This window comes from Salvia miltiorrhiza, chromosome 6 (assembly GCF_028751815.1).
Source record: "Salvia miltiorrhiza cultivar Shanhuang (shh) chromosome 6, IMPLAD_Smil_shh, whole genome shotgun sequence".
Taxonomy (NCBI): domain Eukaryota; kingdom Viridiplantae; phylum Streptophyta; class Magnoliopsida; order Lamiales; family Lamiaceae; genus Salvia; species Salvia miltiorrhiza.
In genome coordinates this window covers 22,370,347-22,442,162 of record NC_080392.1, presented here as the reverse complement: position 1 = coordinate 22,442,162, position 71,816 = coordinate 22,370,347, and the positions used below count along the sequence as shown (strand labels likewise).

General features: G+C 40.7%; 4 protein-coding genes, 1 non-coding gene and 1 pseudogene across 8 annotated transcripts in view; 1 reads left to right on the top strand and 5 right to left on the bottom strand.

The window, feature by feature from the left end:
- Positions 1-15,730: 15,730 nt before the first annotated feature.
- Positions 15,731-18,456, bottom strand: LOC130990648 (uncharacterized). The gene is made up of 2 exons (XM_057914873.1): positions 18,292-18,456; positions 15,731-18,196 (listed from the first exon to the last, which is right to left on the bottom strand). Exons 1-2 carry the CDS (start codon positions 18,454-18,456, stop codon positions 15,731-15,733), a joined length of 2,631 nt encoding a protein of 876 aa, XP_057770856.1.
- A 4,620-nt stretch (positions 18,457-23,076) lies between these two features.
- On the top strand, positions 23,077-26,516 carry LOC130987521 (uncharacterized; annotated as a pseudogene).
- On the bottom strand, positions 26,370-30,561 carry LOC130987522 (uncharacterized). Of its 4 annotated transcripts, XM_057911061.1 has the most exons (8): positions 30,304-30,561; positions 29,870-29,952; positions 29,361-29,465; positions 28,470-28,575; positions 27,883-28,001; positions 27,692-27,813; positions 27,287-27,591; positions 26,370-26,516 (listed from the first exon to the last, which is right to left on the bottom strand). In XM_057911061.1, the coding sequence occupies exons 3-7, from the start codon at positions 29,364-29,366 to the stop codon at positions 27,297-27,299; spliced, it is 648 nt and encodes a 215-aa protein (XP_057767044.1). In that variant the 5' UTR covers positions 29,367-29,465; positions 29,870-29,952; positions 30,304-30,561; the 3' UTR covers positions 26,370-26,516; positions 27,287-27,296. The 4 variants fall into 4 exon arrangements, with proteins under 4 accessions (XP_057767044.1, XP_057767043.1, XP_057767046.1 ...); XM_057911060.1 differs by lacking the exon at positions 26,370-26,516 and having other exon boundaries at positions 27,077-27,591; XM_057911063.1 differs by lacking the exon at positions 26,370-26,516 and having other exon boundaries at positions 27,077-27,591; positions 29,361-29,407.
- On the bottom strand, positions 29,866-32,247 carry LOC130990646 (uncharacterized). The gene is made up of 3 exons (XM_057914872.1): positions 32,047-32,247; positions 30,308-30,418; positions 29,866-29,952 (listed from the first exon to the last, which is right to left on the bottom strand). The coding sequence occupies exons 1-3, from the start codon at positions 32,245-32,247 to the stop codon at positions 29,866-29,868; spliced, it is 399 nt and encodes a 132-aa protein (XP_057770855.1).
- Positions 32,248-66,092: 33,845 nt separating this feature from the next.
- LOC130991066 (small nucleolar RNA Z247) lies at positions 66,093-66,227 on the bottom strand. The gene has a single exon (XR_009091030.1). It is a non-coding gene; the product is annotated as a small nucleolar RNA Z247 (small nucleolar RNA).
- A 1,920-nt stretch (positions 66,228-68,147) lies between these two features.
- LOC130987520 (cytochrome P450 724B1) overlaps positions 68,148-71,816 on the bottom strand; it is a 3,720-nt gene continuing 51 nt past the window's right edge. Inside the window, 10 exon segments of the mRNA XM_057911058.1 lie at positions 68,148-68,445; positions 68,529-68,647; positions 68,790-68,896; positions 68,984-69,062; positions 69,238-69,324; positions 70,216-70,461; positions 70,906-71,058; positions 71,142-71,396; positions 71,398-71,467; positions 71,628-71,816. The exon segment at positions 71,628-71,816 is cut by the window's right edge and continues 51 nt beyond it. Of these exon segments, the coding sequence (XP_057767041.1) occupies positions 68,355-68,445; positions 68,529-68,647; positions 68,790-68,896; positions 68,984-69,062; positions 69,238-69,324; positions 70,216-70,461; positions 70,906-71,058; positions 71,142-71,396; positions 71,398-71,467; positions 71,628-71,816 (1,396 nt within the window). The 3' untranslated portion in view covers positions 68,148-68,354.

Here is a 71,816-nt window from a genome sequence, read left to right as displayed (position 1 = left end):
TTCTTAATTTTCATTGCTCAAACATCTTCAAATCGGTCAAAAGTAATAGTTCTACGGTGCACAATGACAGTGCACAACTAGAGTACACAGTTGAATGCATACACAGTTGTTAACAAACTATTCTTTTTTCGGGCATCTTTTCTTCGTATGATGTATACTCTTGCATATACTGCACTTCTTCTTTTGTTGTCTCTTCTGTGGTTCAGGGTCCAACGAGGTGTTCAAATCCACGTCTCGGTAGAAATAAATGCCGTGCATGATCTGTTATTGTGCTCATGACCTTTACACCTACCACAAATTTGTCTAGGTGTGGTAGACGATTTCTCAAGATGTGATAGAGCTCTACTTTCTTTCGATCGTCTAGATTGTCGGTTAATCATTGGTGATCGAATATGTTAAATGTGTATATAGTTCAACTTGTGCACAACATTTACACGGTTGATTTTGTTCAACCGTGTACAAAACTAATCAATTGTGTACATATTATAGTCAACTGTGCACAAAATAAATATTTTAAAAATAATAAATAAATTATAAATATGTAAGTTAATTAATAAAATATTACTAATATACTTAATTAGTAATTTACTTAACTAGCTAATTTAACAAAATTAAATATTTATTAATTTTTAATAAGAAAAAATTAAGAATTTTATGAGCTTGAAATCCAAATCATTAGTTAATAACTATATAAATAAATAAATAAATTGATTGATTAATTAATTAATTATTATATAAATGATAATTAAGCTAATTCATAAATAAATGTCAATTGTGTTTATAGTTCAACTGTGTACAATATTTACACGGTTGATTTTGTTCAACCGTGTACAAATAGAATCAACTGTGTACGTATTATACTCAACTGTATGTGCACAAAATAAATATTTTAAAAATAATAAATAACTATGTAACTTAATTAATAAAAAAATTAACTAACTTACTTAATTATTAATTTAATTAGGGTTAAGGTGCAGATAAGCCCCTTAAGTGTGAGCCTTACAACGTTTTACTCCCATTACTCACTGTGTGTGCAACTTCCCCCCTAAACTACCAAAAACCGCTCATTTAGATCCCTCTGACTTGACGGTCGTCGGTCAACGTTTGTTATTTTTTTATATATATATTTTTATTCAAATGGCGGGAATCGCCTCCAGAAATGTCCGCTCTGTGGGTCCACCGTAGAACTCATTAAAACCGAAGATTCCAACGGCGAAAGCTTCCAGATAGAGCTCGGTAGCATCAGTCTCCGGCGCGGCGGATCGGCAGGAGCGCGTGACGAAGCCGTCGTTTGAGCTTCGTGCAAATAAAATATCCTGTGCCCACAACTAGACTAGTTAGTGGTAAGTCCAGAGTCGAATCCACAAGGAACTGAGCAGTAACTCCTCCTGCAAAGGTGTCACTAAAAAAGTTTTGTATTCTCAAGGGTTCTGACCACAACGTGCTTATGAGCATAACAGGGTTTCCAACCTAAACTGAAATACAAAGGTAGATAAATCAAATAACAAAACAATTCTGACTTGAGTTTGAATCACTAAACATGAACTAGACACTCGATCATTAGTGCAAAGATAAATCACTATATTTGCATACCAGTGGTTATAAGCATAAGAATTGTTGCGCCCCTATTGTCACTCGTCACGCACGCAAAAATCCCTTGCCCAATCTATCCTTTCAGTTTATGATCTCTTAGAAGGTTTAGTTAATGGAAATCAACTACCCCGGGCAACATCCACGCTCTCTGTGATGGCCTATCGCTAGTTGTGCTTTGCCCAGAATGTTTTAAGAACTAGATAGACCCACTTGACTCTTACGCAGATATTTCACCGCAGTCACGGCTCTAACACTCGTTGTACTATTTTGGAGGTCGATGGTGTTTCGCCTTGTGCCCAAAGTATTACTTGTGGCCAGACTTCCTAGTTAACTAGTGATCAATTAATTAACCAAGTTGTTACAACCTTTTTGGAATCAAACCTGGTGTATCGGGAATATGCTCTTATAATGGTTATGCCCAAATTAGACCTCTCGAGTTAAGTGCTCATGCTTAGATCATCTTGCCCAAATCAGAATATAAAACTTAGCCAAACATAAAATAACTAACAAAGGCAAAAGACATGATTAAAAGCAAACTGAAAATACTTAAAGAGAATAACGAGTACTTACGGCCAAAAGTGCCGTGCAAAACATATGCTAGATAACCTAGAACTATGCCCACAGCCTGGGCAAGCTTGAACTTCATGATGAAAATAAACTGCACAACAAATCGGTTTTTCAGCACCCTTGGCTTCGAAAGCTCTTCGGGTATTTATAGGTGCGATTAGGGCAATAGAAGGCCCAGCCCATGGTGTTGCGGCCGGATCCATGCAAGGCATGGAGATGCTATCCATTTTCAGACCTAGTATCTTGAAGATTTGTTTCCTTCCGGATAAGGCGGAGGTTTACCCTCATCGGACTCTTTTGGATGCTGCCGCCTTCGGCCCATATCAAGCTCCTACTTTGCAGTCCTGCTTCGCCCGTCTATTGTGCTTCTGACTTCTTCCCTTACTTTCCTCCTCTTGCCTGTCAGCTCTCGTGCGGTACTTATGGGCATAAGGGATGATTTTACCTCCGAATCCCCTTTGCTTCCGGCGCATACGTCTTTCACGAAAGGTGACAGCAGTTTCGACCCCTGGAGCACCTCTTGCCCACAAGCTAGTCCTGCCACAGAACAACGCCCTCACAGGCTGACTCAACCCAAAACACCTAAGGGATTGACTCGCAATCGTACGAGGTCGTCCTAGTGTAATAAGCTAACCCAAGTCGTCTCTCAAGGAAGGCTAAGCAGGGCTCTGATCATGCTACGCACAGAAAACAGGAAATAAACCTAAACACTCTAATCAGAAGTTTGGGTCTGACATTCACTCTCCGATTAACTAATGCGTAATTAAAATAAAGCATATAAAACTAACTAGGCCAAAGATAGGAAGCAGATTAAGAACGCAGGAAAACTAATAAACCTAGGGTTCTAAACTAGCAATCTAGAAAGCAATAGTTAATTCAATCAATCATGAACAACGATTATCTAGGCGAGATAAAAGAACAAACAATTCATTAAATGAACTCGAAGCAACAATAATCTATGCAAAGGAAATAAACTAGCATTCAATCCTATAGAAAACATTAACTGAGTTCTTACAACGAGTACGATCCAAAACTTCAATCCAATGTAATGAAAACTAACATGATCTTCAATCCACAAAGCCAAAAGATGTTTGTTGATGTTTTAACTACTCTAAAACTAAGGGAAATCAAGTGAAAATCGCCTAGGAGGCTGCTGGGGTCGAGAGTACCTCCAAAAACCCTAAAAATCGACTTTAAAATGGAAAAACGTAACTGCCGCCCAGTGACGGCGGCCGCCATACGGACGGCGGCGCCGTGGACGGCGCCCGCCGTGATACGGCGCCGCCGTCTATGCCTTTCGCAGACTACAATGCGCAGCATTTTTGTTTTGGTCCGTTCTCCCTCGTTTCATGTCAGATTTTGGATCCGTTTTCGCCTACGAACTCGTATCGATTATTCTTGAGACCAATCAACTAAATTCTGACTTTATTTTTTGTCCACATATCAATCAATTTGAGCATAAAATCCTGAGACAACAAAATTAGCACAAAAGCTCAAATCAATCAACTCTTGAGTGAAAGAGACCAAAATAAAAGTCAAAATAAGTCGTTAACACCCACAAATTCATCACAAAATAGGGCTAAACAACCCCCCCACACTTAAATCCTTGCTTGTCCTCAAGCAACAATCACAACATCGAAATAAAATCCACAAGCGATTCTTCTCACCAAGCAAAACACCAACCAATCCAAGTCTTTCAAGATATCAATGTCCCCAATCAAGTGTTCAAAGTTAAGGTTTAAAATGCAACAACAAGATGATACAACTCAATCCGATCAGACCCAATTCTCCGCTAGGGGTGAATTTCCTAATGCAATTTCCTTTACAATCATATCTCGTTCATTTTTCACATTCTTTCATTTTTCTCACATCTCACTTCTCTTTTTTTTGGGGGTCAAGTTATTTTCGCTCTTAATAGATAGGCCATAATTCACGAGATTGAACTTTTGGAGGTGATCCAAAATATTCTCGTGTGGTTTCCCATGCTCATAATGAAGCCATTAGAGAAGCAGAGACCCAGAGCTATCAAAAACTCAACAACCAACCAAACATTTCAACTCAGAGAAAGATATTAGGATATTGCAATGAAAACACTCCCCCTAGCCTCTATTGGACAAATCACATCAAGAGTTGCTCATCAGGGTGTTGCATCCAAACATTAAACTAATTACACCAAATTGGGAACAATTCAATCACAAAAGACAAGGACAACAAACCACTCGAAACACCAACCAGAATCGCTAGTGAACCACCATCAACATGCGAGGTGCACTTAAAAACAACAAGAATTCAAGATAAGGGGACCATTCGCCCCACACAAGAAAGCCCAAGATCATAGCAAGAAGACACCCACAGGATTCACAACTACCAACAAACACCCCCCCCCCCCCCACACTTAAACTCTGGCACTGTCCTCAGTGCAAACAAAAAGAGTGGTGAAAGAGGAAACTTCCCTAAATATCGATCCAGTGGTGAGTCTGTAATGTCCCACGATGTCTGCCTCTCTCTCATCCAAAGAACAAGCAGTCTCCAACGCAACACCCTGCACCAAACAACAAAAGCAATAAAACACAACACAAACGAAACGAAAGAAAAACGAAATAAGAAAAAGCAAGCAAACATGGGTTGCCTCCCATGCAGCGCTAGATTTTAAGTCGCCAGCCCGACTAAGAGAACCCCTTAACCAAAATCCGATTGAAGCTCCAGCTGCCTTAGCGCTCTTGTAAACACATCTTCTTGAGTTGCAGCTGCGGGTCCTCCAAATGAGTCCTCCATGTTCATATCCTGGGATGGCCCTCTATCCACACATCCAACGAAATTGAGTGACCCAACCTCATCTAGCTTCTCTTCCAGTAGCAAGGCACACAGAAAGCCTTGCTCTTTATCATCTTCCTCTTGTAGCTTATCCAGGAATTCTCTCTCAACCTCACTTTCATCTTGCAAGTTAGCAAGAAATTCTTCCACGATCTCATCCTCTTCCTGTAGCTTATTAAGGAAGTCCTGCACAATACAATCCTCATCCAAAGCATCAAATGTTTCAACATAAGAGCATATTTGAATTAAGGGAGTGGGGGTAGTAGGTTTTTTTATCAAAAACAGAGAATGTTACCGCTCTACCTGCCCCTACCATACTTACAGTTCCCGTACCCACATCGATGCGAGTATGGGTGGTAGCCATAAAGGGTCGGCCAAGTAGCACGAGATGCCCATTCTCGCCTCTAATCCCTTTTCCCTCATCAAGGACAACAAAATCAGTCAAAACACTAATCCCCCTGACGACCACCTCAACATCCTCAACAAGGCCTCGTGGGCTGCTAATGGAGCCGTCAGCTAGCTCTATCTTAATATTCGTGCATTTCAGCTCTTTATTTCCCAACCTCTCAAAAATATCAAGCGGCATCAAATTGACTGTCGCGCCCAAATCAAGCATTCCCAAAACCTTTTCAACCCCACCTAAGCTAATATCAAAAATAAAGCTACCTGGATCTCCTTGCTTGGGTGGTGGTTGGTCTGGTGCAACAGTGACAGGTGGCGGTGGCTCACTGGAGCATTGGGTAGCCTTGATTGCTTGCACGGTTTTGCTTCTCCATTTCCCCGTGGGTATTGGGGTGTTTTCCTTGATTACCGCCACGGCATGAGCTTGGTGCGGCTGTTGGTCCTGGTTTGGGAACTTTCCAGTTGGCTGTTCTTGCTGCAACTGATTCAAGGCTCCTGTTAGTTGCCCAACTGTAGTCTCGAGGCGCTTGATGGTAGCACTCTGAGCCTCCATCGCCTATTTGCTAGCTTTCATGAAAGCTTGCATCTGATCTTCAAATAAGGGGCCTGGAGGTTGGTGCTGCTGAGGTGGGTAGAGTTGTTGCGGGGGTTGCTGTTGCTAATATGGTTGAGGGTAATGCTGCTGCTGAGGAAATTAGGGCTGTTGTTGAGATGGGTAGAACTGCTGCTGGTTCTGATACCCCAATTGCTGTGGAGGTCGGGGGAGCTGATTGCCTTGGTTTGATCCCGACCCTTGGCCAGGAGCTTGGTTCCTCCATCCCGAATTCTGCTCATTTCTCCAACCCGAGTTGGAGTTTTGTTGCCCTTGATTAAAGATGGGCCTCTGTTCAAATTGAGGCCTCCCCGGATAGCCCTGAGCAGCATATACCTCTGCTCCTCCTTCAGGTGTGAATTCTCCCATTCGATGGCACGCGTTGGTTCCATGACCAAAATCGCCACATATGCCACATCCTTCTGCTGGTGGCGCGTGAACTGGTGGGGCCTCTGCTTGGTTCATTCTGAGGTGTTGTACTTGCCTCATCAAGTCCGCTACTTGCTTCTGAAGCTCATTGTTGGGAGCTACTGCATTGGCTTCAATTTTCCTTCCTCGGATCGGCTTCTGTTGCGAGCTCTCGGCTAGGGTCTTGAAAATCTCCCTTAGCTCATCGGGAGTCTTCCTCGCAATGTTACCTCCTGCCGTGCTATCCACCATAAATTGAGAAGTCTGCAGCAACCCGTCATAAAAGAGTTGCATCAACATCACTGGGGTTAACTGATGCTGCGGGCACTAGCGGAGGAGCTCCTGGAATCTCTCCCAAGCCTCATGAAGTGGCTCGTCGACTCCTTGAACAAAGTTCATGATTTGAGTTCTAATCTCTCGTGTCTTGTGATTTGGGTAGAACTTCAACATAAACTTCTCACAGGCCTCTCCCCAAGTAGTGATAGAACTACGCGGTAAGGAGAGAAGCCAAGTCCTTGCCCGATCCTTAAGTGCATACTGGAAACATTTAAGCTTCAGCTGATCATCTGTGATCTCCAACAGTGGAAAAGTTTGCACTTGGGTGCAGAAGTCCCGGATAAACTGCAGGGCATCTTCATTCGGCAGCCCATAGAAGAGGGGGAGCAGACTTGAATCATTGGGCTTCAGGTTGTAATTCCTGACTGCAGTGGGGAGCACAATAGCTGAGTTCGTGGCCTCTATGACAGGCCGGGTAAAATCCCCCATGTACTGCAAATTTCTTCCTGCCATCTTCTCAACTCCAATGCTAGACAAAAGAGACTCGGTACTCTCTCCTAGGCTTCAAGCACCTCGCGTGCACGGTGAGTGTTTTAAAGTAGAATGTCAAATTCCTGTTAAGACTTTAACTCCCTAGCAACACAACACTCAACAAAACAGATCAAACGCACCAGTGGGAGAAAGAAAATAACCGAGCAAAAATAAAAATAAAATAAACACGGAAAACAAAGCAGCACAACCAAACGCCTAAAGCCTTCCCCGGCAACGGCGCCAAAATTTGACTCAACCCAAAACACCTAAGGGATTGACTCGCAATCGTACGAGGTCGTCCTAGTGTAATAAGCTAACCCAAGTCGTCTCTCAAGGAAGGCTAAGCAGGGCTCTGATCATGCTACGCACAGAAAACAGGAAATAGACCTAAACACTTTAATCAGAAGTTTGGGTCTGACATTCACTCTCCGATTAACTAATGCGTAATTAAAATAAAGCATATAAAACTAACTAGGCCAAAGATAGGAAGCAGATTAAGAACGCAGGAAAACTAATAAACCTAGGGTTCTAAACTAGCAATCTAGAAAGCAATAGTTAATTCAATCAATCATGAACAACGATTATCTAGGCGAGATAAAAGAACAAACAATTCATTAAATGAACTCGAAGCAACAATAATCTATGCAAAGGAAATAAACTAGCATTCAATCCTATAGAAAACATTAATTGAGTTCTTACAACGAGTACGATCCAAAACTTCAATCCAATGTAATGAAAACTAACATGATCTTCAATCCACAAAGCCAAAAGATGTTTGTTGATGTTTTAACTACTCTAAAACTAAGGGAAATCAAGTGAAAATCGCCTAGGAGGCTGCTGGGGTCGAGAGTACCTCCAAAAACCCTAAAAATCGACTTTAAAATGGAAAAACGTAACTGCCGCCCAGTGACGGCGGCCGCCGTACGGACGGCGGCGCCGTGGACGGCGCTCGCCGTGATACGGCGCCGCCGTCTATGCCTTTCTCAGACTGCAATGCGCAGCGTTTTTGTTTTGGTCCGTTCTCCCTCGTTTCAAGTCGGATTTTGGATCCGTTTTCGCCTACGAACTCGTATCGAGACGAACTTCGATTCTTCTTGAGACCAATCAACTAAATTCTGACTTTATTTTTTGTCCACATATCAATCAATTTGAGCATAAAATCCTGAGACAACAAAATTAGCACAAAAGCTCAAATCAATCAACTCTTGAGTGAAAGAGACCAAAATAAAAGTCAAAATAAGTCGTAAACACCCACAAATTCATCACAAAATAGGGCTAAACACAGGTGACCAAACAACACAAACTAAAGGAAAAAGACTCGATCTAGACCTAAAACAAACGCAAAAACAGAGCACAACCCTGGGCTCTGAAGGAATATTAAACTGAATTAATACTCGATTTGTCCGAAGATCGTTTCTTGGATTATTATTAATTTATCATACAACAATTAATCCCTAACATGCCCCTATGAATTTAAGTGATGCACATTGGAGTTTAGAAATACCTGAAGAATTCAGAAGAATTCGTCAAATTCGCAGCTGATCAGACCAGTCATCTTCAAGCCTTCATTTGAAGCCTCAAACGTCCTCAAATCGTATTTGTCCCAGAAATACGACTTCTTCGTCTTTGAGAGAGCTTTCTGTGGCCACCTGTTTCGCCTGAATCGAAGTTCTGTGGAGAAAGTTATGGTCGTTCTCCCGAAACTGCCAGAACTTGATTTCCTGCGAAAATCTTACTCCAGCTCAGATCTTCTGAACTGTATCCCGCTCAGCTTTCACTGTTGGATGGACAACGAGCTGTGAAAGTCCCAAGAGAGAATTCTGCCTTTCATGCTAGTGCCTCTGTGCTCTCTCAAAAACTCTAATTAATTAGTGTGTCCTTCCTGAGAGCAGACAGCTGTATTTAAATAAATAAATCACAGCTGTGGGGCGCCAGTATCTGTGTGGGGCGAAATCTCTCTGCTAGGGCAAGGAGACTTTGGGCCAGTCCAGGGACCAGATACAAGGAATAAAGATGGGCCTCAAATAAATTAATTCTCCATGGTCAGCCCAGACCATAATTAATTTATAAATATTAGTTCATTCCACTAGAGAACTAATATTGATTTACCCCTTTATTGCCGGTGATGAGTCGGGGCTTGTATTTAGACTTATTAAATCTCCGTATTTAAAATATCCGACATCCATTAATTAATTAGAGCTCTGACAGCTTAAATTAATTAATCTCTTTGTAATCCTTAAGCAGTACCACTCAAACCTTATTATTGCGCCTGAACTTAATCAACCTGCAGGGTTTAACGCAATAAACCTTATTGAGCTCGTTAAGGGGATGTCATTATCCTATACCTGATACGGGTACTAATACATATAACCAAATATCATATATTGACCGTTATCACCCAAGATACAGAGTACTCAAGTTACTATCACTACTACAAAAGTTTACATACATAACAGTACATAGATAACGGTTTTTTTCAAAAACCGTTATGTATGAGCGCACTTTTAGGAATAGATAACGGTTTTTCGAAAATCCGTTATCTATGTACTGTTGTCTAAATGCATAGATAACGGTTTGAACAAATGCGTTATGTTTTTGCGTTATCTATTAGTTGCATACATAACGGTATTACAAAACCGTTACGCCACCGTTATCTATGACCATCTTTTATAACAGTTATTTATAACGCTAAAGAACCGTTATGTATAAGAGTCATTTACAACGGTTTTTGAACCGTTATGTATGAGCGTCTCTAAAAACTGTTATGTATAATTTTTTTAATTTTTTTTAAAAATAATATTATATTATATTATATTATATTATATTATATTAAAAAATAACAAATAATTTGTTTATCCTAAAATCTGAATTTATTTCTAGATATAGACTTTGAAAAATAAAAAAATCATAACATTTTTTTATTTTATTATCACTTATATAAAATCTAAATTAAAAATCTAAATGCCAAAAATTGAATATTAAAAATATAAAAAAAGAAAAAATAATAGAATTTGCCTTCCTTATTTCACCTAAAATTTTCGCGCTAACACCTCCAAATCTCCAATCCCGCGCTGAATCCAAAATCAACAAGGAAGAAGGAAATAGATTCGCCTCTGCTCGCCGTTTATCTGCCTATTGCGCCGCCACCCCTGCAGCCCTTCTCACCGAGGTCACCGCCCTTTTACGTCTGCAAAAGGAGGACGGCCGTTCGCCCTTCCTCTGCCAATCGCCTAGGGCTTTATCTACCGCCCTCTCGCCCTTTCGCCTCCACCTGTCGCTAGCGAGTGTACCTCCTCCGGTTGCCGAAGTCCTGCTCCGCCGCTTTGCTATCCACACCGAACTGCCTCAACGTGTAAGTATGAACATGAACCCAAGTATAACTCTCACCCATAGTAAGTCAAAGTGATATACGAATCAACATATATATTTGAAATCTTATTAGTATTAAGATTCTATTAAGTCACCGAGATCTTTGATTCTTCACTTAAGTCAGACAAAAGAATACATCTCACTGTGGTCCTATCAATATGTTATAACGTACCAGTATAGACAAGTAGTCAAGACAAACTACTTCCATCTATACCGCAGCCTAAACCAATGACTCGTCCTAAAGTCATCTCGGCTGTGATCATTTTATATCTCTTAAGGTTATTCCAATTATATGGTCTTCTGTGATCTACAACACACCATATAATCTACTTATATAGAGACAAAGGACATACATATGCAATCATGAACACAATCAGATAGGAGATTAAAATAGTGAACTTAGGAAACATTGTATACAAGCATAAAACGTTCTTGCTTTCAGTATACAAATCCAACAGGTTCATCACACGCACACACTTTAAACACGATTGTCCTCAAGCGTGCACGCATGATTTTGCCCACAACAGACACGGACGAAACAGACAAACAAAACTAAAAACGTAAACAACAAAGCATGCTATACTTTCTTAGTTATAAAGTACATGATGATCAACAAGAACAAACAGCAGCAGGATCAAACAAACAAAGTGTCATCAATTGAGTCAAGATCAGGTTCTGGGCATAAGGATATTTCTCCCCTTTCGCTCTTTCTCTCAAGTGTTTAGGCTCGTGTTTTCACTCTGGACATCTTGTTGGGTTCTGACCATAAGCTTGCCTATCTTCTATTGTCTCCCCGTTTAGTCAAAAGCCCTAAGTACATCTCATTAGGTCTTTTAAGGGTTGTAACGTGGCTTAGGGCATAAGGTGAGAAATTTTTGGCTCGAGGCTAAGGTCATTCTGAACTTCACTCTGGGCAATAAATCTCCCAGATTTTTTCAATTCATTGCCTATTCTTGCGGGCCTAAGCACACTCTTCCCATTATTTTTCTCTTTTCTTTCTCTTTTTTTTTCTTTTTCTTTCTTTTTCTTTCTTTTTATTTACGGACTTTTTCTCTGTTTTGGGATCAGATTTCCCATTTTTGCAATTTTTGTATTAGTCCTGCCCATAGGGTTCACCACACTATCTTCCCTTCTTTTGCCCTTAAGTTCAGTTTGACCGAGACGGCTCAATTCTGGGCAAATTTATAAGTGTATTCAAGTGAATTATTAAGCTTAAAAGGGGTTTGCAAGTGATAGATGTAGTGTTGGTCAGTTTGGTTCTGTGGGCTAAAGAAAGAATTGCCTAAATCATTAAATACACCTAAGCTATGTACACAGGGTTCGACTAATAATCAAGGCAAGTTCTAGCATTACCCAAATCAAGATGTCAATATTCACACAATGAAAGAAAAAAAAAACTGTTATGGGCATAAAACAACATTTATCAAATCTCAAATCTTCACATGGTATGCCCAAATCCCTATCCATCGTCCTCAAGTACATACGGCACAAAGTTTGGAAAATCCTACTTACATAATCGAACTTAAAAAAATCATCAAAACTTGAATAACCTTGATCATACAGCATGCTAACAACAATACTCTATAAAAAAAACTAAAAAGAAACTGGGTCTTCCCTCCCACTCACACACTTTGCCTTGAGGCAAAGGGTGCGAGAACAAGGATTACCCGGTATAGAAACAACAGGAGCCTTGGCCCTCCACACACACACACTTTGCTTTGAGCAAAGTAGGTGTGTGGAGGGGGTCAAGGAAAACAACAGACTCAAATGAAAACAGGAAAACGACGAAAACACAAATGGCCAATGCTTTTGGGTGCCTGCACCAAGTGTGTTACCTTTTGGGCAAAACACCGGTGCAGGCAGAAGGTTACCCTTCCCTCAGCTTTGGCCAGACAAACTCAACAAAACAAACAAAACACACAAGAACGAAATAAACAAAAGACACAACAAATAAAAAAAAAAACTAACTACCTATGGAGGGTGATAATTCAGGGGGCAGGTGCAGGTGGGTACCTAAACCCTTGGTGCTTGAAGAAGGCCAGAAGGGCCTTTTGGGTTGCTGTCAGCGCAACCTGGATCTCCACGATCCTGGACTCGATCCTGTCCAACTGATTCTCCTCGTCCTCTGACTCCGATTCTTCCACCTTCTCTTTTCCTTTGCCCATAGTAGGGCTTTGGCCTTCGGCCGCCGAAACCTCTCTCTCCTCTGGGTTGGTAAACTTGGGCACACCGCGATCCATCCTCACATCCCTCATACGGATCAAAGCCTCAATGTTGAGCTTTTCTGCCTCTATCCGGGTGTTCCCTTTCTCGATCTCGATCTCGTTTAGCTGGGCAAATGCGGTGGTGAACTGGATGCATGAGAGCCTCTGATTAGGCTTGGTGATGATGGACTCTATATGCTCGATCAGGAAGGCTCCAAAGTTGAGCTTCACCTTGCTATGCATTGCCCAAAGGATGTAGAGATCCTTTTTGGACATTGCATTCCCGTTGTCCAGTTTGCCAAAGAGGGAGTATGAGAGGATGCGGTGGCACATCCTCAGGGCAGAATCGTGGATTCTGTGCCCCTTGACCTTTTGGGTCTTAAACTGCCCTCCATCGCCGATGTCTGCCCACATGACATCCCATTATTGTGCAGTGAAAGTTGGAATTCCTCTCTTGGCGTCCTTGTACTCATTCTTCTGTAAATCCTTCAGCTTCACCATCCCCAAATTGAGGTTTACCTCGTTCACAGACATATCCCTGGTCTCCCCCTTCATGGAGAAGCTCATGCCCAGAGGCCCACAAGTGGGGTTGATGTCCACCTGCATTGAATCGAAAACCTCTCTCAACACTTCCTCATACGCGTGCCCTGGCCACTCCAGAAATGCCGTCCATCCGATGTTGGCAAAATACTCCTTTATCCTTCCCACTACGCCCAAAGGCTCTAGCGACTCCATATCTGGGATCTTGGGCACAGCAATCCCCTTCGTCGTCTTCTTCCTGCTTCTCGGGGTGGACGTCGGTTCTCCCTTGATCATCCGAATTGGGGTCGGAGCCATCACTTTCCTCCTTTTTTTGGCCGGTGTCTCCTCTGGCTCCTCGCCGGATTCTCCCTGTTCCTCCTGCAACACTGAACCCGAAGGCTCATTTCTCTCATTTGACGAACTTTCGGCCGGCGTGGCCAATTTCTCGGCCGTCGGCTCCTTCCTCTTCGGGGCGGAGGGAGTCTACTTCCTTTTAAACGGCTCTTCTTCGCTTTTCTTCGCCATTTCCGGTGTGGCCTTGCCCTCGCCTGCGACTGCATGTTGTTCATCGGTGCCGAGGGTTGGGACGTCTATCTCCGCTGTGAGTTGGTCAATGACGTTCTCATCCACCGGCGAGGGGCTCTCAGCTTGCGGTAGGGTTTTGGACGACGGGGTTGGTGTGGTTTCCATCGGAAAAGGTTTCAGACGTGGGGTTTTTCTCGAAGTTTTAGATTTTGTTGGTGTGGGGCTTTCTCCGGTGAGGTCAATTTTTGCGCCTTGGGGGATTCCTCTGACTTTGTTCTTTGGTCTGGTGGAAACCATGGTGGCGGGGTGGTGGTTTTGTATGATAAAGGCCGAGAAAGGGGGGTAGTGATTATGGAAAGTTGGATAGTTAGGGTAGTGACGTTGTGGGTAGGGGTTTTAGGGTTTTGGAGGTAGGGCTAACAACTGTCACTTGATGTGACGTTCGTCAGGCGATTTCAGCCGCATCTTGCCCGAGAGCCCCTCTCGCCTTTGGATCAAATGCCCCTCCTTTGGACTGCTCTTGCCCAAAACTGATTCCCTTATTCCGGCACAAATAAATTCAAACCCCCACGGAGGCGGGAAGCTCAAACCTGCCCACTGCTGTGGGCAAAACCTAGTTCCTAGGCAAACAAAAAGAAAATGAAAACAAACGAAAAGAAAGAAAAACTCAAAACACCAGGTTACCTCCTGGCCAGTGCTCTATTTATCGTCCTGAGCATGACGTGGTACCTCCAAGTCAAACCAGGTGGTTTGTGGTTGGAGAGAGATCTAGTTCCTTCCCAACGTTTGGTTCATGCCCATAATAGGCCTTCAGTCTTTGTCCATTCACCTTGAACACTGCTCCTGACTTTGGATTCTTGACTTCGACAGCCCCATTTGGGAATTGGACTTGTACTTCAAAAGGTCCGGCCCATTTGGTACTCAGCTTGCCTTTTGCAAATTTGAACCGTGTTTAGTACAAGAGTACCTTTTGCCCAAAGCTGAACTGCTTGTTTATGATCAGGGCATCGTGGCTTTTCTTCATTCTTTCTTTGTAGAGTACAGCATTGCCGTATGCTTCTCTTCTGATTTCCTCCAGCTCTTGGATCTCTAGCCTTCTTGCTTGCCCTGCCTTGTTCCAGTCATAGTTCACTTTATTGACTGCCCAGAAAGCCTTGTGCTCCAATTCCACCAGTAAATGACATCTCTTGCCATACACCATTCTATATGGTGACATTCCGAATGGAGTCTTGTATGCGGCGCGATATGCCTATAAGGCATCTTCCAGCTTTAAGCTCCAGTCCTTCCCTGTAGGGCCAACGGTCTTTCGCACGATCGTTTTGATAATGCGATTTGATAGTTCTGCCTGTCCATTGGCTTGTGGGTGATAGGCTGTTGAGACCCGATGTTGGACGCCATATTTTTTGAACAGGTTTTCGACCGAGAAGTTGCAAAAGTGGGATCCTTGGTCGCTGATGATTGCTCTAGGCACACTAAACCTGCAAAAAATATTAGTTTTCAAAAAACTCACCACTACCTTTGAGTCATTCGTCGGGGACGCCTTTGCCTCCACCCATTTGGAGACATAATCCACCAAAAGTAGGATGTACAAGTTTCCTCTCGAACTGGGGAGGGGTCCCATGAAATCCATTCCCCATATGTCGAATATCTCCACGGGCATGATGGGAATCATTGGCATTTCATTACTCCTGGTTATGTTCCCTTCTCGTTGGCATTGTGGGCAGTTCTTGCAAATAGTGTAACTATCCTTGAAAATTGTTGGCCAGTAGAATCCACATTCCAATACTTTGGCTGCAATCCTCTTGTGCCCAAAATGTCCTCCACACTCCTTTGAATGACAGAACTCTAGAATACTTCTTTGCTCTTCTTGTGGGATGCATCTTCGTAATATTTGGTCCCCGCATTGCTTCCACAAATATGGTTCGTCCTAAATGTACTCTCTGCTCTCCTTAGCTAATTTCTTCTTCTGGGCATAAGTGTACCCGAAGGGCACATATCCAGAACATATGTAATTGCACAAGTCTGCATACCAAGGGTCTTCCTTTCTTCCTTGAGAATAGAACAACTGCTCGTCAGGGAACATCTCCTTGATTGGTTCCCCCTCTTCTTTCCTCACAATCCTGCTTAAATGATCGGCCACTTGATTTTGTGCTCCAGCCTTGTCCTTAATCTCCACGTCGAATTCTTGTAAAAGTAGAACCCATCGGATCAACCTGGGCTTAGACTCCTTTTTGGCCAAAAGGTACTTCAAGGCCACATGATCGGTGTAGACTGTGGTCTTTCCCCCAAGCAAGTAGGACCTGAATTTCTCGAAAGCGAACACTACTGCCAACATCTCATTTTCTGTTGTGGAATAATTGATTTGAGCTCCATTCAGGGTCTTTGAGGCATAGTAGATGACATGGCTTTCCTTTCCCCGTTTTTGCCCAAGAACTGCCCCTATGGCATATCCACTGGCGTCGCACATCACCTCAAAAGGCATCCCCCAATCTGGAGGTTGTATTATGGGTGCAGAAATCAGATTATTCTTCACCACTTGTATGCCAGACTTCTTGAGCACAACGTGCACTGGACTCACCCACCTACTATCGGACACGGGGTATATTATGCCCAAATCCAGTAGCTTGAGTATCTCCTTCATCACAACTTCCTTCATGGCTGGATCTAGTTTCCTCTGGGGGTCTCGGACTGGAATTACATCTTCTTCTAGCAATATGCGGTGCATACATACGGTAGGGCTTATGCCCTTGATATCGGCAAGGGTCCATCCAATAGCTTCCTTGTACTTACCCAGGGTTTTCTTGACCTTGTTTTGTTCTTCGGGTGTCAACTCTGAGTTAATGATTACGGGCAAAGTGTCATTATCTCCTAAAAAGATGTACTTGAGATGTTTGGGCAGAGATTTCAGTTCGAGCTTGGGGGCTCTATAGATTGAGGATACCAATCGGTCTTCCTCCTTCAGGGTAGGGATGTTTAGAGCCTCCGTATGGTTGACTCCTTCGCTCCAAGCATTTAGCATCTTCACCGCCTCTTGTAGTGGTTCCTCTTGAATATCTTCCTCGGTGATGCCATTCTGGATTATCACATCAAACGGTTCCCTGAATGCCTTTCTGGGCAAAACCTCCTCAACAACTCTATCAATTATGTCGATACTTTTTACCATCTCTGTGTCAACTGGGTGCTTCATGGCGTTATATATGTCGAATGTCACTGTCTCTCCCTCGAACTGACATGTCAGTTTGCCCGTATCACAATCGATGCGTGTCCTTGCAGTCTTTAGAAAAGGTCTCCCCAAAAGCATAACTGGATTGCGTGCTTTTGACTTCCCCATGTCAAGGATGTTGAAGTCCGCTGGAAAAATGAGTTCATCCACTTTGACCAATACATCTTCCAATATTTCCTCTGGGTATACGTTTGACCTGTTTGCCAGTTGAATCACCACTCGAGTAGGCTTCAGTGGTCCTATCTCCAGGTCCTGGTACATGGATAGAGGCATAACGTTGATGGATGCCCCTAGGTCAAGCATTGCCTTCTCCACCTTCATGGTTCCTATTACATAAGGGATGTAGAACATTCCAGGATCCCCACACTTTATGGGCATATCTCTTTGTAGGACCGCTGATACTGATTCGCCCACTTCAAACTTGGTATCGTCAGTATATTTGACTTTTCGAGTGCAGAGCTCCTTGAGAAATTTCGCACATCTGGGCATAGAACGTAGTGCGACCAGAAGGGGCATATTAACTTCCACCTTTTTGAAGATTTTCACCAATTCGGTTAGCTCTTCCTTTTCTTGTTCCTTGGCCATTCTGCCTGGGAAGGGGATTATGGGCTCAGTCTGGCTCAATTTCTCTTTGCCTTTTCCTGTTGCCTTCTTCTTGATTTCTCTTTCTTGGGCAAGTTCTTCCTCGTCTGCCGATCCCATTCCAACCTCCTCACTAACCTCTGGTTCCTCTTGATTTTTCTTTCCAACAACCTCGGGTAGTTTCTTTCCACCTCTAAGTGTCATAGCATTCACTTTCTTTACCTCCACTTGGGAAGAAAGTTCCCCTTGTTTGCTTTCAAGTCGAGCTACCGCTTGGGCAAGATGTGACAGTTGGGCATTCACATTCCGCATCCCTCCTCTTGTCTCCATTATGAATTTTTTGGTCTCTTGCTGGAATTTCACTTGTTGTTGCGCCATTTGGTGCACAAGTTCTGACAGGGAGGACCCTCTTGCCTGTTGAGGTTGTTGCGAGTATTGTGGTGGATTGCTCGTTTGTCCTTGGTTTGGCCCCAAAAAGTTGTTATTGCCGTACCTGAAGTTTTCGTGTTGTCTCCACCCTTGATTGTTATACTGCTGCCTGTAAGGTTCGAAGGGTTTTTGATGTTGTCCCCCATTATTTCCTCCTGGCTATTGCCCAATAGCATTTAGTTCTTCATCTTCAAAAGTTGTGGACATTCATCAGTTGCATGTGAATTTGCCATGCAAAGTTGGCATGTCTTCACAGGTTTCCGGATGTTGGGGGTCCCTTGGTTGGATGTTCCTTGGTTCTTCATGAATTTCTCGAACATGTTGCATAACTTATCTAACTTATCATCTTGGGCAGAAGGGTTTGGTACCGGAGCAGTTCTGACTATAGTTCCTTCCTCATCCCTTGATTCCTCAGCCATATCGGCTATGAGTTTGAAAGCCTTCGCTACAGACTTGTTCAGGATCGATCCTCCACAGGCGGCGTGCAATCATTACATGTCTTGCCTTCGAAGTCCCCCCACGAAATACCGAATAAGGTCATGATCCGGTATTTGATGTTGCGGCCATTTGGCCAACATTTGTTTGAACCTCCCCCAATACTCGTACAGGATCTCTCCCGATCCCATCTTGATGTTGCTTATCTGAGTCCTCAAGTTTTGGACTAGGGCGGCTGGAAAATACTTCTCCAGGAACTTGCTCTGCAACTTCTGCCAGGTCCGAATGCTTCCTTCGGGCAAATCGTACAACCACTCCCTCGCTCCTTCTAATAGAGATAACGAAAAAGTGAGGAGTCGGATGTACTCACCAAGTGCTTGACTGGGGGTGCGCACTGTTCCACATGCCATCTCAAAGTCCTGGAGGTGCCTTTGAGGGTCCTCCCCGGGCATATCACTGTACTTGGGCAAAATTTGAATCAGTGTATGCTTCAGCTCCCAATTTCTAGCTGTGATCTCCGGTAGCATGATGGCTGACGACCGGAGGTTCAGGTTGTTCGGGAACATCATGTCCCGGAGGATCTTGTTGGTGTTGTCATTCGCTGGTTCCGGAATTTTTGCCATCTCTCTCTCTTCTTCTAACTGTCTTTCTCTCTCTCGTGCTTCTTTTTCTGCCCTGCGTCTATTCCCGTTGTTCAATCGGACAAGTCGCTCAATTTCCGCGTTGAACAAAAGGTCTTCGTTACCTGCACTCCTGGTACGACGAATCATACATTAAGGCAAAACTCACATTCAAATTACAAAAAAAATTACTAGCGCTCTCAGTTCCCCGGCAACGGCGCTAATTTGACGAAGCCGTAGTTTGAGCTTCGTGCAAAAAAAATATCCTGTGCCCACAACTAGACTAGCTAGTGGTAAGTCCAGAGTCAAATCCACAGGGAACTGAGCAGAAACTCCTCCTGCAAGGGTGTCACTAAAAAGGTTTTGTATTCTGAAGGGTTCTGACCACAACGTGCTTATGGACAGAACAGGGTTTCCAACCTAAACTGAAATACAAATGTAGATAAATCAAATAACAAAATAATTCTGACTTGGGTTTGAATCACTAAACATGAACTAGACACTCGATCATTGGTGCAAAGATAAATCACTATATTCGCATACCAGTGGTTATAGGCATAAGAATTGTTGCGCCCCTATTGTCACTCGTCACGCACGCAAAAACCCCTTGTCCAATCTATCATTTCAGTTTATGATCCCTTAGAAGGTTTAGTTAATGGAAATCAACTACCCTGGGCAACATCCACGCTCTCTGCGATGGTCTATCGCTAGTTGTGCTTTGCCCAGAATGCTTTAAGAATTAGATAGACCCACTTGACTCTGACGCAGATATTTCACCGCAGTCATGGCTCCAACACTCGTTGTACTATTTTGGAGGTCGATGGTGTTTCGCCTTGTGTCCAAAGTATTACTTGTGGCTAGAACTTCCTAGTTAACTAGTGATCAATTAATTAACCAAGTTGTTATAACCTTTTTGGAATCAAACCTAGTATATCGGGAATATGCTCGTATAGTGGTTATGCCCAAATTAGACCTTCGAGTTATTGCCCAAATCAGAATATAAAACTTAGCCAAACATAAAATAACTAACAAAGGCAAAAGACATGATTAAAAGCAAACTGAAAATACTTAAAGAGAATAACGAGTACTTACGGCCAAAAGTGCCGTGCAAAACATATGCTATCCATTTTCAGACCTAGTATCTTGAAGATTTGTTTCCTTCCGGATAAGGCGGAGGTTTAGCCTCATCGGTCTCTTTTGGATGTTGCCGCCTTCGGCCCATATCAAGCTCCTACTTTGCAGTCCTGCTTCGCCCGTCTATTGTGCTTCTGACTTCTTCCCTTGCCTTTCTCCTCTTGCCTGTCAGCTCTCGTGCGGTACTTATGGGCATAAAGGATGGTTTTGCCTCCGAATCCCCTTTGCTTCCGGCGCATACCTCTTTCACGAAAGGTGACAACAGTTTCGACCCCTGGAGCACCTCTTGCCCACAAGCTGGTCCTGCCACAGAACTACGCCCTCCCAGGTGACCAAACAACACAAACTAAAGGAAAAAGACTCGATCTAAACCTAAAACAAACACAAAAACAGAGCACAACCCTGGGCTCATCAGCGCGGCGGATGTACTCGCTTGGCTCGTACGATTACACCGTCGATGATTATGTATACGAGGTTCCAGTAGGGTGCATGACTCATCATAGAGAATACTCAGATTTCAAGGAGCCGTCGGTGGCGGTGGCGGAGGAGGTTAGGAGGAATTGGCTGACAGAATACGTGGAGAGACTGCAGGCATCAATGTTGTCGCGTACGATGTCGACAACCCTGCTTATCACCCAACCCTGCTCAACAACCACCAATTTCTATGATTATTATGCAAAATCATGAAAACCCTAATGTGCAATATGTGTAGAAGGTGAAATTGGGGGAAGAACTAGAAGAGACATATTGGCGGCGAACCCAATGGAGCACATCGCCGCTGAATTGATTGTGGGAGAAATCAAGGATTCTGAGAAGCGGGGAGGTGGTGCAGAGGGACAGCGGGAGGGGGCCAGTGAAGGAGTTATTGCTCACACTCAAACTCATCAGCCCTAGCCCAAGGCGGAGGCTATCGAGGGAGACGTTGAAGCGATTGCTGGAAAGATCTCGATTGTGGAGGAGAAAATGAGGGTTGAAGGTGGGGAGAGGGCCGGAGAGGTGGTTGTAGGAGAGATTGAGGTAGGAAAGGGAGGTGAGGTTGGTGAGGAAAAGGGGGCCGGAGATGCCTCTTCCCGGTAAGGAGAGACGGCTGACGCGGCGGTCGTAGTTGCAGGCGACGCCTTCCCATCGGCAGCAGTCTGGGGATGAGAGGTTCTAGTTGAGCCGAGAGGAGAAGGATGCGATGAGGGAGTGGCGCTCGATTTCAATGCACCCCCAAGATGTCGCCAAGAGATGGGCCCCGCCATTTGAATAAAAAAAATAAAAAAAAATTAACAAATGTTGACTGACGGCCTAAATGAGCGATTTTTGGTAGTTTAGGGGGGAAAGTTGCACACACAGTGAGTAAGGGGAGTGAAACGCTATAAGGGCTCACACTTAAGGTGCTTATCTGCACCTTAATCCATTTAATTAACTAGATAATTTAACAAAATTGAATATTTATTCATTTTCAATAATAAATAATTAAGATTTTTATGATCTTGAAATCCAAATCATTAGCTAATAAATATATTAATAAATTCAATATTAATTAATTAAATTATTATACAAATGATAATTAAGCTAATTCATAAATAATATGTCAACTGTGTATATAATTCAACTGTGCACAATATTTACATGGTTGAATTTTTTACCGTGCACAAACCTAATTCAACTGTGCACAATATTTACACGGTTGATATTTTACAACTGTGTCGTTGTGGATACAACTGTGTTTCTAAGTATACAGTTGAGCTCAATTGTGCACGACAGTTTATGTTCACTGTGTCATTGTGGAACACAACTGTGTAGCTAAGAACACATTCATAGCTTCCAACTGTGTCGTCCCAATCAAGCATTTATTTTATATTTTTCATACTCAATGTGGTCTTAGACGTGAAAAAACTAAATTTTATCATTACAAAACAGCAAATCATGATTTTGATTCAATATAGTCTTAACTGTGTCATTTACGCAGAGGCTACTGTGTACTGCAATATTCTCACCAAAAATCAGAAAATAAAACATACAATTGGTACATTTGCTATGAATTTAACATGCATACCTAAATACAATCAGAATGCCTAAAGAATTTCGTCCGACCCAAGTTTTTTCATATAAAAAATCGCTAATTTTTTAGGGAGTTTTCGTGGGTTTACTCACCCAAAAAAAGAGAGTGAAGAAGAAGAAGAACATCATTTTTCATGCATTTCTTCACCAACCTATCTTACATCAGCATTTATTATCACAATAATTTAGTTGTACGATCCATCTTAACCTGCGACAACTTGAGATATCTTGAAGAAGAAGAAGAATGGCGAGAAGTACAGAGAATTTCATAAATGAAGAAGGTTTCTACTTTTGATGTTGAGTATTAATTAAGAGATAGAAAGAGATGTGTAGTAGGTGTGAAGAGAGAAGAGTGGAGAGAATTTCTTTTTCCTTTATTTTGATTTGACAATTAGTAAGAGTTGTTTTGTCATTTCAATGAATTTTGACCCTCAAAGTCATGATTTTAAGTTTGTGGCTATATAACTATATAAGCCCACGTTTGGTTGGGTATTTTTAGAGGTTGGAAAGTGAATCAAGTAATTGAATCCCTTATTTGAGGATAACTCAATCATCCAATTTGTTACCCTTGAAAATAGAGGAGAATCAAAAGAAATGGAATCTCTTACTGATTATTCATTTCCATTATTAAACCAAATACTCAATAAAAGTAATGGTTATTGTTATCATTCCACTCCTTTATTTGATTCCATTCACTTTCCATTCCTCTACTTGAACCAAACGAACACTAAGTCCTAAATAATGTGAGAATGGCTAAGGAAGTCTATTGTGACATTTTGTATTCCCATATATGTGGCTCAATTTGATCTGTGTTTTTCCATTAACTTTGAATTCTACCGCTATTATTTTGTTCAAACTCGATTGTTGAAACCAGAAATCATTGATCCAAATTTGTGATTTCAATGGCCTCATGCATCTCCTCCCTCACTCCAATCAATGAAAACAATTTCACTCTCTCTCCACAATGCAAGAGCTTCCCCACAATCAAAACCTCAAATTCTCAAGAAAATCCGGCAGAAGACCCTGTTAAGCTTGCATTGGCCAAAGCTAAAGCGTACAAAAACTCTGTGAAATCCGGTGTCCCAACTCGTCCCTGAAATCAGTGGGAAGAAGGATGATTTCAAACAAATTATTGAAATCGAGGATGGTGATGTGGATGAGGATGTTCCTTTGGCTGTTAAGATTGCAGTGGAGAAGGCAAAGCAGTACAAAACCAAGAAAATGAAGGGGCTGCTTCGAACATAGTAGGAATTTCGGAGGTGGAGTAGATGTGGATGGGAAGAATGATGAAGATGAGGGTGGGGGGAAGGCGATTCCTCTATCTGTTAAACTTGCATTGGACAATGCAAAGGAATATAAGAAGAACACAGGTGTTGATAATGGCGGAGTTATTTGCTTCAGGTACTTTTTTGTCTGGGGAATTTGTTAGGTTTTTTAATAATTTCCGGTTACTGGAATTTTAGAAATTACTGTGTATCCACCTCAATTAGGGTTCACCAATCCCCAATTAGGATATATTAATCCCTAGTTGGGGTTATTAATCATAATTAAGTGATGATATGATAACCATGCACTCTCGATTGTATGTAGATGTATTTTGGATTTTACTTGATTGATGTAATTGACTGTTGGTGACAATTTGGTTATCAATTTATGTGCAGAAATTAGGAGGAAAAGACAAGCATCTGTTGTATTTGGTCTAAATCAATTGGTGTCATTAGTGAAGTAATTAAGTGAAATGGGTTTAGGCCTCTCAATGTCTCATCTGATTGTAGGGCTTAGAGGAGGGGATGAGAGAAGTGGTGGAGATAAGATAAACAATCAGTTAAGAATTCTGGTAAAAAGGATGAGCTCAAGTATTGATTTTATGGGACTGGGGTTTGCGGATAAGAAGAGTGGTAGAGGTTTGCCTGCTGGTTTAGTTCCGTTGTCAGACCCTTTTTCCGGGAGGGGAGTTACCTGAGGTCGAGATTCTTGTTGGAGATACGAGCAACTTTGGTGATAAATCAGTGGATCTGTATAAGCCGAAGCTTTCCACTTCCAACACCAAACAACATTTCAAAAACAGTATGGCTCCTCTGTTTATTACCATTGGATTGAAATGCTTAAGTAATTATGGCTGTGAAGCATGATTTATGGTTTGGTACACAATAAGTTGAATACTTTACTTAATCAGTGGAGATATAAGAAAAAATGTCCAGTGGATTCGTCTAATGTATCTATCCTAAATCTAATTGATGATAGGGCTCTAACTCCTTTAAAACAAACTTATAATATATGTATTATGTATGCTACTTAAGAGTCATTAGTGAAGATTTTCCATCAAAAAGCCATTTAATCTAGGTTCTGGGATTTACCTTTTTTATAGTGTTGTGTATTAATGTATATAATTGAACTATTTATCTTTTTAGTTTGGTGGTGGGAGAACTTTACGCCCTGGGGACGCACTTGAAACTGCAGAGGAGAGGGCTGCCAAAGACGCACGTACAATACAGTTGCTAGCTGGATTACAAGAGACAATTTGGCCTAAACATTGATCCGGAACTAGAATCTGAATGAGAGAAGGTATGATTTAACTAGGCAAGAAATTTTCCATCTTGGAAGAATTATTGGCAGAACTTGATTTTCATCATATTATTAAATCATGTGAGAACCAGTGGTAAATGCAAATAAGCATGATATTATGGGGTCAGAGGTTGTTGTAAATTATCAATAGTATCTATGAAACTAGTGAGAAACGGTCAGCTTCTTGTATTTATGCATATGAATCATTATTTTCTAGTCCATTCAGTCTGCAATGAGGAAGTTTTCACAATTCCTTGACTGGATATCAACTAGCAACGTAAAAACATGCATATATTAATACCACTGTTTCATAGTTGTGATTATAATAACTCTCCTTAGCTATAGTGCTATCATACTTAGGCATTGAAGGATGGTGACTCACTGATGGATCTCGGAAAGCTGAAGGAGGCATCACCCTTTTATGAAAGTGTCATGGAGAAGCTGCCATTCAAGGTGACGGATGCTGTTTTTTGTTAATTGATTTTCAACTAGCATCTCTCATATGCAAAAAGAAAGAGGTGTTCGATACGATCCGCGTTGCTCTCTCCCTTTCCAACTCAAAAACCACTCGGGTTTATCTTCCATGACATGTTCACTGTAAGCACCTTAATATTTTGCAGAGCGAACTTCATGGATTAGCAGCTCTGCAATGGTCTATATGCCAGGACTCGCTCAGCAGGTGAAATTTTTATTTCTTTCAACAAATTTTTATGTTAAAGAAATTACTTGAGCCCAGTAATGCTGAGTACATCACTTCATTTAGTTTCACTTCACTTATACTTCATTTTCCCTAGGTAAATGCAGAGTATTTCCTCATTCTATAATTAGAAGACTCTTCTTCATCTCTTTCTTTGATGTTTAGTACTAACACTTCATGTATGAAAAACTGCACGAAAGATCCAACGAGGCACGTGTCATGTACGAGAAGCTTCAATCTCACCCTAGTCCTAAAGTAAGCAAGAAGGCTCGGCAGTTCGTCTTTGGTTTCCAGGTAAATAATTGATGACACATTTAACGTCTTTAAGAGAGAAAATTAAGACCTAAATGCCATGAAATTTTGAACTTCGAAGTCTACTGCCCCTTTCTGATGAAACCTTCAATGATATAATTGCCATTAGTTAGCCACATATATTTATTAAGAGCTTCAACTGACGCGAAAGGGAGAAGTTAGGAGCAGACAATCTTGCTAAAAATGCAAGCATTTTGCTGATTTATGGTATATAGTTGCTCATAAACCTCAGTTGCTTTATTTTCTGTCTCATTTTGCAGGCAATGGAAATGATGAAGGTTAGCAGCATGAATCGCCCTTCGCCTAGCGCCAGTTATCAAAATTTCTTCAACGCATTTGTACAACAGAAGACAAATTATCCATTTAAGGGGCTGAAGTGGATGACGGTGGACTCAATCAAGCCACCCCCTACTTTATTTTTCTGGCTTCTCCCATTTTTATGGTGCTACTGATTGCTGCATCTAGGCAATAAAAAGAGTAGTTTTTTTTTTTCTTATTTTTTGCCCCATTAGAATGTATATAGGACCAAAGCTAAATACATAGCTCATTAGAGAAACTTTGAAGCAGTTTGGCAATATGATAATCTTGGAGGAATTACACTTTGCCTGTAAACAACATATGTATCAGTTTTTTTTTACTGTTTTAACATCTTCAAGATACTTACTATCAAGGTTGTTAAAAACAGAGGCGTACCTAAGGCGTTTTGTCTCTAAAAGGCAAGGCGTAAGCCTCGAGGCAGTCCGAGGTGTAAGCCTCGGACTTAAAACAAAAAAAAAAATTCCAAAACATTATAAAATCAAAATAAAGCAAACTAAACAATAGATAATTAACCAAACATTAACATAATTAACATAATAACTTAGAAATCATAAAGCATCACAATCAAGTCATAAAATGTTCAAATTCAAGCACCATAGTCGTCTTAATTCTTAAATCTTAAGCTTAACCCCACTTAAAGTCCTAAATACTTAAGTATCATAGTGATCTAATCATCATTGCCATCATCCGTGCCGGAGGAGGGTGGCGGCAGAGGGTGCTGAGTGAGGAGTGAAGAGAAGAAGAGGGCAGAGAGGAACAGAGAACGGCACTGGAGTTTTTAAATTTTTTGCTTTCTATTTTTCAGTTTTAAGTAAAATTAAGGTTAGGTTTTTTCAATTCTAACATCAATTAGGGTTGGGCTTTTCTTTAATTGATATGGGCTTAGCAAAAAATAAAAAAACTTTAACCTAAAAAAGCCCAAAACAAACTTAATTTGGCCAAAGATACAGAGGCGCGCCTTTCACCAGTCGAGGGTTAAGGCGCGCCCTGGGCATGCGCCTCACAATCAAAAGGCTTAAGCCTCAATTTATGCATGTAAGGCTTAAGCCTTGGGGCGCTTCGTCCACGCCTCAGGCCGAGCCGCGCCTCACCGACGCCTTTTACAACACTGCTTACTATAGAAGCAAAATTAAAGCATTGTTTTCAAATGCCCTTCAACCAGAGGAGATTCATGGAGAATCGACTGAAGCAGTACGTGGTAATTCTCAAGAGCACCTGCATCCGAGCTTTGATTGGTCTCAGTGGAACTGGGTTCAGCTGTTTCCTGCTTCAGTGATTTCTTTTTCTGGTCTTCATAGAACAGCTTTAAAGATTCTGTCGATGAGATACACTGCACAGACTCGTGCAACTGTTGGAATTTGTTTAGTGTTTCCTCTGTTTCAACCAACTTTTCCTTCAAGGTACCGGGCAAGGAGGCCATAGCACTTCAAAGAGAAAACCACAGGTGCAAGAATTTCATAGTTTCTTTTTTTTGTAAATGAAAGTGATAGGTGCAAGAATTTCACGAGATGAGCATAATTTTACCTGCTAATCCCTCTCACAAGACCCCAATTGTATCCAGTAAGCACAGAATCCTTGAACCCAATATTGAACCCCTCTTGTAAGGCGGCTTCCTTGCCAGCGATGACACCATCACGGTAGCCTAACTATAAAAGATAAAAAAACGATGAGATGTTTTGGGAACTTCAAGCAAAAGGACATAATCTAAAGGATACCGTGTGGAATTGGACACGCCTCCTACGCCACTCCCTGTCCATATCAGGTGCTTTACTCGATTTTTCAACATAATCTTCACAAGAGTCGTCATCATACCACAAGTCAGCTGGATCACTTTCTGAGGCCAGACAAAGGAAATTAATATAACTCATTCTTAATATTATTAAAGATAATCAAATTTCTTTCAGAATAGAACATAAATGCCTTCGTATACATCCCCATCTTGGGAATTTGGTTAACCCAAATACCCAATAACAGATAACAAACCAAATTTCAAGAGTCCATAGCTATAGAACGCTTTCAGCAATTAATCTTACATGTAGAAGGTAGAAGATTAACGAGTCCGCTAGATAGGAATCGATTAACAATATGAGGCTAACCACTGTCCGCTAGATATACATGGATGCAGATTTTCAGTCAGTACCTTGTCAATGTGAATCTAGGAACCCAAGTTGCAAGTTGCATATAAGTACTTTTCCTGATCTATAGTCATTCTTTAGAACAAAATGAGAGTTTCTATAAAAAATTGGATAAAGATAAGCTCCTATTTACCAAAAAAAAAAATGCAATAATCAAAATCTCGTACCATGGAAATTGTCATTCACTTGGATTGTAGTCGATCTTCTATCTAAATCAACACTTGATGATTCCAAGATATTTGAATAGAGATCATTAGCAATACTCCCATGTGTCTGTATATGAAAAGAAAATATTTACAAGCTACCCCACAAGCATATTTCAAAAAAATGAATCACTTGAAAGTTTTGATTCTCCAAGACTGGATGAAATAAGATTACAAAAGAAAGGGATACAAGAGCTACTGATACAAATGTAATGCATATGTTTCTGTTTATCCCAACCAAAAATCTACAAAGCATTGTTGCACTGCAAAGAGAAACTGATTTTTAGCTTCAAAATGCATCAAACTCCTCACTTAAAAGGGCAAGGAGAAGTGTGCTTTCTTCCAATCCCACTTCCATAGGATTTACACATAAACCCCAAAAATCATGTAAAATAAACTTCAATAACTGGAGCAATGAGGATTTACAAACACAAATATGCAGGAAAATGGATGAAAAAGTTGGAAATTCAATGACTAAATGAATGTAAATGACTACAATAATACGAACACTAACATTTGACCAAAATTTCATCTCTTAATTGGACCATAAACAAAACTACTTATTCCCCAACTTGACTATCCAATTAAAATCCCACGAAACTCCTACACAATCAATAGATCGAAGAATTTCATTTTCCAAATGTCTATAACAACAAGCGGTTGGTTTTGGTAATATTCTATGGAAGCGTGCAAACCCAAGTATTAACAGTGCCAAGAACAACGATAGGAGGTGAGTAATAAACTCAATAACCTTCCGCAAAAAAATGCATCAAAATAGAGTTCTATGTAATCCTATCCAAACCAATAATTTGTGATCGGAATTGTGCACTCAAATTCATAGAGAGAGTGAATTACCTCCATAGTAGCTTCAGATGATTGCAATTAGAACTTGTATCGAACACCTGGCGCGCATCAAACAACTAATTGATGTTTTTCAGCTACTAAACCGTTGTTCAATATCTGAAAATTTATCGACGGCTGCATTAGCTATGGGATTAAGGTCGTAGGGCTGGAGTGCTGTGACGATGGAAATGGGGAAAATTGAGTATAATTTTTGTTAAATGACAAAGTAGCATAGCTCCCAAAAATTGTTAAAGACATTGGCATTGACTTGAGCATGTGTACCAACTATAATGTTGAAAAAAGCGAAACACATATGATCTAGTGATCGATCCAGATAAGCAAATTTGAACTGCAAAGTGTGTGTGTGGAGACAAAGATTATGAACTCCAAATCAAACTGGAATCATATATCACTTTAAGCACGAACGAGATTGAACAGTGTACTACAGTGCTAATAAGGAAGATACAAAGCTATAATGCATAATTAATTAACGATGGGAGCATAGCATGGAATTCCTCTACCTGGTGATGTCGTAAACCAAAAGTGCACCAGCTGCCCCTCTGTAATATGATCTAGTGATCGATCTGAATGACTCTTGACCAGCCTGAACGAAGACAGAAATGTGCAGTTAAGAAAACCTAACGCTATTTCCAGAGTCACAAATCATAAACACGCACATCTCCATAATCCAACCCCTAAATCCTGATTACATTTCAACAAAATAGCCAGCACTCGTAAAAATCAAGCATGAACCCTATCAGCTTTCAAACCACCCCAATAATTGCATGCGTCAGCTAGCACAGAACTAATTCGTCTATAACCGTATCAATTTAATCAAATTGGGAATACATTGAACACCCCGGCACAAATAAAATGATACTGAATCAGAAAACTAAGTGAGAGAGAGAGAGAGAGAGAGAGAGAGAGAGAGAGAGAGAGAGAGAGAGGTGTTTACATACAGTATCCCAAATCTGAAGCTTAATCGGGCGGCCGTCGATAGTAACCATCCGAGCACCGAATTCAACTCCGATTGCGAGATCATGCACCGGCTGGAACCTCTTATCCGTGAACTGCAGAAGCAAACACGATTTCCCCACAACTACAGATGCGAAGCGCGAAGATGAAATTCCAAATTGAGCTAGGGTTTAATGAAATTGGGGAAAGACGGAAGCAGATGATGGATTGAGCAACCTGTGTCGCCGATGATGATGTATAGAGAACAGAAAATCCTTCTACTAAGCTGTAGAGCTCACTTTTAGGGGGTCTATTGGTGGTAGAATATGTAGGTTTTTTTTTTGGACTTCGAAAGTTTAGAGATATTCAGTTGGGATAATTGCATAGAATATCACCAACTTTGAAGAAAATTCATATTCTCCATCATCTTTAAAAAATCCACAAAATATCAAATACTTTCAAGGTTGTCCAATCTCCCCATATTCTTCTTCATGATAATTACAAATCTACCCAACATTCAGACAATATTATAAAAAAGACCCCCACATCAACAAAGCATCAACAAGGAACCCCAACATGCTACCATTCAAGGCCAAATTACCCAAAATTATAATGCAATTTAAAAAAGGGTCCAACATGCTTCCGTAACACTTCAAAATAATTCAAAACATAAATCAACAGTATACCTTTCGAATGGTCACCTTCAGGAGTCAGTACACGTCGCGTTTTACGGACCTTCCGCCCTCCAGGCTCTCGTCCAACCACGCGCTCGCAAGAGATGGTTGCAACCTTCCTCCTTCACTGTGTTTCGTCGTCAAATACTTTTGTTGATAAATGAAAAGAAAATATTTTTACTCAACCGGAAAGTTGGATCAAAACAAATCTTTAAAAGAGGAATTATAAAATATTTCATTTATTTCATATTATCTCCCTAAGGGAGGAGACAAACTTGTTTAGCTACTCATTGGTAGCTAATACTTGTATACATAAAATAAAAGGAAACTAAAACTAAAATTGAAAAAACTATGAAAACAAAATTAAAATTACAAAGATAGTTTTTCTAGAGAGAGAGTTTGGTATGTGAAAGACTTGTGAAATTTTCGATGATCTCTTCTCTCCAGAGCTCGGGTTTATATAGAGGTTTGAGTCCCTCTATAATTGCTCGGTAGTTGGCATTGGATTCTTTCTTCGTGGCCAACTAACTTGGATGGTGACAGCCACCTACTTTTGTCGGCCATTATTGCCGACACTAGCTAGTGCCTTTACATAGAGTTGAACCTTCCTTTATCCTTTTGTGATAATGGTTGGTGAGGTCCAGCTACTTTTTCCTCTACTCAGCCTTGTCTTTTGCTTTCGGTGAGTGGTGCTTTTCTGGTCCCATACTCAATTGTTCAGCTAATCATGCTGTGAGGGGCAGCAACTTTTCCACCATCATTTGTCTTCTTTTGATGAGTGGAACTCCTGTAGAATTACCCACTTCGATCAGTGGGTAGTTGGCCTGCATTATTATCCACCCACTTTCGTCGTTTCTCTTTTAGTGGGTGATCCTCCTGTCCTGAGTCACATGACTCCCTTTTCTTTGTCGGGCCCCTTACTTTTTTGGTGCCCGCGGTGCTCGTCCATGTGGAGTCTTGTGCTCCTCATACTCGTCGAATCGGAACTTCTTTTTGTTAAGCTTTGGAAAGAAGTCTTTGCCGAACTCCGGTTCTTTCTGCGTGGGACACTCCGCGCAGATATGATCTACCCAATGGCCCAGATGAGCCATGTTGCAGAACTTGTGGCGGGTTTCTTTGCTCCCCGCAATCTTGTTTCGCCAGAGTGTCTGCCTCTTTTCTTCGAAGGCCTTCTCTGCGAAGCTTGTAGTTTTTCCTGTCATTGAATTTAACAAGAAAGATCCAAGTCCCGCGTTATGAGAGAACTTGAATTGGTACTTTACTTTGTCCATCTCCGTGAGACAGACCCATAGTCCCCATGCACGTCTTATGGAGATTTGATCCTCCGTAGAAGTAGTAACAATGGAGATCTGGTGATCTGGTGCCTTAATTCTATTCAAGGCCTCCGTGTCGGGTCTCCGAAGCTTAATGAAACGGAAAGCTTCATGATTCCCTTTTCCTGCTGGTTCTGGAGCTGCACTGAGAAAGTATAACTCTAGGACGTCTCCCCTGTTTAGAGACGGATTGTTTGACCAAGCATCATAGACTGTTTCTTGGATCCACCTTGGTAGACCCTTGATCTCGCTAAATGCTGGTGATATAGTATAAACTGAGGCTAGTGCCCCAAATTCATACCACTCCTTGACCTCCTGAGGATTGGCTCCGGTGGTCATCCATACACGAGGATATTTTCCTCTGACATCAACCCGGCAATAATTCGGATTGAGTCCCTTTCTGGTATTAAGTTTCTCCCACCTGGAATGGCCTAAGACTGATCTCTCCCTCTTTTTCCCCAGAGGTGGAGGGTTGACATGTTGGTTCGGGCGGTGAAGCCTTAGCAACATCTTTTTCTCGAGGATCCGGCTTTGACACCTTAGCCTCAGAACTTGTGCTAGGGGTATTTGAATCCCCTGCTACAGGTAATCCGGCCTGTACGGTAATGCCTGCTTCGATCATGGGAGCCATGATCCCACGCAGGAGCGGCTTGTGGGTTGCCTCATTAAGATTTAACATCTGTTTGAGACATTCTCGTATACGGTTAGACACTTTGGATTCATCATCCGATTGTATCATTCCCGCTTGTTTGGCATGGAGTAAGCACTCTTGCCATTCTTGTTGTAGCATCTCCAAGTTGTCCAGGAGCTGCCTCTGGTTCTCCATGATAGAGTCAACTTCAGTTGGCTCCATTCCTTGTTAAGAAATCTGCAAGATTCTTGATGAACATTCCTGCAAAATTAACAACTCCAAGAAAGCTTTGGAGCTGCTTCTTTTCCTTGAGATCCTCCAGGAAATTCTGGACCTTTTCCACAATATGATCTTGTAGAATAATTCCAGATTCATCGATCTCAATTCCCAGAAACTCCATCTTCTGGGTGGCTATGACTGCCTTCTTTTCAGACAAGCACTAGTCCTTCTTGTTGACAAACATCCGCAAAGATCTCTAAATGCTTGACATGTTCATGAATGTTTTTTGATGCAATAAGAATGTCATCAATATAAACAAACATAAACGAAGAATAATCCTTGAAGAGATTATCCATCTTTCTTTGGAATATCTGAGGCGCGTTGGCTAACCCCATCGGCATGACATTCCAGACATAATGTCCTTGTGGAGTTGAGAAGGCTGTGAACTTCTTACTCCCTTCCTCCATGTGAATCTGGTAAAATCCTGATTTGCAATCGAACTTTGAGAATACCCTTGCACTTCTGATGCAGTTGATGAGGTGTTCTCTGCTTGGGATGAAATATCCGTCGAACTCAAGAATGTCATTAATCCCTTTATAATTAAGGTTAATAGCCGGAAAATTCACGAACTATTTTGAGATTTGCATATTGCACATGACCTTCAAAATTAGCCCCAGAATACATGACCTTTCAATTTAATCGCAATTTGCACCCGCGTTGACTAACACTTGGATCGGTGGTGACGTGGCCGTCGGATTTTGTTGACGTGGACGATTTTCCGGTGTATGAATCGACGTCGTTTTGGTATCACATTACAACACCAAAAATGACGTCGTTTCGTCGACTTAAATTTTGAAATCACCTTGGCGACACCCATTTTAATTAAGGTTCTTACACAAATCGCGGCTGTCCCAGAAATTTGATAAAAATCGCGGCTGTCCCAGAAATCGAAGGCCAAATCACGACGAGTAAAGGAAGAGAGAAGAGAGTTGAAGTGAGTTGATACGAAGAAGCATGAGTTATTCTCGAAGCTCGTCGTCAGTGGGAAGGACGAATAATGGCGTGGAAATGAGATGTTATCATAAAATCCCTGCGATTATGAAGACGTCTCACACTGAGAAAAATCCGGAGAGAAGGTACGTTGAATGTCGATGGAGAGATGTCAATGATTGTACTTTTTGGGATTGGGTCGATCCTGAACTCACACCCTATTACAAGCGTTGTTTTAACAAAATGAGAAACGAAAGGGATGCTGCATTGAACAATTACAGTGGATTTGAAGGCCCAACAGGTGATGGAGTTGAATCTTCCATGGTGAAGAATGAAGATGGTGCAGTTGATGTTAAGTTGCAAAGAATGGAAAGTAGAATTAGGGCTCTTACTTTTGCTTTGATTTTGGTGATCATTTTGTTCCTGTATTCGAAATTGTAGACTACTCTTTGGATGTCAATGAAGTATGTCATTTTGTTTATCATTTTGTTCATGTATTCAGAATTGCATTGAAATGTAAGAGTGCACAAATTTGCCAAAACCATAACATTCATTGATCTTGGGAAGCTTACAGAAGTAATAAACATCATCAGATATTAATATCATCATCATCAGATTCCCCATACTCTGATAAATTTTCTTCCTCCATTTGAGGCTGACACTTCTCCAATAACTCCCCAACCCAAGAACCCTCCCCACTTTCCTTCTTTTTCTGTCTAACATCCAAATATTCTTCATCATCAACACCTTCCCCATGTGGATCATCATCCACATCAGTTTCTTCGTCATTAGAAGGATTGTATCCAGTCTCAGAGTCACCACTGTCTACTGTTCCATCCCACCTTTCAAGCACCCAATCTGTTCCACTAAGATTATATGTAGGTACATCAGCGTTGTCCAGTATCTCTTTAAGAGAAGGCCCAACACCATCACCATCATCTGCCCCAGACTCTAACCCAACACCATCACCATCATCTGCCCCAGACTCTAACCCATCACCATCACCATCACCTGCCCCCGAACCAACCCCACCATCTACCCCAACATCTGACCTAATCCCACCCTTCACAAAAACATTTAAAAACCTGTGTGAACTACTTAGAAAGCTCAACATCTCCATAACCTCTTTATCAGTTTTGATTACCTTAAAGACATATGACTTTGGCTCTACATATAGTAACCTACCCCATTCCGAGTAACCTAAACCCTCGACTAATTCTTTCAAATCAAAAAACCCAAACTTGTCTTCATCTAGGTCAGAAAACACTTCCTTTTTTCCCCCAGAATAGGCATCAAGGCCATGTACTTCCTTAAATCTTCCACTGTGATGTATGAAGAGGGTGAAATTGCAACTGGAAAAAAAAAAAAACGATTATTGAAAGAAAAAAGCAATCAGACGAACGAAATGAGAAACCGATTGAAATAACTTACTTGTCACCAATGTCTCCGCGCTGAATCTAGTCGTGGTTTCCAACTTCAGCTTCTCAGATGTGCTATCCAAACGTCGTGCTTTCCGTTCGGCTAAATCCCTCTCCTTTTGTCTGAGGCGTTCTACCGGAATCGAAGCTCGTCGTCGATGGCGATCTATATTCCTTCCGTCTGTGGGAAATTAATTTATCACTTAGGGCATTTTAATTGGGAAATCAGATATGTCTTCTAATTAAAATGCCTAACGACGTCGTTATAAGAGCGTGGCATTCCACTGTGTAAAAAATGCCAAGTGTAATGCCACGTAGTTTAAAAAATTTTCCACGTCATTGCCGGTCAAACATAAGAGTGGCCGAAACTCTCGCCGGGTGCAAATTGCGATTAAATTAAAAGGTCATGTATTCTGGGGCTAATTTTGAAGGTCATGTGCAATATGCAAATCTCAAAATAGTTCGTGTATTTTCCGGCTATTAACCCTTATAATTAATGACCAATCTTGGTTTTCCTCGCTTGATTTCCCCATGATTTCTCACCAGAAATCCAGGACTGCTGTAAGGCGACTTCACTGGTTCGATCAGCTTCAAATCAAGGTGTTCCTTGATTATACTTCTCATATCCTGTTGATCTTGAGTGTTCATCAGGATAGGTCTGAACCTTACGAACTCATACTCCTTTCCAATTTTAACTTTCAAGGTAGCTTTGAGCTGGTTCTTATCCCACCATGCCAAAGGATTCTCATGGTAACACTTTTGAATCCTTCTCTTGACGTCGGCTATGGACACCTGTTCTTCTTCCTTGATATCTTTGTGTGATATCAGGGAGACTTTGAGGATTTGAGTTTCTTCCTCGGAGAGATCTGGGAATCCCTCGATTCTGCATTTGAGCAAAACATCTTTGAATCTCCGTTGATCCTTTATTTGTGGTCGTCGGAGTCTGCCATCATCACCACGCTTGCTGCGGAATTTGATTAGCATCGATCGATTAAAAGCTCCTTCGAGCCTTTGCACAATGATCTTGTGGTCACAATTGGTTGTGAATACCAGCCTCCTGGCCTCATTGTCCTATGTATACCGCTTGAAGGTTTGCAGAAAATTATTTCCAAATAATATATCTGCTCCGGTATCATGGAAATATATCGGTGGAGTCTTGACCTTGTACCAAGGTGTCTGTCCTGCACCGCCGATCAATATTTCCGTCTGTTTTACTCCCTTTGATAGGAGCAAAATCTTTTTGGAGAAATCCCTTCCCGCAATTCGAGGCAGTTCTTCTTCAACTTCTGCTGGAAAGACTCCTCGTTTTGCTGTATAGATTCCTGCTCCTGAATCCACATAAGCAGCAAAATATTCTGCTTTGAATTTCTCGTATAACATCCCTACAGAGATGTATATCGAGAATTGACTTGTCATTGGATCATCAATCTTTTGCGTCCGATTGTGATCTCCATTCCTCCTGCTTTCCATGACCATGGCTGATATTTGTCAAGGAAATCACGTCCTAGAATCAGGACGTCAGCTTCTTGTCCGGCTTGGCCTTCAACTTGGATTTCAAAGCCTCCGACCTCCAGAATTCCGATATATCGGTTGCTTTCTAGATTTGCCAGATAATACACCGTATTGCAAGGAAACTGATTTTTCCTTTCGGTTGTATCAAATCTTGTGGAAACCTTTCTCCATCCTTCGGGACATTTAAGCTTGACTCTCATGTCTGGGACTGGTGTCTCCTGAATCGCCTTTCTCTCATTTCTCCATCATTCGGGACATTTAAGCTTGACTCTCATGTCTGGGACTGGTGTCTCCTGAATCGCCTTTCTCTCATAGGAATGAGAAAAACTCCTTGTTATAGGCCCTGAAGTTAGCCAATTTCCCTGGAATGATAGCCTTGGTGCTCCTAATCTGAGACTTTGATTATGGTTTAGCACCTGCTTGTCTCCGACTTCGATATCAATTTCCCTGATCTGGGGAATTTCTACTCGGTTCGGATTGACTGCCTTGGCTACTTCTTTGAATATTTTTGGTACTTCAATGAATTCCTTTCCCAGAAATAATTCGGTGTGATGGGAATTTGATAGGGCATACGATACTTGATAAGTCAGCGAGTATGGCCTATTTCCTCCCGTCATAAGATCCTTCTTCTTGTAATCCTGATAAAGTGTCAGGGCTCGGCTGAAGGATGAATCTTGTAGATTATAAGCGATCTGTGGGTAAAACTCGGTTATAATCTTCTTGGCATAGAGATTGCCTGAGAAAGCTCCAAGAACTGAATCTTTGGCATCTCTAATTCTTCTGTCGCAGAGCGCAACATCAATCGGTTGATCTGTCCCAGGTGAGAGGGCAGATTTAATTACCAACTGAATTGCTCCGATATGAATCCATTTCATCGTACTAGCGACTTCTGGCTTCATTCTTTTGAGATCCCGCCGGATGTCTTCGACTGGAACAAGTTGGATTTCAACTTGGTTACTTGTAATCTCAATTGGAAGCGCCAACTCTCGGCTGGTAACGCCGAAATAGACATGATGCCTCCTTTTGAATGGACTCAAGCTGTGTAAGACTTGATTCATTCTCCCGCTAGAAAACCCTTGGTATGTTTGTACCTCCTTGGTTTCCTTCTTGAGTTTTTTCACGAGCTTTTTCACCACCTCTTCTTGTGGAATCAGAAAATGGCTGGTAAATCATTTCTGATCCTCCGTCTGAGTGTGGAAAACCTCGTTCTCTTCTTTAGTCTGACTCGACCCCGGTTGATCCATTGGTCCAATCTGAATCTGAATCTTCAGAGCTAAAGACTTCTTCTTGTTCATATATACTCTCGTCAGAGGATATATCTTCGAACTGATACACGGGTATCAATTCCTGGTGATAGATAGCGTCTTCGATATCCGGTGTGGATTCGAATCTTCTTATCTTTCTTTCTTCGTTGTCTGGGCAATTGGTTGAAATATGCCCCTTTGCACCGCACGTCCAGCAGTTGCAATCTTTAAAACTTTCATTTGTTTTGGCTTGGGTTCGCCTGAAAGTTTTTCTTGCCGGGATTCGCTTTTGGGATGAAAACTGGCTCCTTGATGGTCCGCTCCGTTGGCCTGATTTGTAGGAGCGTGCCTTCTGTCTGGTCCACATAGTTCTTGGCTTCCAAGAACTCCTTCTTAATATTTTCTCATAGGGTTGGTACCTATGTTTCTTTATGCTCTTCCGTTGATACAGCAACTCGGCTCCAATCTCTGTTGGAAGATCGATGTTGTCGCACATCAATAGAGATCTTTTATTGAGTCTTCTCAATTTCTTGAGATTTCTCTGGTCCGCTGCCTTCTGACACCATTCAGACAGCTTCCTGTGAACATATGACATCCTTCTTGATGCACTATCAAGAGGATAATTTCTCGGTGATACGTACTCGTTGATGAGCATCTCTCTCCATGGACTTGGAAACTTTGTGAAGAATAGATCCATGGCAGTTTGATCATCAATTACCCCCATATGGGCATATAGGGTGTACAGGCGCAAAAATTCATTGAGAGCTTTTGGCTCTAGCACCACCAATCTTAAATTATAAAGTGCCTGTCTGTATTTTTTGCGTTTTTCCTCGGCTGAACCTTCGAAAAAACCCATTCCAAGGAAATGGACTTTAATCTGCTGGGTAGCCTCCTCAAGGATTTCTGAAACTGATGTTTTGTTAAACAGCTCATTCTTCCCCTCGGTTGCCACATTATCCCAGAATTGTTTTGCCATGCCGGCAAAACTTGCCTCGAAGATTTTGACAAACTCCTCCTTGTCATAGTCTATCGTGGCAATAACGATCTTCATTGCTGAAGCCCATTCGTCGATGAGTCCTTCCTAGGGGTGGCACGGTACGGTATACCTTATTAAATCGAACATACCTTATACCTTACCTTTACCTCCGGTATGGAGAAAATTCATACCTTTACCTTACCTTTACATACGGTATACCTTAGTTCGGTATACCTTAAGTACGGTATGAAGAATATACAAAACCTTTACCGTACCTTTATTTCGATATACCTTACCGAATTTTGGTATACCGTACTTTCACGGTATACCGCACTTTAACGGTATACCAAAATAATCGGTATTACCGAAATCGAAAAAATTTAATACGGTAAAAAATTGATAACTTATTTATTTAAAACATGTTTAGATAATGAATAATATTTAACAAATATAATAATGACATAATAGTTATATCAAATTGTATAACTCATGGACGTATATAATTTTATCATATTTATAGTCTCATATATACTTATATATTCATAAGTTATATATAAATTATATTTATGTTATAAGTTGGGTATAATTTAGTTTAGAAAAATAATCATAATTATATTTACTATACAATATAACTATGTAACTCACGTCACATGATTATGATAATAAAACTATGTTATTATATATATATATATATATATATATATATATTAATATAAACAACACTATCATATAATTATAAGATACTTATATTATTTGATTATATCTATAATCTCGTACTTACATGTTCATATATTATATAATAAGTTGTATTAATGTTGTAAGTTAGATGTAATTTGTTTAAGAAAATTATTCATATACTACACAAAATAACAAAATTAACATTGTCTACATCTCAAGTCTCATCAATTAAACTTCAACAAAAGCAAATTCAAATATTATATTATAATTGTGTAACAATATTAATATAAATAATTCAATTATATTAAATCATAAACTATATGTAACTTATAACATCTATATAATTTACTATATATTACATGAATGCATACAAGTATGAGAATATAAATATCATCAAATGATATAAAAGAAAATAAAATATAATATAGTATGTAAGTTATATCAATATACTGTGTTATGATATCAATATAAATAATTTATACTATATTAAATTATATTGTGTTATGATATCAATATAAATAATTTATACTATATTAAATTATATTGTGTTATGATATCAATATAAATAATTTATACTATATTAAATTATATAACTTACATACTATATTATATTTTATTCACTTTTATATCATTTGATGATATTTATATTCGCATACTTGTATGCATTCATGTAATATATAGTAAATTATATAGATGTTATAAGTTACATATAATTTATATGTTAGACGTAATATTATTTATAATATAATACTAATATTATAACTATGCTATTATATATGTAACTATTATAAGTTAGATGTATAATCTATTGTAAAACAATAATTTTAGTTATATATTATAACTATACTATAATATCAAAATAAACAATTTTATTTTATTGTATCACTTATACTATATACTGTATTTTATTTGTTTTTGCATCATTTGATGATATTTATAAATTCATGTACAATTGTATATATTCACATAATATAGATTATATACATCATTTTATAAAATTTATAAATACTTTTAAAAATATAAACATAAAAATATATATTATATATTTTAAAACTATAGATTTTGATACGATATATACTGCGATTTTCGGTATACCAATATATACGGACAACTGCGGTATATCAGAATAAGGTATTGTACCTTATTACCGGTATATACTGAATATTAAGGTATACCGGAATAAGGTATGATACCGCATCACCGGTATATACAGTAATATTCAGTATACCAGTAATACGGTATCATACCGTATTTCGGTATATACCTTTAATACGGTATTTATTGATTTTTTCGGTATATATCGCGGTATCGGTATACACCGGTATACCCCGGTATCTGGAAAATCCATACCTTTACCTTACCGTAAATCTTCGGTACGGTATCATACCTTACCAAAAAAACCGGTATACCTTAAATTCGGTATTTTACGGTATTTTACGGTACGGTATGGCCGGTATACCGAGTTTTCGGTATATTTTTCCAGCCCTAGTCCTTCCCAATCTTTGAAACTGGCTTCATCGAGGTGGAGAATCAATTCGTATGGATGGATTGATTCAAGTGTGGCCTTTCCTACAGGGGTATCCCGCATCTGAGGCCTGCGTCGTCTGGTTCGTTGATATTGGCTCGAATCTTCTTGAGCCCCACCTTTCTTTGACGACCCTGCTTGTTGATGCTCAGCTTTGGGCACCTCTCCTCCTTGGTTCATCTTTAGATCAACCATATTGAGGTTAGCAAAAGATTCTGCTAACTCTTGTAGATCTTCTAATCCGATTCGATCAAGGTTATTCATGTTGTTTTCCTTTCACGAATCGAATTATCTTCTCCGGCTGCAACTCTTTGGGTGCCGCATTGAGTGGTCGTGGATACGTCGGGTCTTTGGACCATTTATTCCGAACTTTTCCGGAACATGGTTTTCGTCATTCGATGTCCTCCACCCTCTTCTTGATATCACACAAGAGGTTTAGAATTTCCTCCTGCTTGAGTGATATTTTGCTCATTTCCATCGGTAGTTCATACAGCTTGACGCCATAATATTCCACCGTTCTTTGGATCTCCCGCAAGTTGGCGTTGTCGGAAGAATTTGGCTCGATCTTTTGGTAGCTTGGATAAGCTACTCCCGCCTTGTCCTTCTGTTCCATCAAATGTGATATTGATGGAGGTTGGCTCTGGCTCGTCTGTTTGCCGATTTGGCCTCGGCATTCTCTAGTAGGGCTGTAACAACCCGCTCTTTTATATTTATTTAAGTCCAGTATTGCGTGTTTTTTTAAATCTTTTTTTTTTGTAAATGAAACGCTTTATGAATTCCAACTATGATTCTGAATTACGTAATTTGGAAACAGAGTCGCTACACTAGCAGTATGCATTTATTTATCTTCGCGTGTTTAAAATCGCGACGTTAATCTTTGAATCAATGAATAATTATTATTCAAGGTTATAACCAACTTAGCAAAGTTGTGTTATCTATTAATCAAGATGGAGGTTATTTATAATTATTCATATTGTTCCTTAAGTCGTGAATTATTTCCGACTTTGTAGCTAATTAAATCTATGGATTTAATTTAATGATGATCGAATTAAATCTATGGATTTAATTTAGCAATCTACGGTTTTAATTTAGATTTTTACAAGACAATATAGATATCAGATACAAGAATTATTCGATTAATCTGTATCTGAATACAAGTGCTCGACATTAGAAAAACTCGATACCAAAGTTCTAATACAGAACGACCAACACTGAAGGATTTTAGTTAAATCACTTCACAACTTTTAAATCCCTTACCATTACAACCTTACAACCCTACATGTATACTACAACTCTATTCTACCACCTGCAACAAAAGAAATAATATAAGGAGAGAGGGGAGAATAAGATCAGCTGCGTCCCCTCCCCTTTTTTCTGCAGCAACTGTAGCAGCAATAAACACTTCACCCCTGCCACAACACCCAAGTTTAAGAAAATGGGAAAAAGGAAAAGGGTGTGGAGACATGTGCTGCAGCAGCTGCACACTCCCCTATTTTCCCCTTCTCTTGAGCCTGCTGCACTTCTCACACTCCAACAATACAGCCTTCTAGTTTAAACTCCACACTTCACTCCTCAAACCACCACTCTCTCCATTCAACACTTAGCAGCAACGGCAGGAATCTGCACTCCTTCTCTGCCAAGCATTCTCAAGGTAAGCTTGACTTCAATGCTCTACCTTCTTCCATGATTCCACCTGCATTAATGCAAGGACCAATTACATTATTTTCAGAACACCTGCTGCCTTGTATCTCAACTGCAACCTTCAACCATAACAAACATTCAAGGTGATCAATCTATCTCTGTTACTCCCTCATGTCGCACAAGTCACAACATCAGATTATGTTTTTAATGAAAGAAGTGAATAGAAAGTAGGAAGGCTTATTCACATAAGAAATACAGAACTTATTGATGAACAGTATAAGCACCTATAGAGACAACAATAGGATTTAGAACACTTATCTTGCGATAGGAAGGACGACGGCTTTTCCGTTCGGTTGAAACTGAGACGACGATGACAACGGTGAAGGCGACACCCTTCGCCGGGAACAGCGACAGCAACGGCGTCGGGGCTCGGCGGGAATCAGGTGACAGCAGCGGCCATTCGTGAGCTTTCCGGAGACAACAGCAGCAGGCGGCTTAGCTGCTGCCCGTCGATCCAGAGAGAGAAAAGAGGGGTGGACGGCGGCTGGACGCGAAGCTGGTCGGCGGAGGGAGAGATGGCGGGCCGATCAGCTGCTGCTCGGCCACGGCCGGAGGAGATTCGAAGGAGAGAGAGAGAGGCGAATCTGGTGGTGAGCGGAGAGAGAGCCGTGGCAGCGGTGCTCGCCGGTTGCTCAGTGACGGCGACCCATGGCGAACGACAGAGGCAGAGCCTTGCTGCTTGACGGAACTCGACGGAAACTAGAGAGGAGTCGGCGACTGCTCTGAATCGGAAGAAGGCGGCGCTCCTCCAGCAAGCCGCGACTCCGGTGAAACAGCAGCAGCTCCAGACAACGGCGATAGCTCAAGGCGGTGGTGGATCGAAGCAAGCAACAGCCGAGCGGCCGGAGAAGAAGGAACCGACCGGAACTGAGAGAAAGGGGCTGAGCGGTTCTTGGTGGTTGAGAGAGAGCTCGGCCGATCTGAAAATCCAGAGAGAAAGAGAGAACCGAGAAGTGAGGGGAGGAGGCAACGGCGAGGCGGCGCGCCGGAGGTGGCGCCGCTCTCAGCCGATTGAAGGAGGCTGAGCGAGAGGAGGAAAGAGAGTGGGAGGCGTGACTGAAGTTTGAGGGTGAAGTCTCGCCTGTTTTGAGAGAGAGAGAGAATGAGAGCTCGATTGAATAAGAGAGAGAGAGTTGAATTGGGCCATCTTTTCTTTTTTCTATGTGGGCCGAATTTCTTTAATTTTCTTGGGCCTGTTTGAGTTTTGTTGGGTCAATTATTTTGGACTCCTATAATTTTTAAAATGGGCTTCGAATTTATAATATTTGGGCTCCTACTAATTAGTTGATTAAATCCTATGAGATTTCTTTAGTTAAGTCCAATAAGACTTATTATTTTAGGCTCTCATTATTAATCCTAATTATTTTAATTAGTGATTAATTTTAATACTTACTAATTATTAGTTGGTAAGTGAGTTAGACTAATTCAAGATGAGTGGATTATTAAGAATAACTATCCGATTTCATAGGACGAGCTTTAATCCAATAGTTGGACCAATAATTAGAGGAATATGAGCCATGCATAATTACATTACGCATCCTCATTCATTTGAGAATTTCCTTGTATTAAAATCTTGCTTTATTTTCTCGTATTAAAGGTCAGGCACCAGAGTTTAAGGCTTAGTCGTGAGTCTCTACTACCAGGTGGGCTTTCTTACGTATAAACTAAAATCATATAGTAGAATTGTTAAGACTTTATGCTTATGAATTTTTGAATGATATTGTCAATGCCTAAATGCTTTATGTTTTGTTATTAATTGCCTATCTGATGTTAATCGAATTCGGATTCTGGATGGGACCGAAAATCCCTTCGGAATTAGTGTACACCCTTGTGATCGTGAGTCATCTAGCGGGTTGGCCGATCATAGTGTCCGTAGAGGGAGGCCTCCCTCTCGGCACGAGTTACTGATATGGTGATTAATGATATTAAAATACCTGCGCGGGTTATTGATGAAAGAAATGATATTATGTTTGGTAAATACGAGTCTTTAAAGGAAAACCCTCGTATCTTACTACTGTTAAAGGCTTGACAATAAAATATTATGCATGTATGTAAATTTCGGCAAGTGTCCACTAAGTACTCTCGTACTTAGCCCTGTATGTATTTATAAATGTGCAGGTTGAGCTGTGATCGAGGATGTAGTGTGCAAGCGGAGCTTTTGTCAATCTAGGATGATTACCTCAGAGCAGAGTATATGTCTTCATACATATACTCAAACTGTTATTCCGCTGCGAACACTGATTTCGTTATGATATTATGTCATTTGTCAAACAATATGTATTATTTAATAATGTACTCAAACTCGTTGAGTACCTCTTTCGGATAATATTATGTACGTTTCCTTTTGACCTTCGTTAAATTCTAGTTAATTTCAATTGTTTCCCTTATACAAGTCGAGTCATCAAGAAGCTAAACATGCCCCTTTTCTAATCCCGCTCCTAATTCCCCTCCCCTAGTCGCGTTTTCCCCGAATTTGCTATCCTTAGCAAGTGCGGTCGCGACAGAATGGTATCAGAGCATTTCTTTTGCTCTGAAGTACTACTCATTCCTTCTAAGTTGAGTCTAGATTAAGTAAGTTAATATACTTTTGAACTAGTTGACAAAAGCTTGGCACTACATCTCGTCACGCTCAACGGAGGTTATGGTAAGTGCTTTCAAGTTTTAATTAAGTTAATTTCTTGAAATGTATGAAGCATGAATAAGTATGACTACTGTATGAATCACAAGAACTTAGAACTGTTAAGTTATATATGCTCACTCACACGACGGAACATAGAAGAGAACTTAAGGAGATGCCTTAACTTTTCTTCATGTTATGATGACATCAACAAGGACGGTTGGAATAGAAAAAGAGGGATCACACGAAGAGTCGCATGATGAAACCACGAGCATGAAGACCGAGCAGCGTAACGAACGCTAATAGTACGATAATGGCATGGGCATAGCTTAAATATTCGAGTGTTTTCCTACGATGAGATCTCGAATTGGCTTGGCCTTTTTAACTTTTTGTTGAAATTTTAGTGCTCGTTGCTAGATCTAAGAGTATATCATCATTGCATAACAAGCCCTAAGATCGGTAAACAATGACATTAGAACTATATGAAAGTCGAATTGGTAATATGTGATTAAGTATTAAGAACCTGTATGGCTTGTGTAAATGCTAGATTTAGATGATGTGATGTTTTTGCACGTTATGGTTATCGAACCAAACTTGTTTTCCGATTTTAGATATTTATAGCCTTATCGCTTAGAGTTACTTGTCGTGTGTTACTTTTTGACGATAGAACTTCCTTTGTTAGATGGCGAGGACTATTTTCACCCGACGACGACCACTGCCCCCATGGGCTAGCCCAGAAGAGGTCGAGCGGTCCTACCGCACCTATGCTCCATGTCACGGGGATAACCTCGGACAATTTCTCGCAGGTTTCACAGACACTGGGTCGAAGCGAGTGTACATGGAGTATCAGGGTATGACGGTATCCAGAGGTTGATCTTACTGTTACCTTCCGAATGGCAGGGATGGGCTAGGCTGATCTCTGCCCATTACATCTTTCGCCGGGAGGATTACCACGACCTCGCGGGAGACTTCCCTAGCTTCATTGCGGAGCTTCAGGCCTGTTTCACCTTGTGGGGCCGCGCCCCTCTAGGGCCCTACATCCTGCCGGGAGACTACGTACAGGTGGGGACGCCTTTGCCAGCGGAAGCACCCACTACTGCTCCCGAGCCCTCGATGGCCTTGCCCCGAGATCCTCCACCACGAGCCTCAGTTCTAGGGCGCCATGGTAGGCACGATGACGAGGCAGGCCCTTCTCGTCCACGGGCTCGCAGGGATTTCCCATCGCCTCCTGACTCATCAGCCCGGGCTGCTACTCCTCCACCACCAATGATACCTACGGCAGAAGCAAGGCTTTCGACTGCCATGGCCAACGCTGACAGGGTCATGTCCAACCTGAGGGAGTTCATAGATAGGGGCAAAGCCCCTATGCAGGAGGATGATGGTACAGTACCGTATGGTACGATGAGGATTACTCATCCCGAGCCCGTGCCACCTCCAGCTCCGATCAAGCCTCGCACCACGGTCAGGATCAGCACCAGAGATGATCCGATCCGTGAGATTGTGGACGACATCTTCCGCTCAGCCCAGATCATGCGGGAGACAGGCGAGGGCCAGGGAGAGACTCCGTTGCCCATCTGGGAGCCGGGCGAGGATAAGGAGGAGGACCCCGAGGAGGATCCTGAGGAGGACCCCGAGGAGGATCCTGAGGAGGACCCCGAGGAGGATCCGGAGGAGGACCCCCTAACGTCACCAAGGCGCAGCCGTACCGCGACTCAGGGTTCGCGGATTTGATAATTTTTAAGCTTGTTGATGTTTTCCGGAAACGATGATTCATTCCGATATTTTTGTAACTTATAACTATGATTTTATTTATGTTGTCTCTAGCTAGCATTAGTACGAAAACGTTGGTCTCTAGGATGTTCCATGATTAAGTACCCTTGCGAGGTTGCTTAGCTAGTAAACCGGTACACCATAGGGAGTACTCGGATCGACTTTACTTACGCTTTGGTCGACGATGTAAAAAACCCTCGATGAGGCAATTTTTTCCATGATATATCTATATATAACCCTAGCATGGGCTTTCTGCGACGATCTCGTGTATGTTTTATGTTTCTCTACGGGTTTTATTCTTCACAAGTCAGTTAAGAATGTAGTAACTTTGAATCATGTGACTTGTGTATGCAACGGTTCCTGTTAATATCTTAGTTTTGGAGTTATGATAAGTTAAATTTGACAAACAGTTCCTTATTAATTGCCTTAGAGATTCCTGTATAGAATGTATTAAAAAGGGTGTTTGTAATTTGCAGAATGCCGCCTAAACGAGGTCGCCCCCCTAGGAGAAACGTTAACAATGATGGAAATCGCGATGAAATACCTGAAGGGCGGCGAAACGACAGGGAACCTACCCCACCCCCTCCACCCCCTGCTAGAAGGACTGAAGAACTTTTTCTTCGACAGAATCCGCCCACGTTCACTGGGACAGGCGACCCAGCCGAGGCCGAAGCTTGGATACGCGCCTTGGAGCGTATCTTCACCTTCCTACACTGCACAGAAGAGGAGCGACTCTCGTGCATGTCTTTCCAACTAGCCGGATCGGCTGACTTTTGGTGGGAAGCCCGCCGAAAGACTCTGACTCCCGAACAATGGGTAGCTTACACTTGGGAAGACTTTAAAATTGGATTATACGATAAGTATATTCCCAAAAGCTACAGAAAGAAGAAGGAGGTTGAGTTCTATAGCCTGAAACAAGGGAAGAAGACAGTGACAGAGTATGACAGAGAATTCTGCGATCTATCGCGTTATGCTCCGCAGCAGGTGGATACTGATGAGAAAATGGCGGAGAAATTTTGTGCCGGTCTAAGGCACGAGATTCGGATGACTCTAGCTAGTCATGGTGGACTCTCATACACTGAGTCTTTGAACAGGGCACTGGACATCGAAGCTGCGATGCCAGTAGAAAGGTTGGCTCCGCCACAGACCTCAGCGCCAGCCAACCCACCTGCACGCCCTCAGAACTTTAAAGGGAAGCGCAACTGGAACGACCATGGGAGAAATGAAAATCAGACTAATAAGAGGCCATGGCAAGGAAATGCGCCGTTGGGACAATATCAGCAACAAGGACAAGGGAAACAACAGGGTCCTGCCCCGGCGGGAGGCAGCCAAAGACAAAATGAAGTTCCCCTTTGTCCAAAATGCCACAAACCACATCGTGGTGTCTGTAGGGCTGGAACTGACAGTTGCTACACGTGTGGCCAGAAGGGCCACTACTCCTCACAGTGCCCCAACAAACAGCAGGGCGCGGCAATCAGGGCCACTTATGCCCAGCCCCTGCGAGCAGTTCAAGGGCAACACCAGCCCCGCCAACAACAGCCATACCAGCAGCAATACCAACACCAGCACCAACAGCGCCAACAGCAACAGAGGCGGCAGCAACCATTGCCGCAGCAGGCGAGAGCCTTTGCTCTCACCCAAAACCAGCCCGAGAAAAACCAGGGAAACCTGGCAGGTATGGGCAAGCTTAAAGGTTTTTCCATTATGATTCTGTTCGATATTGGTGCCTCGCATTCTTTTATATCTGCCCCTTGCGTAGATACCTTAGAAATCGAATCAGAACGAGCTAAGTGTGCCTTAAGAATTACTACACCCTCAGGAGGAAGATCTACCACCACACATGTTTGCTCGAACGTAGAATTTGAAATAGGAGAACTTAAGATGGTAGCGAACAATCTTAATATTCTGCTCATGTGGGACGTAGATATGATCTTAGGAATGGACTGGCTAGCTGAGAATCACGCCACCATCCTTTGTAGTGAACGAAAAATTTCTCTTCGACCAGCTGGAAAGGAACCGACGGAATTTCACGGCATAGGTATGAAGAAAAGAGTACCAGTGATATCCGCATTACAAGCCAGAAAGGAGATGATGAAGGAAGGAAGCACAGCTTATCTCGTCTACCTAAACGGGGAAGCTAGTGAAGACAAGAAGGTGGAAGATGTGGCAATAGTACGAGACTTTCCAGAAGTTTTTCCTGAAATATTGCCGGGACTACCTCCAGACAGGCAACTAGATTTCACCATTGATCTAGAACCCGGATCTGCCCCAGTATCAAAGGCACCATACAGGATGGCCCCAAAGGAACTACAAGAATTGAAGGTGCAACTACAGGAACTCTTGGACTTGGGTTTCATCAGGCCCAGTGTCTCGCCTTGGGGAGCGCCTGTACTCTTTGTCAAGAAGAAAGATGGAACCATGAGGATGTGCATTGATTATCGAGAATTGAACAAACTGACGCTTAAAAACAAATACCCTCTTCCAAGGATAGATGATTTGTTCGATCAACTCAAGGGAGCCAGTGTATTCTCAAAAATAGATTTAAGGTCTGGGTATCACCAGCTGAAGATCAGACCAGAGGATATACCCAAGACCGCTTTCCGCACAAGATATGGTCACTATGAATTCGTTGTCATGCCTTTTGGTCTAACCAATGCACCGGCAGTATTCATGGACCTCATGAATCGAGTTTTCCATCCATACTTAGACAAATTTGTCTTAGTGTTTATAGATGATATCCTCATCTATTCTAAGAATGACCAAGAGCATGAAAATCACTTGAGAATCATCCTGGAGACATTAAAGACGGAGAAGTTGTTCGCCAAATTCTGCAAGTGCGAATTTTGGCTGAAAGAAGTAATGTTTCTAGGACACATCGTATCAGCAGATGGAATTAAGGTGGACCCCGCCAAGGTGCAAGCAGTGCGCGAGTGGAAATCACCAACCACACCTAATGAAATCCGGAGTTTCTTAGGTTTGGCGGGATACTACCGGAGATTCATCGAAGGATTCTCTAAAATAGCGAGACCAATGACGCAATTACTTCGTAAAGGGATCAAGTATAAGTGGAACGAAGAGTGTGAAGCCAGCTTCCAAGAGCTGAAGAAGAAATTGACAACTGCACCAGTGCTAGCAGTTCCAGCAGCCGATAAAGAATACGTGATTTTCACGGACGCGTCCAAAAATGGGCTAGGTTGTGTGTTGATGCAAGAAGGAAAGGTCATCGCCTACGCCTCACGACAACTAAGGCCACACGAATTGAACTACCCCACTCATGATCTGGAACTGGCAGCAATTGTGCATGCTTTGAAAATTTGGAGACACCATCTATATGGAGTTAGATGTGAAATCTTCACTGATCACAAAAGCCTTAAGTACTTTTTCGAGCAGAAAGACTTGAACATGAGACAGAGGAGATGGCTCGAGCTCGTGAAGGATTACGATTGCGGTATCAACTACCACCCGGGAAAAGCTAATGTAGTAGCTGATGCTTTAAGTCGTAAAACTCAATCCGAGTTAGGACTTCTCCTCACTCAAGAGGACGCGCTTGTAAGGGATTTTGACAAATTGAAGATAGAAGTGGTTCAGCCACCGGCAACGACAAGAGCAATTATTGCAACTCTGGTAGCCGTCCCAGACCTCAGAGAAAGGATCGTCAGTGCCCAGAGAGCGGATGAGAGCTTGGAAAAAGTTCGTCTCAAGATCCGAACAGGCACGCCAGGAGGCTACCAAGAGGCAACGGATAACGCCGTTCTTTTTGAAGGAAGATTGTGTGTTCCCCATAACGAGGAACTCAGAAATGAGATCATGAGTGAAGCTCATGACACGCCCTATACCGCTCATCCCGGGAGTACCAAAATGTACCAAGATCTGAAACAGAAGTTTTGGTGGGACGGGATGAAACGAGATATAGCCTCGTTTGTAGAGCGTTGCCTTGCATGCCAGCAAGTGAAAGCTTTACATCAAAGACCATATGGGAAATTGCAGCCATTGGAAATCCCAGAATGGAAGTGGGAGCACATAGCAATGGATTTTGTGACGGGTCTACCCAAGACAAATAGGGGCAACACAGCTATTTGGGTAATAGTAGACCGTCTCACGAAGAGCGCTCATTTTATACCGATTCCAATTACCCATGGATCGGAGAAACTAGCCCAACTGTACATCCGTGAGATTGTACGGCTACATGGAATACCAATATCCATTACTTCAGACAGAGATTCAAAATTTACTTCTAGATTTTGGAACAGTTTGCAGAAAGAGTTGGGAACAAGATTAAACTTTAGCACCGCCTTTCATCCTCAAACAGATGGACAATCAGAAAGGACAATTCAGACCCTTGAAGATATGTTGAGGACAGTGGTGCTAGACCGAGGAGGAAGTTGGGAATCAGTGCTACCGTTGATCGAATTCGCCTACAACAACAGTTACCAGGCGACCATTGATATGGCACCCTATGAGGCGCTGTATGGAAGGAAGTGTAGATCACCACTTTACTGGGATGAGGTGGGTGAAAGAAAAATCCTTGGGCCAGATGCAGTAAGCGAGATGATCGAGACCATCCGCCAGATTAGAGCAAGAATTAAAGAGGCCCAGGACAGACAGAAGTCTTATGCTGATACCCGACGAACCGAACTGCAATTTCAAATCGGAGACAAGGTTTTCCTGAAAGTGTCACCCTCGAAAGGGATCGTTAGATTCGGTGTTAAGGGTAAGTTGAGACCCCGTTTTGTAGGACCTTATGAGATCCTTGAAAGAATAGGTCCCGTAGCGTATAGGTTGGCGCTGCCACCTAGCTTTGGAAACGTCCACAATGTGTTCCACGTGTCACAGCTGAGACGGTACGTGTTTGACCCCAAACACGTGATTCACCAAGAGGAAATGATTCTTAATCCAGACTTGACGTACGAGGAAAAACCTGAAGCCATTTTGGACCGAAAGGTGCAAGAATTGAGGAATAAATCGATCGCGTCGGTCAAAATACTGTGGAGACACCATGGACCTGAAGAAGCAACGTGGGAACTTGAGGACCAGATGAAAGAAAAATACCCAGACCTTTTTACATAGGTATGCAAATTTCGGGACGAAATTTTTGTTAAGAGGGGTAGTATGTAACAACCCGCTCTTTTATATTTATTTAAGTCCAGTATTGCGTGTTTTTTTTAAATCTTTTTTTTTTTGTAAATGAAACGCTTTATGAATTCCAACTATGATTCTGAATTACGTAATTTGGAAACAGAGTCGCTACACTAGCAGTATGCATTTATTTATCTTCGCGTGTTTAAAATCGCGACGTTAATCTTTGAATCAATGAATAATTATTATTCAAGGTTATAACCAACTTAGCAAAGTTGTGTTATCTATTAATCAAGATGGAGGTTATTTATAATTATTCATATTGTTCCTTAAGTCGTGAATTATTTCCGACTTTGTAGCTAATTAAATCTATGGATTTAATTTAATGATGATCGAATTAAATCTATGGATTTAATTTAGCAATCTACGGTTTTAATTTAGATTTTTACAAGACAATATAGATATCAGATACAAGAATTATTCGATTAATCTGTATCTGAATACAAGTGCTCGACATTAGAAAAACTCGATACCAAAGTTCTAATACAGAACGACCAACACTGAAGGATTTTAGTTAAATCACTTCACAACTTTTAAATCCCTTACCATTACAACCTTACAACCCTACATGTATACTACAACTCTATTCTACCACCTGCAACAAAAGAAATAATATAAGGAGAGAGGGGAGAATAAGATCAGCTGCGTCCCCTCCCCTTTTTTCTGCAGCAACTGTAGCAGCAATAAACACTTCACCCCTGCCACAACACCCAAGTTTAAGAAAATGGGAAAAAGGAAAAGGGTGTGGAGACATGTGCTGCAGCAGCTGCACACTCCCCTATTTTCCCCTTCTCTTGAGCCTGCTGCACTTCTCACACTCCAACAATACAGCCTTCTAGTTTAAACTCCACACTTCACTCCTCAAACCACCACTCTCTCCATTCAACACTTAGCAGCAACGGCAAGAATCTGCACTCCTTCTCTGCCAAGCATTCTCAAGGTAAGCTTGACTTCAATGCTCTACCTTCTTCCATGATTCCACCTGCATTAATGCAAGGACCAATTACATTATTTTCAGAACACCTGCTGCCTTGTATCTCAACTGCAACCTTCAACCATAACAAACATTCAAGGTGATCAATCTATCTCTGTTAACTCCCTCATGTCGCACAAGTCACAACATCAGATTATGTTTTTAATGAAAGAAGTGAATAGAAAGTAGGAAGGCTTATTCACATAAGAAATACAGAACTTATTGATGAACAGTATAAGCACCTATAGAGACAACAATAGGATTTAGAACACTTATCTTGCGATAGGAAGGACGACGGCTTTTCCGTTCGGTTGAAACTGAGACGACGATGACAACGGTGAAGGCGACACCCTTCGCCGGGAACAGCGACAGCAACGGCGTCGGGGCTCGGCGGGAATCAGGTGACAGCAGCGGACATTCGTGAGCTTTCCGGAGACAACAGCAGCAGGCGGCTTAGCTGCTGCCCGTCGATCCAGAGAGAGAAAAGAGGGGTGGACGGCGGCTGGACGCGAAGCTGGTCGGCGGAGGGAGAGATGGCGGGCCGATCAGCTGCTGCTCGGCCACGGCCGGAGGAGATTCGAGGGAGAGAGAGAGAGGCGAATCTGGTGGTGAGCGGAGAGAGAGCCGTGGCAGCGGTGCTCGCCGGTTGCTCAGTGACGGCGACCCATGGCGAACGACAGAGGCAGAGCCTTGCTGCTTGACGGAACTCGACGGAAACTAGAGAGGAGTCGGCGACTGCTCTGAATCGGAAGAAGGCGGCGCTCCTCCAGCAAGCCGCGACTCCGGTGAAACAGCAGCAGCTCCAGACAACGGCGATAGCTCAAGGCGGTGGTGGATCGAAGCAAGCAACAGCCGAGCGGCCGGAGAAGAAGGAACCGACCGGAACTGAGAGAAAGGGGCTGAGCGGTTCTTGGTGGTTGAGAGAGAGCTCGGCCGATCTGAAAATCCAGAGAGAAAGAGAGAACCGAGAAGTGAGGGGAGGAGGCAACGGCGAGGCGGCGCGCCGGAGGTGGCGCCGCTCTCAGCCGATTGAAGGAGGCTGAGCGAGAGGAGGAAAGAGAGTGGGAGGCGTGACTGAAGTTTGAGGGTGAAGTCTCGCCTGTTTTGAGAGAGAGAGAGAATGAGAGCTCGATTGAATAAGAGAGAGAGAGTTGAATTGGGCCATCTTTTCTTTTTTCTATGTGGGCCGAATTTCTTTAATTTTCTTGGGCCTGTTTGAGTTTTGTTGGGTCAATTATTTTGGACTCCTATAATTTTTAAAATGGGCTTCGAATTTATAATATTTGGGCTCCTACTAATTAGTTGATTAAATCCTATGAGATTTCTTTAGTTAAGTCCAATAAGACTTATTATTTTAGGCTCTCATTATTAATCCTAATTATTTTAATTAGTGATTAATTTTAATACTTACTAATTATTAGTTGGTAAGTGAGTTAGACTAATTCAAGATGAGTGGATTATTAAGAATAACTATCCGATTTCATAGGACGAGCTTTAATCCAATAGTTGGACCAATAATTAGAGGAATATGAGCCATGCATAATTACATTACGCATCCTCATTCATTTGAGAATTTCCTTGTATTAAAATCTTGCTTTATTTTCTCGTATTAAAGGTCAGGCACCAGAGTTTAAGGCTTAGTCGTGAGTCTCTACTACCAGGTGGGCTTTCTTACGTATAAACTAAAATCATATAGTAGAATTGTTAAGACTTTATGCTTATGAATTTTTGAATGATATTGTCAATGCCTAAATGCTTTATGTTTTGTTATTAATTGCCTATCTGATGTTAATCGAATTCGGATTCTGGATGGGACCGCAAATCCCTTCGGAATTAGTGTACACCTTTGTGATCGTGAGTCATCTAGCGGGTTGGCCGATCATAGTGTCCGTAGAGGGAGGCCTCTCTCTCGGCACGAGTTACTGATATGGTGATTAATGATATTAAAATGCCTGCGCGGGTTATTGATGAAAGAAATGATATTATGTTTGGTAAATACGAGTCTTTAAAGGAAAACCCTCGTATCTTACTACTGTTAAAGGCTTGACAATAAAATATTATGCATGTATGTAAATTTCGGCAAGTGTCCACTAAGTACTCTCGTACTTAGCCCTGTATGTATTTATAAATGTGCAGGTTGAGCTGTGATCGAGGATGTAGTGTGCAAGCGGAGCTTTTGTCAATCTAGGATGATTACCTCAGAGTAGAGTATATGTCTTCATACATATACTCAAACTGTTATTCCGCTGCGAACACTGATTTCGTTATGATATTATGTCATTTGTCAAACAATATGTATTATTTAATAATGTACTCAAACTCGTTGAGTACCTCTTTCGGATAATATTATGTACGTTTCCTTTTGACCTTCGTTAAATTCTAGTTAATTTCAATTGTTTCCCTTATACAAGTCGAGTCATCAAGAAGCTAAACATGCCCCTTTTCTAATCCCGCTCCTAATTCCCCTCCCCTAGTCGCGTTTTCCCCGAATTTGCTATCCTTAGCAAGTGCGGTCGCGACAAGGGCATTAAGATGCTCCTGGATGTTCGTAATGATCTCACGAACAGTCTCCTCGTCCTTGGTAATGTTGAGCATAAGTGCTCTCCAATACCATCGTAATTCACCCATTAGGTGACTAGCCTCTCTTTCCAAAATTTGGAAAGATATCCTGTATACAAGACATCTCGGACACTCGTCCGGATCCATACCAATTCAATGGAGTCTCCTCCCACAATTAGGTTAATCATAAAATAAATTAAATATAATATAATTCCTCAATTAAAACCCGCTCTGATACCATTTTAGGCGAGCGTGGGTATGCATATGTTATAATTAGGGTGATTTGATAAAAATTTCCAAAAGTGGGGTTGTTGTGCAACTAATTTTGTGATGGGGTCAATTTCAAATATACAAGAAAAATAGGGGTATAATTTTAAATAGTCAAGAATAAAAACATGGACAATTTGAACACAATCTCCAAACATGCATGTACTTTATTTTTTCTTTTGGTGTTGTATTCTGCATTACACATTCACACTATATGATTGATACAAAAATTGAAATATACTCCCTCCGTCCCGTGGTATGTGAGACCTTTTTTTTGGGCACGGGAATTAAGAAAAGTGTGTTTAGTTGTTTAAGTGTAGTAGGTAATAAAGTGAAAAGTGATTAGTTTGTTATTCTATTTGTTTTATTCTTACTTTTTTTTGTAGATGGACTTTAATTAAATTCTGAATAATTTTAATTGCATTATTTTAGTTAAATTATTTTAATTAAATTATTTTAATTAAAATATTAAAATTTCGAATATTAATAATGTTAAAAAAAACGTTCCTTTTTTAAGTGCATTAAGAGTTCAGCCTCTTTAATTAAATGCATAAAGTGAGATACAAAAGCAACACAAAAGAGATACAAAAGCAACACAAAAGCCTCATTAATTAAAATTTAGAAAGTGGCGCCACTTTACAGATTGGGGTTCCCACCAAAATTCTAAAAACAGTGCTTATAAATGCATTAAGAGTTCAGCCTCTCTCTAATAAATGCATTTATACATTTCAACGCTACTACAAAATGAGCACAAATCTAACAACACAAAAGAGGAATCAAGTGGCACAATTTACACTTGCATATATCATGCATAAACAGGGCACACACCACTGCACACAGCATATATCATGCAAAAACAGGGCACTAAATACACATTACACAGGTAGTACCAGCAGTAATGACCAAGTGGCCAGAGGGAGCAAGCAAACGAATTGACATTCAGCAGGACAATGCAAGACCCCACATTCCAGACAATGATCCGGATTTCAGGGCTGCCGCAAGTAAATATGGATTCGACATAAGACTCAAACAACAGCCACCAAACAGTCCAGATTGCAACGTGAACGACCTAGGGCGGTTTCGAGCAATACAATCATTGCAAGTGGAGACAGCATGCAACACCGTGGATGAATTACTACATGCAGTGACTGATTCATTCAATGGACTTTCACCTCACACACTAAACAAAGTTTTCCTTAGTCTTCAATCATGCTTGATAGAGATAATGAAGTTTAGAGGCCACAACAGTTATCGAGTACCTCATATGGGCAAGGAAGCACTAAGAAGGGCAGATCACTTGCCAGTTAACCTAGAAGTGCCAGTGGAGCTTATTGAAGCATGCATAAATCATCTCAATGAAAGTGGAAGCAGTGATGGAATGACAGATATAGTGCAGAATCTGGGCCTAGACATAATCGAGAGTGCTTAGAAATGTAAAGCACAAATCACAGAAGGGTTACAAACCCCAATCTTTTGTAAAGCACAAATGCACAAATCACCTTAGGGTTATAAACCCCAATCTTTTGTAAAACACATATGCACAAATCACCTTAGGGTTACAAACCCCAATCTTTTGTAAAGCACAAATGCACAAATCACCTTAGGGTTACAAACCCCAATCTTTTGTAAATTTCAGATCAGGTATGAATGAGCAAATCTCAGGTTTAATTGAATATCACCTCATCATTGATTTTTATCAAGGAATTTTAGGAGCTCATCACATTGTTTGTCAGCAATAGCATCGCACTTCGCCCACTTTTCCGTCGATGGCTTCCACGGGAAGTAAACAGGGGCGAAATCAGAAGGAGATTCCTCTTCTAATTCGGATCCAAGTGTTCCGCCATCACCCTCGCCGCCAGCGAGCCCACCATCCGCAGTAACCTCTTCCTCACTGTCCAATGAAGCCACCTCTGGAACCTCTACCCTCCCATCGCTCACGTCCGTCATCACAGGGGAGGGTTTAGGAAGGAGAGACGGACGCGGGATATAAGGTGTAGGGAGACGAGGGTTCCTCAAATTACCGTATCTCCACGGCTTAGTGAGGCTTTCCCCGCCGCCGGCGAGCCCACAAGCTTCCTCGAAACCATCTTCGTTTGGAGGGAATCGAGGGTTATACAGATGGGTGGGGGGGCGGCGAGGGTTATACAGATGGGTGGGGGGGCGACGAGGGTTATACAGAGGGGTGGTGAGGCGGCGAGGGTTTATCCATCCATTTTCGTTGCCATCATCGTCGCCGGAAAGATTATCGGCCATAGATTTAGATAGGAGAGAGGGCGGCGGCGTAGATTCAGAGGGGAGAGAGGCGAAAATGAAGAGAATAGGGTTTGTGGAGAGAAGAATCGAGAGAGGCAAAACACTAAGTGCCAGGCTGGAATAGGTATCGAAATTTAGGCCTTGAAACATTTTTAAATGTTGATTAAGGTCCCCTAATTTTAAGTTAATTATTGCCTTATATGGAAAGGTCTCACTTACAGTGGGACGCCAAAAATAGAAAGAGTCTCACTTACAGTGGGACGGAGGGAGTACAAGATTGAGATCAAAAGCTTACAAAGGGGTAACGCTTTAAGAAGAAGAAAAAAAAAACAATGCCTCTTTCTAATCTCACCAACTATGTATATATCCTGACAAAGATATAGTTTTGGTGCAAGAAAACTTTTGATCGAAAAAAGAAGACAAAATCTCCCAACCTCTATCTTTCTCTCAACATGGAGACTAATTTGTCGAGTGATTGCAGCTGGGTGACGAGGTAGTGCAAGGTGTTGAGCCTTATGTAGAGACGCTGCATTCAGCGGTTCCAGTTCCGGTTCCAACGGTCGCTTGGCACCGATCGATGCTGGATTGCTTCGGTTGGCTCTAGCCGGCGATGGGTTATTGCCTCCCTAATTCCTATTAAATCGATGAAAATCCATGAAAATGAACAAAAAAAAAGTCAGTCAAACTCTACATAGAGTTTATGGATTTCCTAAATCCACGAAAATTCATGAATTTTTTAAAATCTAAAAAAATCCAACAAAATTCCAAACGAATGCTTAATTCAGGTTTGGATAAACATAAACCTGCTAGATTGTTGTGTTAAAAGGAGTTGAGGATTTAACTTGGGATAAAGAAAGAGAAAGAAAAAGGCTAATGAATTATTTGGAAAAAAAATTGTGGGTTAAAAAGAATTCCGAAACATATAATTTCTATTAAAATGGTAATTGTTTGACAAACTAATCAAAATACAAGATTTTTTAACACATCCGATAAATATTTCATAAAGTCTATAATCAACAGGCTAAGTAGATACCATTTCTCTGTAATAAATTTTTATAGGGGAGTTTCTCTATAATAACTTGAGTCATCTTTTTCAAAAAAAAAAAAAAAAAAAGTCATCCTTTGGTTTTTTTTTTTGTTGGTATTATGGAATCAACGTATTACCTTTAATAATATAAATAAGGTTTTACGGATTTCATTTACTAATTAACTACGCAGTAAGCATTATGGGCTACAATTTTTTTTTTTTAAATGCACTGGGTCGTATCTAAAGATGAGCCCATTTCCCTTCAATGTTGGTTCCTTTTAAGTAAAAAAAACGTACTACTCCTACTATTTAATTTATGAATTTTCGCTCCAAAAAAAAAAGGTTGATGCAATATATTATAATTACTACTACAGGATTGACTTGAGATTAGAGAATGAAATAAAATTCAATTGGTTATTGCTACTTTTAATTGAAATGACATTTTCTATGTGCATATTTTCAAATGTACAAAATACTCACTCTTATAGTAGATTAATTATAATATAAATGTTATCATTCATAAATTAATTTCACGATATTGGCTTACCGCTTTCTAAATGATTAGGGTGATTCTATTCACAGTCCCCATTTTACTCTATGTAGCCCCTATATAATATAGTAATTATAAATTTACTAATTTACCTTCTAAACTATAGCCCTTGAATGAAATATAATTCTCTTTTCAATATTTAATATGGGTGTATAGCCCCAACCCCCAAGAAAGCCCCTCTTCTTCTTCCTCAATCTACACAGCTGCCTTATTCTATTCTGGTGTAAGTCGCCGGCGTCGCTTCAATCACCACCACCGGCGCCTTTCCTTTTCTCTATTTAAACCTTTATCTCTCACAACCCAGAACACGCACGCACACAAAGAGACGCCGCCCATCCTTCTTCTTAAATCCACCACCACCACCCGTTTCAGATCTTCTGCAAACAGCAGCGGTGCGGCCACCGCCGTCGCCCAGAGTCTCCTTTCCTAATCTTTCTTTGAAACCTTAGATCCCCAAATCTTCCAATTTTCCAACTCTCATTATTGCTACTGAACGCCTAATTAATGAGAAAGACAACTTTAGGGGATGGAGCAATGTTCTCTTTATCATCTATTAAATGATTTTAAGGGAGTCTCGAAGGTTCTAGAGATGGCATTGCCCTAACCAAGACTCTTTTCTTAAGACTAATACTTGTGGAGCAGTATCCATTTCTGGCAATAGCATCTTTAGGAGGATTGGCTTTACTGTGGCTGCTATTATGGGACGACAATGAGCCTTTTTGTGGCCCGACTGAACCAAGATGGGAAACAGTAAACTGAGTACTTTGTGATTTCTCATCAGAGTCCCTACACGGGTTTGTTTTAACACGGCGTAATGACTGCAGTCCCTTACCAATAATCATGGTGTGGCTTGTTTCTAAATGACCTTCACCTTTCATGGATGCTATGATGCCAACCTGGACCAACGAGGACTCTGGAGAATCTGGAGTAGTTTGGATTTCCAACAACGAAATCTGATTTGACATGCTGCTCTTTCCACTTTCACCATTTCTACTAAGGGAAGCAATTGGAACTTTTGGTGACAGTTTATATCTTTCAATGTGTAGTTTACCAGAAATCCAAGTGTGTGTAAATGAATCCTTGCCAACTTCTTTCAGTGATCCGTTTCCAATATGGTTCTTTGAGGAATTATGAATTGGCACTTTAAAATTAAACTTAATTATAAAATAAATTATATTTAATTTGAGGTTATATAATTATAGGGTAATTTTGTAAATTTGTAATTATTTTTTATTATTATGTTATATAGGGGGGCTACATGGAGTAAAATGGGGGCTATGAATAGAATCACCCAAATGATTATCTTAAAAAATAAATCAGGCCCAAGCCTACAAAGCTGAACATTTTTGTTTTGGCCTATCTATTTGAAATAATCAAGGTTGTCATATTTTCCCCAATTTACTTGAAGAAGCATATGGTCGTCCAAAGATCTATTGCGGAGTGAAATTCATTGAAAAATAGGAAGCACGATGGGTGTTGGGGTGTTTCACGACCCGTGTATGAGAAGAGATGGTAACTTCTTTGCTCATTCTTTTCATGAGGATATACTTGCTGGAATTGATGAAGACATTGCTAAGTAAAAGAAAACATGCAAAAGATAGAAAGAGTAGACATGAAGCTAACTTCTTTTGCATTCATTGTAGTAATCAGAAAAAACACAAAATACAAAAGAACGGTAACCAGCTATATATACTAGGCCTTAGACTATTCTAGATGGCAAGCTATCAAACCCTAATCCAGCTATACATGAAGGACGTACTGCATAACAATTAAGAAAGCTAAAGGTACCATGAGATAAAAACAAAACATCCAAACAAACTTAAACTTTCAGGAGTGTCTCAACTGGAGGAATATTCTCATCAGAGATTCTTTTAGTCAATAAGTCTTCAATCCTTCTTGGCTTCTTACGTGGCTCATGGTGTTGAGCTGGAGCCACATTATTAAGAACAGCTTGAGCATTGTGAAGAGCAGCTTGAGGAGTTCTTCTAACAGCCTCCCTCAATTCAATCGTGCTTAGTGAAAAAACTCCCAGCAAGTGTTTTAAGCGCGAGAAGAATTGTAGGCTTAACGGTTTGGTTAAGATATCTGCTCTCTGATCTCTAGAAGGTACATGCCTTACATCAATAAGGCCAGCAGCAACTTTCTCTCTAACAAAATGGATATCAAGCTCTATATGCTTGGTTCTAGCGTGCATAACAGGATTGGAAGCAAGAGAAATTGTGCTCATATTGTCTACCCAAATGACAGCCGGTTTGACCTTAATAGACAGTTCCCCAAGTAAAGAAGTAAGCCATGATATCTCTGCAGTAATATGAGCAAGACTTCTATATTCAGCTTCTGTACTGGACCGAGAGACCACAGCTTGTTTCTTCGAGCTCCAAGATATTAAGCTTTCTCCCAAATAGACACAATAACCTGTCACAGACCTTCTATCATCAAGGTCTGATGCCCAATCTGAATCTGAGAAACCCACAATGGTGCAAGAAGACTTTTTAAGATGAAGACCATGATCTTTTGATCCAGCTAAATACCTTAAGATTCGCTTGACAGCTTTCCAGTGTGTATCAAGAGGTGAAGACATATATTGACTAACTTTATTGACACTAAAAGCAATCTCTGGTCTAGTAATGGTGGCATATTGTAAAGCTCCAACAGTACTCCTGTATAATTTTCCATCAATAGTGCTATTTCCTTCCCCCTTGGAAAGTTGGCAAGAAGAAACCATAGGGGTAGGACAACCCTTAGCTTCGTGCATCTGAACTCGCTTAAGAATATCACTTATATAACCTCCTTGGCTGAGATGGAGGCCTTGAGCAGTACGCGTGATTTCGATACCGAGAAAATGATGTACTTCACCGAGGTCTTTCAGAGAGAAATTAGTATTAAGCGCAGCAATAACAGCTTGAATATCAGATGAGTGAGAACCAGTGATTAACATGTCATCAACATAAATCAGTAAATAGACAACTGAAGTACCTCTCCTGCGGAAGAACAATGATGTATCTGCTCTTGATTGTTGAAAACCAAGGCTAAGGAGAACTGACCTAATAGTGAGAAACCATGATCTTGAGGCTTGTTTCAAACCATAGATAGCTTTCTTTAATCGGCAAACAATAGGAACAGAGCCAGAGGAAGGAGGCTCAAAGCCAGGTGGAGGTTTCATATAAATCTCTTCTTGAAGATCTCCATTGAGAAAAGCATTGTCAACATCCACATGATTAATGGACCATCCAAAATTCACAGCTAAAGAAAGAATCAACCGTATTGTGGCAGGTTTTACAACGGGACTAAAAGTCTCATTGAAGTCAAAGCCAGGTTCTTGAGAGAAGCCTTGAGCAACAAGCCTAGCTTTGTAGCTAGAAATAGACCGATCAGCCTTTCTCTTGATCTTGAAGACCCACTTACAACCAATTGCATGTTTGCCAGGAGGCAATGGACAAAACTCCCATGTACCTTTTCTGATCAAGGCATAAATCTCTAAGCCCATGGCTTTCATCCAGACAGAAGCTTGAAGAGCTTCAGTGTGAGTTTTAGGTTCCACATAAAGATAATCAGAAGTGGTATCTGTGAGATAAGCATGATACTTGGGTTTGAAAACTCCAACTTTAGACCTTGTAACCATAGGGTGAGTGAGAACAGGAACAGATGATGGTTCTCTATCAGTAGAACGTGAACTCTGTGAGGATTCTGGAGGAGATGGATGAGGGGAGGAGTGATGGGAGGGAGAAGAGGCAGGTGATGGAGTATCAGTGGGAGAATTATGAGGAGTTGGATCAGGAGAAGGAGAGGAATTATCTGAAGCAGAAGATGAAGAAGTAGTCACAGGGGGAGTATGTGGAGGAAGAATAGGAGGAGTGATTAAAGTGGGAAAAACAGGAGAATGAGAAGGAAAAGTAGAAGGAGATGCAGTAGAGGAAGTAGAGTGAAAAGGAAAAATGGACTCATTAAATAAAACATCTCGACTGATAATGAGTTTGCCAGATTTGAGGAGAACTTTGTAACCCTTATGCTGAGTACTATAGCCTAAAAAAGTGCCAGGAGAAGACCTATACTCTAATTTGTGATTATTAAAAGGCCTTAAATAAGGATAACAAAGACAACCAAAAATCTTGAGCAAAGAGTAATCAGGCTTGCAGTTAAACAATTTCTCATAAGGTGTAAGAAATTGAAGAACCTTGGTAGGTGTTCTATTGATGAGAAAGACAGAGGATATGAAGGCATCATCCCAAAATTTTTGAGGGAGATTAGCCTCAGCAAGGAGAGACAACCCCATTTCAACAATGTGTCTGTGCTTTCTCTCGGCAAGACCATTTTGTTGCGGGGTGTAAGGACATGACACACGATGAAGAATCCCAGTATTTTGAAGAAAAGTTGTGAGACCTCTGTATTCACCCCCCCAGTCAGTTTGTAAGAGTTTTATTTTCTGAGAAAATTGGGTTTCAACCATGTTTTTGAACCTCTGAAACACTTGATTTACTTCAGATTTCTGTTTGAGCAAGTAAATCCAAGTGAAACGGCTATAATGATCAATGAAAGAGACATAGTATTGGAACCCATTAGAAGAAGAAACTGGAGAAGGACCCCAAAGATCACTATGAATAAGAGCAAGAGGAGTGTTGTGAACAGATTGAGAATTGCTATATGGCAGTCTGTGTATTTTAGAAATAGAGCAAGCATGACAAAAACTTGAAGTTGACATTGATGGAAAAGGGATATTACAACTGTTAAGAGCTCTTTTTACAATGTCAAAAGCACAATGGCCTAATCTCCTATGCCAAACATCAAGAGAAACAACAGAAGCTGAACTAGAACTAGCAATAGAAGAAGAAAAAACAGCAGGGACATGATTCCTATCTTGAGTAACTCCAGCAGAATGAGCAGCAATGCTCTTGAGGGAAGGATGAACTGAAGAAGACTTATGGAGAGTGAACTGATACAGCCCATCTCTAAGGGTGCCCTTGAGCAGAATGGCTTTGGTGTCCAGATCCTTAACAAGGCAAAAAGAGGGGTGAAACTCAAAGAAAACTTTATTATCAAGAGCAAATTGAGACACACTCAGTAAGTTTTTCTTAATTTTAGGAACATGCAGAAGATGTCTAAGAAAGAAATGTTTGGGATGAAAATTAGAAGAAACAACAGAATCTCCCACATGAGCAATACTGATAAGGGAACCATTACCCATTTGTAACTTCTTACCTCCGTGATAATCAGTGGCTGAGTTGAAGACATTGAAATCATGAGAAACATGATTAGTGGCCCCGGAGTCTGGATACCAGGCAGAATTACTACTGCCATCAACAAACCAAGGGTCAGAAACAGTAGAAGGAGCAGGTAACTGGGCCATATTTAGACCAGGTTGTTGATGAAAGCCATGTTGCTGCTGCTGATAACCAGATTGGAAATGTCCTTGTGTAGGAGGAGGTCTCATGCCATTGTTTCTTGGAACAAAGTTCTGCTCGAACCTATGCCAACATCTGTCTGCAGTATGGCCAGGTATGCCACATACTTGACATATAGGCTTATTATTATTCCCATATCTGCCTCCTCCTCGGCCTCCACGGTTGTTCCCTCTCCCTCTGCCACCAAAAGTTCCTCCAAAACCTCCTCTGGAGGAGTTATTGTTGTTGCCCTGGTAAGGTTTGCCTCTTCCACCTTGGTGAGTAGCAACATTAGCTTGATTTGCACCTTGAACAAGGTTAGCAGAAGGTTGAGAGCCTTCTGGATTTAGAACATGAGCCTTAGCAGACTCAATCCGGCTCTCAAAACTCAACAAAAGAGAGCTGACATCACCGAGACTCCAGACTTCAGGTTTAGATGTAATGGTCACCATTACTGAGTCATACTCGGGACCAAGACCTGCAAGGGTATGCATAATCTGGTCATCTTCGGTTACTCCGTATCCCGCAGATGCAAGAAGATCACAGCATGTTTTGATCTTATTGAGATATTCTCTCATGCCAAGAGAGTCTTTCTTCAAGGTTTGCAGCTGCAACTTATATTGCATCACCTTTGCCTTCGATTGATTTGAGTAGTTCTGCACAAGAGCATCCCAAATCTCTTTACTAGTGTTGAGACCAACCACTAGTATCATGGTGCTCTCTGTGAGTGAGGACTGGATCCAGGCCGAGAGGAGTTGATCTTGACGGATCCAACTGATGTACTCTGGATTAGGAAGCAATTCGCCATCTTCTCTGGTTGTAGTAGCCGAAGGTGGATCTCTAATGAAAAACCTCTCAAGGCCAAGTCCTCTGACATTAGCCATTATCTGCTGTTTCCAGATAAGAAAATTGTTTTCATTTAGCTTGACCGATATTTGGTTATTTTGTGGAATTATGGGGATAAGAGCTGTGGCTGGATCTGCCATTATAGAGACAGATCAAGAAAAAGAAAATAAGGAAAAGAGAGATATGAAAGAGACAGGTCCTATATCACCTGCTCTGATACCATAAAAGAAAACATGCAAAAGATAGAAAGAGTAGACATGAAGCTAACTTCTTTTGCATTCATTGTAGTAATCAGAAAAAACACAAAATACAAAAGAACGGTAACCAGCTATATATACTAGGCCTTAGACTATTCTAGATGGCAAGCTATCAAACCCTAATCCAGCTATACATGAAGGACGTACTGCATAACAATTAAGAAAGCTAAAGGTACCATGAGATAAAAACAAAACATCCAAACAAACTTAAACTTTCAGGAGTGTCTCAACTGGAGGAATATTCTCATCAGAGATTCTTTTAGTCAATAAGTCTTCAATCCTTCTTGGCTTCTTACGTGGCTCATGGTGTTGAGCTGGAGCCACATTATTAAGAACAGCTTGAGCATTGTGAAGAGCAGCTTGAGGAGTTCTTCTAACACTAAGGAAGTTTGAGTATTTTTCTTGGGATGGATTATTCGATGTGTTCCGCCTATTATGATCTCGCTTGCTCCATGACTATTAATGACCTTGGAAAGCTTTGTGGAAAATTAATGTTCCACCAAAGATCAAGTTTTTCCTTTGGAGAGCTGCCCATGATGTGTTACCAACGAAAGAAAACCTCTTACGTAAAAGTGTAGATGTGGATTGCTCAAGTGACATATATGGGGAATTGGTTGGAGAACAGGTGTAGTTTTGCTGATGTTTGTTGGAGGAATTCGGCTCATTGGGATAAGTTTCACCAACTGTATCTTTAGTCTATGAGATGGGTGAGCGAGGATGGCTGTGAGTTATCTCACAACGTTGTGTTGGCAGTTGTGGCGAAAAAGGAACGACAACGAATCAACCACTCCTTCTCATGCCATCACAGCACGACTGGAATGGCTAAATGCACAAGCACCAGCAAGGGTCGTTTCTGGAAGGGACAGACGGCTTGGTTGCATTTGTGTCCGGGTCGAGAACAGAGGCTGGTCTTATTCTCCAGAATGCGAAAGGAGATTTTGTGGGAGCCAAGGTAGTGAGAGTGGCGGAGGGAGAAGTAATGGGGTATGAGGGAAGCCCTTTCTTGAATAAAGATGGTGGTGGATGCTTTCAACTCTATCAACAATGATAGGTTTGAATTAGGATATATCATTAAAGATTGTCTTCAATTACTTGAGAGGTTAGTTCATGTTCATGTTTCTTATTCTAAGCGGGAGCCATTGAGGGTGCTCATCGTTTAGCTACAAGTGCTTGTAATTTTCCTAATACGTATGTTTGGGATGAATCTCCAACATGTGGAGGGTCTTCTTCATATTTCATGCGTTTGTGCTTAATAATATCCTCCTTTTTTGTCAAAAAATAAAGTATAAACAAATTGTTTCCTAATTGCCACTAAATATCTACAGAATGTATATGAGTAATCCAAGTATGAGTGGATTTATTTAAACAAAATTGTGATATAATGGCTAGCGGAGCCTTGCTTCTACACCAGATTTTATATATATGTATATATAAAATGAAATATTCATCACCGCTATTACAAAAAAAATCATGTAGATTTACATAAGCTATTTTAAAAATAGTCGCTATAATTCTTGCTATTCTTTTCCTGATTTGGCCTACTCTATTTGCTCCATTTCTAGCATTAAGCCTCCCTTGAAATCCAAGTAAGGGCACGACATAGGACCATCTTCTTCTATGGTTTTCCACCTTCAAAAAAAATTCAACAACTAAAATTTAGAATAAATCACATTACATATATATAACTGATATGTAATTAAGATTATATATACCTGAAATTAAGAACAAAATGGTGAAGGAAAAATGCAGTCTCCAATTTACCAAGTTCTGCCCCGGGGCAAATCCGCACTCCACCTCCAAAAGGGGTCACTTTTCTGTTGCTTGCTGGGTCCTATTCATTTTTTTAATTAAATAATAATAACAACAACAATAATAATAATAATAATAATAATAATAATAATAATAATAATAATAATAATAATAATAATAATAATAATAATAATAAATGTATAAAAATAAGAGAGGAAACATACAGTCCATCTCCAAGGGTTAAACTCCAATGGACGTTGATGGAGATTGGGATCGAGATGTGTAGCTAAGATAATTGGGAGGACTTGCCACCCTGCAGGAATTGTATAATCTGCAACATCAAATTCTTAACATCAATATATAATCTATGAAATATAGTAATTAATATTATTAATTTGTCATAATTAATAATACATGCCTTTGAATTTCACATCCTTGAGAGCTTTCCTATGCACAAACTTCACTAGATTTCCACAACGCAGAGCTTCACTAATCACCTGCTTACAATCTATATGTTAATTATTCAGGACACTAAATATTTCTTTAATTCCGATTTTTATAAACTTAATATAGCTCATGAAATGGCTTGTTTTATATATATGCATAAAATTTTATCTACACAATTCGTTTAAATATAATACAATAATTTAATTTAATAGTAATCATACGCACATGTGAAGTAAACTCCATTTTCTTGTAGTCCTCCCAATTCAAAGGCTCTCCATCCTTCTTTGTTTTCCTCAGGGATTGGTGTTCTTCCTGAGTTCCAATATTTTTAAAAAAAAATTGAGGCAGAAAATAATTTATTTAGATAAAATAAAATACGGACACAACAGAAATTAAAAAATCCGCACGACAAAGGTCAAAATCACGTATTTTAGTCTCTTATTTCGTTTTACCATTGTGCATGCACAACAGTTCAAATAAAATGCCAGATTGTAACACGATATAAAGTAGAAAATAATAAATCATAACAATCTCTTATTTCATTTTAGAGTCAATTCAACATATTTCAAAAAATATCTTCAACTTATGTTTCCATTTCAAAAATCTTCAATTTAAAAAAAAAATGATTTATATTCCGCTTTACAGAATCTGCGTCGTCTGGCCAAAGTCCGCATTACTCAATATAAAATTATAGAAAAATGAAATATAAATGAAACTTTTCCAAAGTCGAGGTTTTGAAGTTAGTATGTATGCTTCGAAAAATGTTGAATATTAGGAATTCAAATTATGATTAACCCTTTATTAATTTATCATACAATGTATTGTCTTTGGTTAAAAATTTATCATGAGAAAATGAGGGATAAGAAAATATGGGAAAATTTTGTCATTCCAATTTTTATTTTTATTTTTTTGTTTTATCTCATCTATGCTAGGTGAAAATCATGGTTTATGACATCAATATCCCAAGTAAAATATTATCATATTAATTACCCATGATAATAATATCATAAACTGGAGTTAAAAGGAAGAAAAATGGGCTATTTGATTATTTTATTTTTTTTCCATTTTGGCCGCAAAAATCATCCACACTACACAATATATAAAAAGAGTTGAAAAGGTATATGTATTTTTCAGTATTTATGATAAAAGGCCACATGCAGAATTAATAATTAATAAAATAGAAAATAGGGAGATCGAGTTTACCCGGAGGTTTTGAAGGGCGGATGGGGCCTGAGCTAGAAAGTAGACAACGAGGGCCATGAGCCCTGAGGTTGTTTCATAACCAGCTAACAAAAGGTCCAACAAAACGCTCACTTTTTCTTCATCATTTAAGCTATCCTTTTTCAGCAGTTCATCAAGAAAATCCCCTCTCACATCTGATCCATTTTCCATTATTTTTATCCTCTTTTTTAAGGCATCTTTCAAAGTCGATGAGATCCTTCTCCTCGCCTGTAATTCATGCCCCACTCCATTCCACAAAAATCAATACTGTCCCATATATAATATCTATTATTTTAATAATATTTTTTATGAAAATATTATGAATTATAATTCATTTTTATTTTAAAAATTAAAATCCAAAAACAATATATACACTAATTTTGGATTTATTAAAACTCTAGTAATTAACAAATTATTAACTACTAAAGGTGAAAGTAAATAATAAAAAGTAATTAATATATCCTAATCAATAATAACATAATCTAATTAAAGCATATAAAATTAAAATTGAAGAAAAAAAAAATCAAAAATTGAAAGACGGACATCAAGTTTGGTGCACTGAGTTCTCCATGACAGTCTGGTTTCTTTGAATTTATAAAAAGGTACTTGGCTCAAACGCAAAGCATATCAATTATCAACGTATAGTGATGAAATAAAATACGAGGAATTTACCTTGACGGCCTTTGAATAAGCGTTCCCGGGAATGTAAACAGGCAGAGAAACAAAGCCTTTCATGAAAGTGAGGAATTCTTCAAGTATATTTTGAGCTAGAGGATCATCAGGCTCGATACTCAACAGATTTTTTACCATGAGATAAAAAGTTAGCTGCACCAAAAGCTAGCTGTTAAAATCACACACACGCATTAATTCAAGATTCGAAATAAAAATTGAAAACATATAGTATATACCTTTTTGGCTTCTTTGAAGAAGTGGAGTCGGGTTTTTGATCGCCACGAATGTACGAAGGAGAGGGAGAATGTATCGACGTAGGATAGAAAGGCGGGGCTGGATTTAGAGGCGTTGATGAAGCTGAGCGCGACGCTCCTTAGCTTCTTGTGGAGGTCGCCGGAGACGAGCATCATGGAGAGCTTGCCGAGGATGTCGTGGACCGGTTTCGGGTAGCTGCTTCGGAATAGCGTTTCTTCGTTTTGAAGAATAAACTGTGTTTAGCTCGATGTCACACGACACCACTGTTGGACTCCCAAATAGATGGGACTTGAATACATTTCCATACCTATAACAAAAAATTACCTTTAAATTTCTTTATTTAATACTGTTAATTTATCAAAAAAAAAAAAACCATACGATTAATTAATTCCTATAAGCTCTATTATTAACGGAATATATATATATATATACTTGATTTTATGAGAGAGAGAGAGAGAGTAGTATACCTAGAGCAATGATCTTGCAAGAAGAAGCCGAGAGAATTAGATTTATGAGGTTTGAGATAGGCAAGAGTTTCACCAAGGAAAGGGAAATGCCCCATGCTTCCATCAGGTAAGCCTGCAGGATTTTCTTTGAAAATGGAGATGCCAAAAAGTTTAAATAAAATAGCAATTCCTAAAAAGAGAGTGAGAATC

Excerpts from the sequence above, each read along its gene's own strand:
- LOC130987522 (XM_057911061.1), bottom strand. Across the intron at positions 28,002-28,469 it reads AGTGAATGACAATTTCCATG|AAAGTGATCCAGCTGACTTG; the intron begins GTACGAGATTTT and ends GTCTGGCCTCAG. Across the intron at positions 27,592-27,691 it reads CTTGTGAGAGGGATTAGCAG|TGCTATGGCCTCCTTGCCCG; the intron begins GTAAAATTATGC and ends TTCTCTTTGAAG.
- LOC130990646 (XM_057914872.1), bottom strand. The coding sequence starts at position 32,247 with ATGGACAAAGTAAAGTACCAATTCAAGTTCTCTCATAACGCGGGACTT. Across the intron at positions 30,419-32,046 it reads TGGCTCATCTGGGCCATTGG|TTCACGGATAAGAGGTTCCA; the intron begins GTAGATCATATC and ends TTGCTTCTGCAG. Across the intron at positions 29,953-30,307 it reads AGCTTCAGATTTGGGATACT|GCTGGTCAAGAGTCATTCAG; the intron begins GTATGTAAACAC and ends GTCTTCGTTCAG.
- LOC130990648 (XM_057914873.1), bottom strand. The coding sequence starts at position 18,456 with ATGGCTGAGGAATCAAGGGATGAGGAAGGAACTATAGTCAGAACTGCT. Across the intron at positions 18,197-18,291 it reads CCCCCAACATCCGGAAACCT|CCAGGAGGAAATAATGGGGG; the intron begins GTGAAGACATGC and ends ATTGGGCAATAG.